Here is a 72,089-nt window from a genome sequence, read left to right on the forward strand (position 1 = left end):
GTCTTTGAATCTCCTTTCCTTGAAGATTTATTTCTAAAATAATTTCCCAATGATATTTTCCTTTCAAAATTCAGAAGATAACCAAACCCAACTGTGAACGTTGTCTTCAATGTTATATTCCTTGTCATTTCAATGACCTGCCTTAAGTGTGAATCAGGTAAGATGAATGCATTGCAGCCCAAGGTCAAGGAACACGTGTAGAATCAAAACCTGTGAGTGGTATAGACTGGCCATTTAGGGTTTTCCTTTGCTTAACCAAGCTCCGCCCCTATTAGAAATAACTCCTCTGCTAGAAGTCCCCTTGGGAAAGAATGGCTAAGGAGCTCATCAAAGTTGGAAGTTTGGACCTTTTTCACCAAGAGCATTACATGGAGACAACCCATCTTTTCAGCTCCTTCTACCTACACCAGGCGAAAGTGCTGAAGGAACAGCTCCCTGTACTTCGGGTCATATCAGTAAGGGGCCCCAGGAAGACAGCACCCACCCCGTCTGCTACAAACACCCATTCACAAAATCCAAGGAGAGAACTACAATCGTCCCGGATTCCTTGGAAATTTAGTTAGACTGATATTGAAACACACACTGTTCCCCTAAATGTGTAATTATTCGTGGGTAGAGAGCCACCAGAGAGGGTGACAGAAGAGGGCAGACGTAAAAAGCAGAAGAGGGTTTGGTCCTGACTTTTAAAAATCTTTCTGTTCATCTCTCCTCCCTCTCTCCCATTTTCCTAATCCAGAGAATGATGGAGTTCGCTGCGAAGGAATGATTCCGGAAATGGATATCGGACTCTCAAAACCTAGAAATGATCTAGGCTATTTATTTAGTTAAATAGTCCTCGTCCAAGGAACCTAGCACAGCTCGTGTCTTAAGAGCCCGTGTTTTCTCCATCGTAACACAAACAGACACACACTTGCCTCCAAAGGTTAAAAACCCGGCTGGGAGCGCGTTCCCGCTGTCCTCTAAACTACAGATTACGGCTGGGTGAAAAGCGCTCGCAACCTGTGCAAGTGGGAAAGACTCTCTAAACCTGGCAGCCGATCCCCTACTGGCCAGAACTCTTCCCCTGCCATTCCTCATCATTCGTGACTCTGCAAGACACGGGGACTCAGACATGTGTGTGCGCGCGCGAGTGCGTGTGAGGGAGCCGGGCGAGAGGGGAGCGCGCTCTCCACATGTGTAACCCTGCGTCTCCCCGTTCCATAGAACTGCGTTCATTCACATGCATGCAGTGGTGAAATATTTGATCACAGGCGGAACAGTCAGTTGCACGGATCCGTCTTATTTTTAATGGGCACATCTTAAAATAGCGTGCTCCTAAACTGAAAGTATGCAAAAATTCTGAGTGTGGGTCCTAGGTCTCTACCCTTTTCTACCCTTCCCTCCCCTGTGGGTACTCCCCTCAAAAAAGGGAGAGCTTGCAGCAGATTGTAGAAGGATTTGAGTCTGCAGCTAGAGAGCAGGGGATTAGGGCCAGAGCGGTGCAAGTTAAATTGTGCTGCATGTAAAAAATGGGCGGATTGGTCTCCAGATCCAGAGGCTGGTACCACCTTCCTTTCTAAAATAAAATCTCTCTGGCATGAAGTCACCGCCTATTTCACATCCGGTTTGCCCTGGGACGTATTACTACTGTCTTGGTAAAGAGAAATCTTTTGTTGTATAGCTGCAGATTGGATATTGGGAAGCCAATTTGGGTGTGAAAGCCTCGGCGAAGGAGCACGCAGAGTCCATGATGGCTCAGACCGAGTGAGTGAGAGGCAGGGCGAGGACGCCCCTGCGCCCGCTCAGCGCGCCGGACTCGCGGACTCGCGCCGGCTCCGGGCTCTCCACGATCGTCTCTCTCGCAGACTTTCCCGGGTCTGGAGCGATCCTGTGCCCAGAGGGGGCCCGAGGTAAGTGCGCCTTCGGACCGTAGCACACAGAGCTTGCAACGTGGCTTTTCCTAGCTGGAGAGACTGGAATGCTATAGAAACAGGGGAAAGAGGGAACAGGACAAGAGCCTGATCCCACAGCAGGTAGAAACAACGAATGTTTTTCTTTCAGGCTGAAAACCGCAGCGATATAGGAGCATTAGTATTATTATTATTTCTACTCTGTCGCTCTTCTTTTCCTTCCCCATTTCTTAAGCAGATTTGAATTTATTCCACGGGGTGGGTGGTGACCTGTTGTTTTGGTCGGTCCCCCCGCCCCCCCAAGAGGGAGCTGGGATGAGGTGGGGAGGGGCGTTGGTGGGCACAGTCTAAAGTTAAGAACGCTGGGACGGAAAGCCTGTCTGGATGCTCCTCTGAGGGAAGGCACTCTCTCCTTCTGGCTGCAGAAATGCCTCCTTTCTCCTTTCCAGTGGACGCTGCTGAAATGCCCTCTGGTGTAGGGGTCTCTCCTATTCTGAAAACCAAAAATTCAACTTATCATTTGATACGGGTGGCATGGGAGATGGGGTGTTTGGAGTGTGTGTGGTGGGGGAGACTGAAGGTGGAAAGGGGTGAGGAGGCAGCTCAGCGTTTCTTTTAAACTATTATGTTTGTATTTGCAAGAAACTTTCTCACTCAACAACTCAAGTGGCATGATGGGTTTGTTTTTCTCTCTCTTTTTTTTTTTTAAATGTCAGAGGAAGACAAAAAACTATGCTACCTTGCCTTGGGGTTTTGTTTCATTTACCCTTTCAGGAATCAGCTTTTAAAAATAAAAACCAACAAATAGTAACAGGGTAAGGGAAGTTGTTTTTCTCTTCACAGCAGATGTCAAAGATTAATAAAAGGGTGAATTAGAATTGTGCAATTTAGATATGATATTGTAACCTAATACTATTTACTGAACATTTCCTCTCCTATGCAACTCATCTGTGTCAGAACCAGACACTTAAATTAAGTAAAAACTATGAAGCTCACAGTTCTTATCTCTAGATCTAGACCATTTCACTTTAGACACATTATATTTCATTGCTTTCATGCCTGTTTGTAATGGTTTTTACTGATATAAATGATCCCAGAGAGTGTGGAAAGCATTTGTGTAGACATATCCAAAGGCATACTGCATTAAACTAGAGAGTATTAGTGAAAAATACGCTTTAAGAGACTTGCTGCCCATTAATCACCGAGCCTCCCGAGGAGTATAGATTTGGAGAAGCCCTAACAAATGCCTTGAACATTTCTCATGTTATGATTGGGATGGATTAAAGCACATTAAAATGTTATCATATCTGCTCTTTAGCCTGGTAGCGTCCTGGTTTTTAAAAATTGACTCCACAAACAGATGATCATTTTTAAATATTCTCTAAGCCTTCCAGGCTCCATCTCTCCAGCACCCACTACCAAATCTAAATCCAACAATCTGATGGTGATTGATTACACTTTTACCTAAGAGGGAGAAAAAAGACTCCCTTATTCATGCAAAGCCAAAGCACCCAGCTTCCATCTGTTTGAGATGAAACATTTTTTTAGCAGCAACCTGGCAGAATTCATGAGGGCTTGAGAGATATGTGTGGGCATGTTTGTGTGCATCGATGTGAACGTGGTATGTGTGTGCGAGAGAGATCAGCACATGGCTTGACTATAAAGTGTGTCCTTTAGCCTCACAGAAGCCTTAGTGAGCATATTTAACAAGGCAATCACAGGCAGAAAATATAAGCACGACTTTGACATTCAACAGTGTGTTTCCTATTTTTTTTTTAAAGATAAGTACAGTTGCTTCTGAAATCAAGGTACAGCCAGAATGCAAAGATGAATTCAGTCATCAAAGCATATTAACCTCCCCCATCCCAGCCCTCTAACAGGCTCCCTGTGCTAGACACCAGCTTTAAAATTTCAGTGCCCAGCTCAGTTGCGGGAACTCAAATCAGAAAGGGCAAATTTTTCCGATGATTAAAAACAATAAAACAAGAAGAAAAGAATGCAAACTATACTGGAAATATAAACTCTAGAGGGGGAAAAAAAAACACACCTCAGTTTTTATGTTGAGCACTATTGTCACTTGAAAGCATTTCAACCTGTATTCTTTCCCAGGAGGTATTAAGGTACTGATGCATTTCTGAATGGAGAAATGGAGGGATAAGTGGAGAATGGATGGTCCAGGTTTCCATTGCTTCCAGTGAGGTGTCATAACCCAGTGAGGTCATTTCCTGACTTCAAAGCATTTATCTGAACTGCCTCAGTCAGCCCTAGTGGTTATAACCTGATGTTTCTTCTAAGAGACATTGATCTCAACCTGTTCTCCTTTTCAGCTGCACGAGAGCCCAGCGATGAGGATGAAGAGCTTGGGTCTCCCTGACTCTCTTTGGGCCTGGACCCTCCTTCTAAGCACACTGACTGGCAGAAGGTGGGGATGCTTTCTTTTCAATCTGCATGAGAATTTCTATAACTTTTCATTGATTCTTTCAGGGGAGAAGTCAGTTGCCCTTGGATGAATTCATGACTAAGGGAATTAAAAAGAAAACACACACACAAAAAAAACTTAACTGCAATAAAATTCCCACTTGAAGGAAAAGCAGCATGAAAAAAACAATCATCTTATTTGTATTTAAATAGGGTCTACTTAACACATGTTTATTGAGGGATGGATTGATTCAACATTGAAGTCTTAAACTGAACTTTTTAAAAATTTGCTGTTCTGTTGTCACTGAGCAAAACTTGCGGTTTCCTAATTCATAGAAAAGTCACCTCAATTAATGTCCGCATATATTGTGAGCTGATTTTTCAACAAGGAAAAAATTTTAGCCGATTGTAAAATCATAGAGAAACTTGCGACTGTGTGGAAGTGGAAAGTTTAAAATAATATTTGTAATTTGAAAATCAGAACTTTCTATAAAAGCATGTGCCTATTATATTTTGAAAACACTATCTATATAACCAGTAGAGGTAAAATTATACCAGAAAAATATTTGAGAATATTAGATAAAATGGAACTTCTTAATTTAAACATAAATACTATGAAGACTGGTTATGAGAGAAATTTATTAACATGCTCAGTCATATTCAAAATATTTGCTAATGACCCAATTCAGCATATACAGCTGTTCGAGTTGCAATGATACAAATGATCAAATATTTCAGGTCCTTCTTTATCTGCTTTTATATTTCTTGTGTGGTCCACTCCTGTGGCCCCATAAGAAAGTCTTAGACATATAAAAAAATCTAAAATTCTTTAAAATGTAATGGAAAGTGAACCCTTATGAGCAAGGCAGGGTTTGGGAAGATATAAGTTTAGGAGAGTTTTTTAAAATTGAGAAGTTGTTTTTAGTTTTTGCTATTGTATGTGGCTAATAATGACTGCCAAATGACCAGGAAATGTTTTATTGCCAGATACTTTTAATCTGAGGAGTTAAGTGTTCTTCACAGCTTCTGAAAAATTATATGGTGTTACTATCGCAGTGACCTGTAGATGGAGTTAGAGCACAGCATTTTATTATAGAGTGGTTCATATGGAAGCAAAATCAGGTACTATAACTAACGTTTCTCTTCAAATTATGTATTTAGTTTAGGAAACATTACACTGGCATGAGTGTTTAATAGCAAATAAATCATCTTTATCCCAGAGCTAGTCTCTGACAATTACAATTGGGCATAGTAAATTAGAAGTGAAGACGAAAAATACCTGATTGTAAAATCACATTAAAAAAGAAAAAAGATTACCATCCCAACTGGGATAGCAGAATTGGCTTTCTTGGCATGGGGGGATATATATCTTTTGGCATTTGTATTCCAATGCAAAAAAAAAAAATGGTGAAAACAACATTGATAGGATGAAACCAGGGGGGAAAAGCATCTCCTGAATTTGACATAAGCTGTAAAAACAAAAGGAATGCAGGTAAAAGTAAAAGAAAACTATATATTCTAAGAATCATATTAATAGTCTGCTTGGGCCTGTCATGTCATCCACCTCATGTTTCCCCTTCTTATTTTATTGTTTTCCCCTTTAAATGACTGGATCAGGCCCTTGTCACAACTTAAGGGTGCTAACATTTCTTTCCATCTTTATCAAGATGACCTTCCTACATCCTTGAATGATGCATGCATAGCAGTTGGTTTTGTGACGGAATTTTTGTAAATAATTGCACTCAGAAACTATTTTGGCTTTACTGCTGTCATCTACTAATGAGGCATCCTGGAAGAAGACGCAGAGCTCATTGAAAATTTGATTTCAAAAATTAGTAAGATGTTTAATTTTGCCAAAGGAGAGTGAACCCTCAATCTGCCTGATATTGATGTTGAATTTAGGAGAACAAAAAATTGTTTAGTAGAGGTACATTTCATATACTTACTATGAATTACTTTTAATTGTAACTTTCAAATTCAAATTTATCAGGAAAAAAATGGCCATGATATTTTGCTGATTTGAAGTTAATTACTTAAATTACAGTGTTTGTTTTGAAATGATGTTTTGGTTATAGATCTGGCTTCTATAAAAAAAAAAGTGAATCCTGGTTTCATATATAACTATTTTCTCTGAGATTCATTAGTAATATAAACACACAAGAGTGGAGCCAAAGCATATTACACAGAAAGTCTGAAAGTAATATTCTGTGGCCGCTTCTTAGCTTACACTCTAATTCACATTTTTCACTCAAGGTCAGAGCTATCACTGAAATTTTTCAGTGAGTGTGATCCATCCTAAAAATGGAAGACTCTTATCTCACGGGAGTTTGGAGGTGTCATCCTAATCATTACAGAAAATATAATTTAAGGAGCACAGAAAATAACGTGACTGATGTAGAAAATACACAATATTTGACTTGCGGTTGCTATGTGGTTGACACTCGAAGACCAGTAATGGTTAAGAATAATAACCACACCTTCAACTACAAAGACTTAAGTAGAAACAATTACTCTCATAGAGAAGCATGGAAATAAAGTTTTAGACTAAAATTGGGAGAGAACTGTGTTCTAGCTCAAGCTCTGCTCATAAATAGTTGTATTTTCTTAAACAAAACAGTAATCTTGTACCATAAATTTAGTAAACCATAAATTAAGATTATTGGACCATATAATTTATAGATACTTTTTTACTTACAAGAAATCTAATTAATCAGAAATTTGAATAAACAAATCATAAAATTATGAAAATAGATTCAGAAACCCTAAGGTGAATGGAAACTGAACACTGATGTAAATAGATAATTGTACCAAGAAGCAAGTTTTATCTATTTTTCTCATTTTAGTATCTCGAAATAACATTTAAAAAGCAAAACACACATACATACATGTATGAAGTAGATAAAGAAAAGGATGTTAGGAGGTGAGCTCTTAAGCATATGTTACATGTCAAATAAAAAGAGAACTGTTCATAATTTTGGTTGCTCATAAATACATATTTTTCCATTTGGGTGGAAGCTTCCCAGTTTTTTTTTTTTTTTTCCAGCATGCATTAACATTCTTGCTTGACCAGAAAAAAAAAATGCATTAGAGCATTGTGTACCTGCTGAGAACTATGAATGTAAAGAGACAGATCTCATTTCCTGGTAATTTTCCTTCCATAGTTAGAAATATTAAAATAAAGTACTTACCACCCATGAGAACAGTATGAGAAAATGGTAGGAATTAAAATATGACATCTTTTATTTTATTTTATTTTTTTACTGTACCAGAAAGAATTTTCAAATTAAGTTTCAACAGAAGGAAGGTAGGAAAATCTAAGGAAGGCTTTGTTTAGGAAAATGTTTCCACAAAAATGTCTCATTTAGCTCTCACCTCCCTTTGTGCTTTTTTTCAGCTATGGACAACCCTCGTTACAAGATGAACTGAAAGACAATACCACTGTCTTCACCAGGATTTTGGACAGACTTCTAGATGGTTATGACAATCGCCTGAGACCGGGATTGGGAGGTGGGTCACATTTTGTTTATATGTTAGAGAACAATATTAAACCCTTGCAATTAAAGCCTGGCTTTCCCTCTAAATGATAAGGTAATAAAAATGGCAGCATGTAGTTTAATAACTAATCCTATTTTTATTAGATTGCTCAATATTAATTGAATTGACCACGGTAGTCCCCTGTACATACTCATATGTAGTAAGTGGCACATGTAGACTTTAAGGGCATGAAAGAGATGTTACTTTGAGTTGACAGGCTGAAGTGTGCATCTCCTTCATTCGGCATTACCATGCCTGCACCGAACTCTAGTAGAATATCTCTGAATCTATCACTCTAATGATTTGCTTTGTAATATCACTTATTGATTCATTATTTTGCACTAGATTACCACCACCTCTGAGATAAACAATGAAACATATAGATGGTAGTGCTTTTTTTGATAAACCATTCATTGAAACTTTAAACCCTTATTTTCTGAAGTAAAAAGGTATTTTTCTTTGTAGTGGTATTATTAATTAGTTACACAAATACATTTTAATTGATACCAATTATAATTAACTGCTTATATTAATAAATTTTGGCTTAGGAAGAAGATAGCACTTAATGCAATATTTATAACAATAAAAGTAAATAGTGGTAGACATTACACACTTACTTGAATAACCTTTGAATAAGATAATCGGCCTATCTTAGTTAAACAAAGACTAATGAAACCAAAACAAAATATTGATTTCAGAGTAAAACAAGTGAAGCAAGGAAATAAATTAACATTCAAAGTCACACGGGAAGCCAAGGTTAGAATCTAGGATTCCCAACTACAATTGACGCTGCACCTTCTCTGAAGAATTTGTAGAAACTATTTAAATAGCAACACTTATATTAAAATTAAATGGCAATATTAAGAAAGCCATCTCTCTTTCATTTAGCCAGCAGAGATATGCAAACAATGAAATGCTTAAACATTCAAAATTTAATTTTGAAACTGAATAGCAGCAGAGATTTATAGTTAACTTTTTAAACTTTTAGGTAGTCTGATCACCCAGATGTGGATCATGGGTCTATTCTAAGGCTGCCAAACACTGTTAGTGCCTTGGAGGTTGAAGGGAAACTGCCTTGTCAAAAGACACAGGTCAAATATCTATCGGAGATTTTACCAGGTGTTCTTTCTTCCCAATCTCAAACATTTATTCTAGCACAGGTTAACAAATTCCTTGGGGGTTGTATTCCACCTTCTACCTAATTTTTCTTTGCTATGCTCTTAGAAAAAAATTTTTAAGGAACTAAATGTATGGGTCACAAAATGAAGTGCATATTTGTATATGCGAGGTATTAATATAATGTCTGTGTGTATCTAAGCATCTGAATTGGTTTCAGGAAAACTGTTCCTTATTTGCAAAATTTAAAATAAATAAGAAAGACTGTAGGTAGGAGAGGAATGTACAGAAAGAAGAAGCAGTCAGGACAGTGGTTATCACTTTTAAAAAGCAAGGCTCTCTAACGTGCTATTGGCCACGTGTCTGATTTATTTACTAAATCTCCTTCGGGCTCTGTGCTATCACTTCTTACAAAATCAACAGAATTTTATAAAAATTCTAGAAAACCTTGTCTTTATTCTAGTTTAAGAAATCTCATGTAATATTGTTATATTTGAATATGAGTATTCTTTCTAAGCTGTGTAAAGTTTTGTTTGTTAAAGAATTTTACACGCACACACACACACACACACACACACATATGCCTCCTATTAGCAGAAACAACTATATCAATTCATTATGCAACATTACTTTTGGTAGAATTTACTTTGATTATCTATCTGATAGACCAAAATAACAACAATAGACATGTATTTAAAGAAGAGAAATAGGTAGATGACCAAATACAGTCAAGATATATTCTTTTTAACTGAAATGGATAGAATATGCTATAGTAGTAACGAATTCAAGGACTTGGAAAAATTGAAAAAAAAAGAATGTCCTTTAAATCTTTGCTAAAGGTGATTTTGGGGATACTTATGATTCCTGGAAACAGTGATTTTGAGGATATAATGCACATTGAAAAATTTAAATGTAGCTCAAATATTTTCCTCTATTTCTATTTTATGTATCATACTATAATGTATTTCAGTTCAATCTGATGGATATGAGATCTTGTAAAAAAAAAAACAACAACTTCAATACTGACTGACTTAATTTTTGTAATTTTTTGGAGTACATCTTTTAGCCTCAAGAGGTATAATGGTATATGTTTATTATATTTTTTTTCCAAAATCATTAAAATTTTAAAGTACATTTTGTGAATGTCCATCTTTTGAAAACTAACCTTTAAAATATTAAATAAGGTGGTAGATTTTTTAAAAACATAATCAGCTACAGAATCAGAGAAAAATGTTGACACCATTTTTTTTCCAGATTCTATAAATAGAAAAATGATCTAATGTGTGTGTGCGTGTGTGCGTATGTATGTGTATTTCTCTATGGAATATCATTTAATTTCATTTTTTAGCACAGATTTCTGGTAGGCTATGTATGACATGCCATCCAGTAAATCTCTATTGCAAAAATGGACCTTAAAAAATCATCCATTGTTTTCAGATTAAAAAGACTACATAGGGGAAATACATGAAAGACTGTCATTAGCTTATAAGGGGGTAAAAGTTTCTTCTTAAAAGGCTTATGATTCACTGCTGGGATAATCTACTCTTGCAAGAGACAGGGGCCCACTCTCTCCTTTATTATGGCAAAAGTCTGGTTTTATAAAAATAACATTGTGCAGAAGGCAGGGAGATTTTGTTCCGAATGCCCTCAGAAAATATAAAAATGTGATAAGCTGAGACTTGAGACTAATGTAAGAAACTCTTGTATGTGCAAATTCGTCATGACCTGTTTTTCAGAAACACACACTGCATCAGAAGGTTTAGCGTTCCTCTTTGAAGATATACACCCTGGGTCCAATAACTAAGAAACAAAATATATAACTTGGTGCATCTAGATGATAGAAATCAATTTTCAGATATTATAACACTATTTAAAAAGATTACCTTCTCAAGGACAAGAGCCATGCTAAAAAAAAATGAAAATAAAAGAATAACATATAAAACAGAGATATCCTGGAAGGGAGTTTTTGTTTGAGATAGAAGAAATAAAATGGATGAATGTGGGTACATCTAATGATTTAATATACTTTATTCAGGAATGCAAAGAAAAAAGTAAGTTGACCGTGTTCATATTTTAAGTGCAAAGTTGATGAAGAAACCTTTTAATGAACTTTAATTGAAATAATCAGTAGCCAGAAAACACAAATCAGAATGGTCAGGAATTGTGGTTTCGTGCCCATTTCGACTCTCTTGCTTTGAGGGCAGGTATGGAGGTCTGCTTTCTCCCCACCGGGGGCTGAAGAACATTGTTGAATGGCTCTTGCCTACAGCATGGTCAAGACAGGAGAGCACAGTGGCTGGGAAAGGGAGAAGATAAAAGCCAGAAGGACAGGCAAGCCAGGAAAGGAAAAGTTAGAGAAGAAAGAGGGTATGGGGTATGGGAATTAAGCAGGGAGAACAGAGGGTGGAGAAAGGGGCGGGGCAGGGGAAGGAGGGCGACATGAAGAAATGGGAAGGAGGAGGACCCGTGTTAGGACGTGTGCCTGGATGAGTCAGACTCTTCTTGTCATTTTAAATCAGGACCAAACCAGACAATTCTCTGGGATCCATTTCCCCTGGTTTCTCCTTATGGACTGTGATTAAGATAAACTAAAGAAACCTGAATTTTCTCCAACTTTCTAAAAAATGAGTTAATGCTCCCCTTGACTTGATCCCATCTGGCTGCATTTCAGCCCCCATTCTAGTGGCCGCCCTTGCACGCTGGGAGGGGGAGAGAAACAACCCGTAAACATAGACCCAAAATTCAATTCTGAAGACAGATTGTGGGTCTTTAAGGACAAGGAATACCCTTCCAGTGACATCTTTACCTTCTCCTTTGCCCCACCATGTATACTGGTGACACTTTATTGATGCGATGACTCAGAATCACCCAGTGAGCCATATTAATGACACGCAATTTACTGTCTGGGACATGCCACCTTCCTCCTGATCACTGGCTCATTCTCATGTATCTAGTTTACAAAAGACCTTTTTTAAAAAAAAAAATTCTTTTTTTTTTCCTATAAACAATTTTATTTCACTCCCTGAAAGAGATTAGGGCAAAAACCATTTTTTAAATGCAGCTCAATCTGGAGAGTGCCAAAGAAGTGAGATCTTCCTTGAGTCACGTTTTAAAGGAATTACAGAACTTTTCACCCTCTCCCTCCCTGCTAATTGTATTTTCTAAAAATATTATAATTTCTAAATTCTGCCCTAAGTTTAATCTCAATAAATAATGTGTGGAACGGTGGCTACCTCTCAAAGACTTTATCCTCAAAGAACATAGATAAAGAGGGCAAAGGAAAGAATGAACGTGGACCATCACGTAACCAACCCAGATGCATGAGAGAGGTAGATAGAAGTAAGGAGCAGTGCGTATAAATAGACAGGTAGGTAAGAATATAGGTGGAAGAATGTACTGTATCCCTACTTGAAAGATAGTTAACATTTTCTTCTTTTTTCCTATAAGTATTATATTATAGATTTGGGGTTTTGTTGTATTTGCTTTGTTTCAGATTTTACTCAACTAGAAGTATCAGTTAGATAAGTATTTGCAACGAGAGTATAACTGACATTTTTTCTCTCATGGTATTTTAGCACAAACATGTTATTTAACAAGCAATCTCTGCCTCAAAGCAGACTTCCTCATTATTTTTATGATTTGGGATTTTCTTTTATGCCCATATGAGATCTTTCAGACTTCCTTTAGCCCAACTATTGCAAGAGATCTCAACTTGAAGATTTAAGCATCTCCAACTAAGTAAGATGACCCGGTTGGATATGCATGCAGCTGGCCAGGTGGTGTTGACTCCTTGGGGAATTAGTTTAGGGTCTTTGCTTATGTGTCTTTCTGTCAAAATATGTGAAGGTGGGAAACTAACTGCTCTGGGAGAAACAGAATTAACTCTTGGGAAATTATGTGCAACTTTGTGACATTTAGGTTACTAAGGAATGGAGAAAGCAGTAGAGTTTAATACTTGTATAAATTCAGCCTTGTTCTATCTCAAGATTATAAAATATCTGATATTCATTTGATCTTTTCATTCTTTGTAACCTGTGTGATGTTGAGATTAGAGGCAAACATTTTATCCATGTTCAACTAAGTTAAAATACAAATTTTGTATTTACATTAAAAAGCTAGAATTTTAAAACTTTAGAGTTTTAGACAAGATATTTGTCACACTGCAATAGTGTTTGATAAAAGAACAAGATTCTAAAATACTGACAATATCAAACACAAATTTTAAAAAGTTAGATTTCTCCAATATTTGTTGTTATACTTACAGATAATGGCACTTAGTGTTATTTTTTGAGAGTCTGTCTACTCAGGAACCTTTTTTTTTTAACTTGCTGTAATTTCATCTGATGCTTTTAACGCAAGGTGTGTCACAGATGCTCAGACTTTGGCATAATGCAATCTATTTCCACAGAGATAGTATATCTGGACATTCCAAAACTCAGTTGCATTTTAGTGAAAAAGCAGGTACCAAAAACCCAAATGGAACTGTTAAAATGAACAGAGAACGCCCCTTAACCTCTACTGGATGACATTGCCAGTCAGCTCATGCAGCCAATTCGCCTAATGAATCCAACCAAACGCCCAAAGGAATGCGTGTTTAGAAACTTTCTAGTTTCATCTTTGCCTGGTGCATATAAGGCATCTTCCAGTCCACTGCCAAGAAGTTCCTAAGATAAAATGTAGCCGCTGAGACTCTGCTCTGTTATAAAGGCCAAATGATTAGTAAATGGCTGCTGTTGATTTTTTGTGTAGTTACTTTTGACCATTTATATAGTTTCCATTTCCCACCTTCTTTCTGGAAACAATGTTGAATATTTTTAAAAAGCTTTTCTATAGATTATCCCCTTTTTTCAGGTAAAATCTGAGGTCTTTATTTGAAAAGTAACACTGGAGTGTTTTTGAGATGAAATCTCATTATTAATAGTCCCAGATGCTGCCATTCTGGAAAACTTGGGAGACGACAAAGTCCTAAGTGGATGCCACCTCCCTCCAACATTGTTATGTTATTATTCTCATATAACTAAAGTGGGAACAAGATGTATCTTACCTCAAAGCGACTCAGACTATACAGTATTGATCAAGACTTTTTACATAGACTGAAAGAAACCCATTTCTCCAACACAGCAGACATACTCTTGTCCAAAGATTAGCCCTCTCTCCAGAGAAATTGCCAGTAATATCAGGAGAGAAGAAGGAAATTTCTCAGTAGAATTGAGATAAATGTCTACCACAATAAAATTTACTTTTTTTTTTTTTTACCCCTGAGAATTGCTTGTATCATCTGAGTTCTTGAAATGCAAAGGAACAAAAGATCAGAAGCTATTTAGACACCTTGAAATGTGAGTCTCTATCATCTATGCATCTTTAGTAGCTAAACACATACAAAATTAAGTAGCACTATATATCAACTAGGGAAAATTGCCAACTACTCTAAGAATTAAGGGATGGAAGCAAAGGATGGAGCAAAAATGTTGTTCCAGAAAGACTGGCAGAGAGCTGAAATGTCCAATCCAGGAGTATACATTGATATTTATGTAGGGAGCCCAGAACATTTTCAGTGTCCAAACAGTAACATTTCAGTGTGAAATTTAAAGAATATTTTATTATGATTACTAATGTTAGACCATTTAGTCTCTGTGTAGTGACTACCTCTGTGAATTAATAGACCACTAAGTAGTTTAAAGGAGTCAGTAAGCCTCCTTCATAAGTTACAAGTCCACAGACTAGGCACAGTGAATATTACTGAGTTCAGCAGTAGACCGTATTTCCAATGAAAATATAACCAATGTCATATTAAATAAGTTATTATAATAGGTATTTCTAATAAAACAACACCTATAATTCTTCACTGTTGGTTTGACACCTGCCCCCTTTAACACTCTTACAATCCCAGATTCACACAGTATTAGCAATCTTCTTCAACTGCAAGTGACATAACTTCATGTCATTACCCAAAGGCTTCTTTTTGCATTAGAATAAAGGTCAGCTGCTTAGTGAGAGGCACACAGCTCTTTCCGTGTGGCCCTCCTTGCCCCTGGGGCATCATCTTGTACCATGATCATCAGATCATCAGCAACACCAGGCTCCAGACATAGTAAACTTTTTGTTTCTTAAACATAACACACCTACCTTGGGTGTCTTGCTCTTTCCTCTCCTTGAAACATCTGTCCCTGGATCTGCCCATCCCTGAAGTTTTCTCATCTTTCAGGTCTTAATTCAAAGTCATTTCTCCTAAAGGCATTCTTTCCAAGAATTCCCAATAATCTGAAATTGATTAGTATAATTTGTATGTGTTTGTACATAACAGCGTATCTAATATCTACCTATCTCTGTTTATTTGATCTATGTTTTGAATCTCTTTAAAACATTTTTTTCCCCAAAGACTATGAGATATGCTGCAGAAGAACAAGACCTGTGGTACTTTTGTTCCCTAATATATCCCCGTTACCTTGAACAATGCCTGCCAGCCACCTAGACAATGCTACACAAACATTAGTTGACTAATTGATTGTGCCCACCAAATACATGCAAAATGTTTTGGGCATCACAATCTTATTTGACCCTCATTCTAATGCCATGTAGTGAACTGTGCAGGTATCATTTGTTCATGGAAAAAGTAAGAAAACAGAGAAATTATAGAGGATGGTACCTAAAATCATACAACTTGTTCTCCAGGAAAATCTCAGTTAAAACCTGAGTGTTTTGACTCCTAAACCAATGTGTTTACTGCTTACTATACTCCACTGCTCTTCCCATTTCTGCCTGAAGCACTAATCATCTTTTTGAATTATCACTGCCAAACATCTGTTATTTCAATACTGATCAGCAGGTTACCAACATTGTAAGTAATCCCCCAGTAAGAACAGCTCTACTGCTGTCTTGCTGTTATAGAGTATATATGAATATAATATAGTGTGTTTGTGTGTATATCTATGTGAGTATGTGTGTGTCTATATATGTTATATATAAAACATATCTTAGAAGGGTATGCTTGTTCAAGGACTGATTTTAATTGATTTAGCATCAAAACTTCGTTTATATTGATGAACTATTTGAAGATCTTCCCCAACCACTGTAAGAACAATTATCATCATCATCCATTTTACATGAACTCCATCCTATATTTCTCCCTTGAAAACTTGAACATGTGTAAACATTTAAAGAATCTGTTAGTTTTTTTTTTTTACATTGGACATGGAAGGATTATTGTGAAGGAAATGTTTGATTGAAAAAAGTTTGCTGATTAATCTGTTCTTTCAACATGTCTTCCAACCAAGTTATTTTAAATGTTTTTCCTTTTCAGACCACTTCCTAGTTATGTAAGGGGTTCATTCATGTTTAACTTTGGCTAGGTGTAAAATCATTCTAGCTGAATGTTATTAGAAGTTCCTGACTCATGTTGTAAGCTCTTAAATAGAGTATTTTGAAGCATAAAAATATCTTGTCGTTTCCTCATGTGCTCCATAAAAGGCTTCGAGTACTTTCTAGGTATTTTAACACTTTAGAGTCTGGTGTTAAGTCAATAAAGTCTGGCATTAGAGCAGATGACTTAGAGTCTAATGGTACTCTGGTGTTCCTTAAATAATAAATAATTTACATAAATACATTCTCTCCTCCCACACCATGGGGATTTCGATCTGAAGGGGAGAGGGAGAGATAACTAAAATTTTCCCCGAATTAGAGAAAAGATGGCTTTTCAACCATTCCCCTAGATTTCAGTGAGAGAACACACTTATGAGCACGTACTCCATCTCAGCCTGATCTTGGACCTGATGAGGCCTTGATTTCAGACCACCGTTTCTTTGCCAAAAAGCAAGTTAACCACAAATGACAATTAGGCTGAAGGTCATTCACAACAATCCCCTGGCTGTCTTAAAACTTTGCACTCCACATTTTAAACCTTCTAACTTAAAAAAGAATAACCACTCGCCACTCAGGGAACTCCTGGTGAGCTATAGTGAGAGACATACTTTTGGTCAAAGGTATCTATTCCTTGTCACTGACACTAGACTCAACTGAGTGAGAATGTGGTTTGAGGCTAATCATTAAGTATATATTCGAATAGAAAAAAAAATAAGGGAATGCATCGATAGTAACAGTGGATTTATGTGGATGGTGGTATTATTCCATGGAATGTTTATATTTTTTTCATATTTTTCTCAAATTTCCACTATGAAGATATATTTTTATTTTATAATGAACAACATAATATATTATATTGGCCTCATGCTTACCTTAAAGCTTCTGTAATTTTTTAGAGTAGCATTACCAAATCTGGGGACACTTGGATAAAGTTGACCACATTTCTTTAGAATATGACTTATTAGAGACATCTGCAGGTTAGCTTGCATGACGAATCTTCCAGCCAGAGGCTCACATCTAATAAGCAGAGTTTTCCAGCAGTGGAAACCGTTGGTTCCACTGGGCACTCTCTGACAGCTGACGACAAGTCAAAGGATCCTGAGTATGTAGCAAGGGAAGCATACTGGAAGGGAAAGTGCAGAAAGTGGTGGCTGTCCTCTTCGAATAGCCCTACCCCTCGTTCTTGGTGGCTTCCCAGATTTTCACTGAACTGCGTGGGCTCCTTCTTCATCTGATGCCATCAATCACCTCTGCTCCTCCGTGTGGTAGTTGAGTAATCACTACCATCCTCGCAGGCAATGCTATCGTAAGCTTAGGTTTTGTGACTATGTTTGGAGGAGAAGGAGGATAAAACAGCAAAACTCAGAACCTCTATAAGGCTATTGGTATGATTACAGTGCAGAGTGAGAATGTCATTTGAGAGGCTTATGTAGTGAGGGCTCTTGGTCAGGTACATGCCCTAGAATATCGTGAGTTTTGGGAAATCTCAGAGGGAGACGGTTAGTAGAAAATAAGATGAAGTAGTGGAAGATGATGAACTGTTATGGTAAATACACTTAGGGATAATGATGAATAAAAGAATAAAGAAATAGATGTTTAAAAATGTGGTTATAGCCATTGATGTAACCAGCTTTCTATTCATGCGTAATCTCTACATGGTACAGTAACAATTATGTCTGGCAATAAATGTATGTAAATTTAACCATGTTTTATGTTCTATTAGAATGGCACAGTAATCTTTACAAACTGGTATTTTGGCCTTTATAATATGTTGTTTATATGGCTTAGGAATCTACTAGAAATCTAAAAAACAGTAGAGGGAAATAGCACATATATTTGGCAAGTGATAATCTCACTTCTTCAGAACACACTGTCGTGTTAGGTAAAACAGATTGGTCTCTCCTAAAACATCTGGTAAGCCAGTGTTTGCATAGCTAGCTACCTTGGGGAAATACCTTAAAGTTCAAAAATTTTACAGTCTCTGTACTCAAGAAATATCTAATAGCGACCAAGGAGTCCAGGAGAGCTGTCCCACACTACCAAGCACATCCAAGCACAGACAGGGGCTCATACATTTCTCAAATAAGCATGTATTTAATAATAGATCCCTGCTACAGATATAAAAATAAAAGAGTGGATGTCATTTTAAGTCCATTGATATCATTCAAAATTTTAAGATGTGCACCATAAATCTTATTGTTTATTATCTGGAAAGAATGGAAAATCAACCTTGAAAACAAAGAACTGCTGGAAGGGGTGAGCATGGGAACCCCTCTACAGGGCAAGTGGTTAATACAGTCCTGACTGACTTATTGCTGCTGATAGCCGTTTGTTCCTCTAAAGCTACACATTTGCTGCAGAATGTTGAAACTAAGGTTGAAAATGAGTTCTAGAAATACAACTCTACTTTCTGTCTCAAACTCTATCCTCCATTTTGAAAATCTGAAACCCCAGATAATTCTTATGTCCAGGGGCTCTTTAAGCATTTTGGAGTCAATAAAATTGTTTACAAAAACAAACCAAAAAATTCTGCATTAATTATTGAAGGGACAATCTCCATTTCCAAATTCCTTTATATTTTGAGGTACACATTATTTGTATTTTATAACATGACCTCCTTGAGAGAAATTTATTCCGATAATATTAGATGTTTACAAGTGAATTGTTAAGGGATCAAACTGATATTCAAAATAATTTATTATGGCACATATTGGATCACCACTTTAATGTCTCATGCCAGAGAGACAATGTCTCAATAAATAAAATGAATTGCTTAATATACTGGGATGTTATGTCTCAGAGCTAAACTTAAAAATTATAAAGCCATTTTTTTTTCATTCTTACCTCTGAACAGATTGTTTCCTTTTATGAAAGAAATATTTCTTTATATATTTTTGGGAATGAATGTATTTCCTTGAAAATATCTGTGTTGAGTTGTCAGCAAACTACAATAAATGTGTTTTATTGGTTAATAGATATGCCTCAGAGACCAATAAAATAAAATCATATTGAACTTGAAATGGCATCTATTAAATGAACTTTTCTGTGCCACAGTACCTTCTGTGTATCCTCAAAATTGAAGGTACTTCTATAGGTTGTCAGATTATTCCAGGGAGTAACTTAGGTGATATAGTTATGATTTAGTGACAGAAAGCAATCATTTATAATACATGCCTTGGGCCCATAAAGAGTTAATAAAGCTCACTATCATATACTATGTACTTCCCAAGAGTAGCCTAAATACCTAAATATTCTGGCAAGCTGTGTAAGAATTCTGAAGCAAAAACCATATCCATATGTTAACATATCGTAATACAATGTGAAATGGCCTTGGTATCATTTAGAAAAGTATGTCCATTCTTGAAGAATTCATTAAGCAGGAGCTGACTTTTTTATCAAGTTTCTGCCTCCCAAAGTAGCATATTTAAGTCCCTATTCTCCACTGAAAAATATTAACTGAAATTTCACGTGTAAGCAGTAAATCATCAGGACTACACAGTGGACCAATTTTAGAAATAGCTAATCAAAGCCAATAAATTTCCCATTTGGGTGTACGTATGTGGTGGTGAGATCTAATAAGGGCTGTTGATAGATATTCACTGTCCCAATTTCCTGCTTCATCAGAGCGTGTAACTGAAGTGAAGACTGACATCTTCGTCACCAGTTTCGGACCCGTTTCAGACCATGATATGGTGAGTGACACTGCATTTTTGGTTTTCTCGGGATATTTTCTAAATTTACTTTTGAGAGAAAAATTTAAACTCTTTAGAGAACAACTTGAAATAGCTTGGGTATAGCTTTGTGTCTCTCTGTGTGCGTCTTCACGTAATATTTATATAATAGGAACTACCCAGTTACTCCCCAGGCCAAGACTATTTATGGTAATCAATCACTGCAGTGTTCTTTCTTCCCATCCCTGAAATGATTGCTTTGCCTTGGTGTATGTGCAGTAAGCCGAATAGCATGAGTTAGCTTCCATTTTAGTTAGGAGGATACGTTGAGCCCAGAATGCGAGGTTTCTGGATAGCCAACACTGTTATAGAATAAATATCGTGATTTCTGAATTGTTTTTGTCTAAAAAGGGGAAATGAGTATAAAATCAGAATGAAATACTTGACCAGAATTAGACAGAGAAAGAGTTAAAGTCTACTAGTGGGAAACATTCAGCTTCATTGCAAAAGGCATTCATTAGATTATTACCGAGAGTGTGAATAAAATGAATACATACCTGTTCTTTTTCTTTGCTCAACCCAAATAATTAACATGAATTTCTCTTCTATCTGATGAGAGCTGGTGCATCAGTAGGGCTCTGCAGTTATTATATAATATTTCCAAAGTCTAACAGCCAAGCTTCTATATAAGCAAAAAACACACAGAGAAGCCATGAAGACACATTATATTTCAAAGATACATTAATTGAATATTATTTTTGAAATACCATCTTGTTGACATCATCTTAATGTAGAAGCCCTCTGATTTCACAGTAGCTCAGATGATTTAGAATAAAAGTTATAGAAAATACCACTTTAGACCAGCATTTCTCAAAGTGTGAAATTTACAGCTCACACACTCTGAGAGGGGGAAAGCTCTTGACAAGTCCCTAGGGAAGGAAACCTGTTTAACTTCATTCAAGCTAGTGTTTTCCAACTGTGTAGGTCCACCATCTTTTTTCTTCATGCAGTATCTGTTGACATTCTGCAGAACTAGTGCTTTGTGAGTCAAACATTGGAAAAATGACTGGCTCAGGATAATGAGATACTTCAGATTTTAAAACAGGTCATGAAATGTACCAACTATGCCAATTAGGGTCAGAGGAGCTGTTGAGAGAACGCAGAGTGCTTGGTCATGATACAGATTTCTGAACCAGAATGTGTGGGTTTACGATCCCAGCTCCTCCATTTACAAGGATGTTTCCTTGGGGAAGACATTTAATACCCCTCAACCTTAGTTTCTTCATGTGTCAGATGGAAGTAATCATAATACCTCATGGGGTTCTCACAAGCATTAAGTGAATTCTTTAAGCCCCCCCCCCCAAATATCAAAAGTTAACCACAATTGTGGATTTATTCCTTCGGCAATACATTTTGTCACTGTGCCCAGTCTGTAGACCACTTTCATTCAATTACTGTGGGGATACGATATTGGTTGTTATACTGATTGCCCTCTGAGGACGTGCTGTGTTTCTCCCAGGTGGGAACTCCATCTTCCCACAACACTATTCTCTCCTGCTCCTTCTCTAATTAAGAGTATTTCATACATCCCAGTCAGGTCGAAGGTCAAATTTCAACTCTTCTGCCTGCGTCCCGCACAATCCATAAGTGATTTTGCCATTTGTCCTCACTTGTTTCCAATATTGGCTATTTACTTTAAGCATTGGAGTGAAACAGATGCCACTTGGGGGTTAGCAGGACCCACTCCAGGATTCAGGATGGCTGAATGCGTATTTCCCCACTGTCAGCAGCATGGCCTCAGGCAAATCACTTAGGCTTGTAATGCATATATTATGATAATTACTTATCCTTGTAAGGAATTTTAAATGAGATATGTCACTGAAGTGTCTATGGATAGTGTTCAATAATAATAGCTGTTATTTTTGCCTCTGAAGGTCTTATGTTCCCTTCATGGAAATTCCCTCTATTCTCCCCCCATCTAGAGTCTATTCTTTCCACAAAGGCCCAAATCAAAACCCAAATACTTGATGAAAACATTTTTTTAAAATTAATCCAATATCATATTAATTTTCCCTTTCAGCGTTTTAATCATATTTATTGATTGTAAAATACAATTGAACTCTTGGCCTCACATATGTCACTGCTTTGTCAAGTTATTTTTCTTTTTCTTTTTTTTTTTTTTTTCATTTTTCCGAAGCTGGAAACAGGGAGGCATTCAGACAGACTCACACATGCACCCGACCGGGATCCACCCGGCACACCCACTAGGGGGCGATGCTGTGCCCATCTGGGGCGTCGCTCTGTCGCGACCAGAGCCACTCTAGCGCCTGGGGCAGAGGCCAAGGAGCCATCCCCAGCGCCCGGGTCATCTTTTGCTCCAATGGAGCCTCAGCTGCGGGAGGGGAAGAGAGAGACAGAGAGGAAGGAGAGGGGAAGGGGTGGAGAAGCAGATGGGCGCTTCTCCTGTGTGCCCTGGCCGGGAATCAAACCCAGGACTTCTGCATGCCAGGCCGATGCTCTACCACTGAGCCAACCGGCCAGGGCAAGTTATTTTTCTTATATAAATGCCTTATTTTCTTAAAGGGACACCAAAAAGTATTAAAGACACACTTGTTTCACATCCCTTACAGTTAGCAGTGTGTTTCTGGTTTACAGGAAGTGTTGTATTACTACTTAACTGGTGATTGGCATAAGGGTTTATATTATCTTTAAAAATTAAGGTCTTATGATAACATTATACTGAGTGAAATAAGTAAATCAGAAAAAAAATTAAGAACTATATGATTCCATACATAGATGGGACCTAAAAATGAGACTCAGAGACATGGACAAGAGTGTGATGGTTATGGGAGGGGGGGGAGTAGGGGGAGGGGGTAGGGAGAGGGGAGGGGCACAAAGAAAACCAGATAGAAGGTGACAGAAGACAATTTGACTTTGGGTGAGGGGTATGCAACATAATCAAATGTCAAAATAATCTGGAGATGTTTTCTCTGAACATATGTACCCTGATTTATCAATGTCACCCCATAAAATTAATAAAAAAAAATTAAGGTCTTAAGGGACTCAATAAATAATGCCCTTTTTCCAACCTGAGTTCTGAACCTTTTGAGAAAAAAGATAATAATGGAAGGGGTATGGAAAATGACAATATCACCTATATTTTGAATAATGATGATATTGTAGAGGGTGGCTTATATCTGCAGACAGGTGGGTTTTCAGAGAGTAAACATCAGGATCAGCCAGATGAACCCACCCAGTCAACAGGCAGTGTTGTCCTCTCTCTGCTAGGATATCGACTGTCCATGTAAAACTTCTGCGTGGAGGAACACAGAAAAGTCTGTGAGTCTTATGAACAGCCAGCATCCAAAATGGAAAAGATAACAGGAAAAGGCTGAGATAGGCAAGATTGATATCCCTTTCCAAATTCACCCATCAAATTCAATTACTCCCCTTCCTCACCTGCCCAAACAGAAGAGTTTAAAAGGATGGGGAACATTCAGACGATTTACACTGAGGAAGCTCTCTCCCAATCAATGGGAACATCAAGAGAGGAAATAAAGCATTGCAGACATCCCACATTGACAATAATAATAATAATTATAAATGGCTCCTCTGTTTCTGGCCCCTAGCATGATACCTCACAAAGAATAGATGCCCAGTAGAAGTTGTAAAGAGACAGTGCCCAAATAAAGCCCTATGCAATCAAAAAGTTTTCTCTTGAAACATATTTGTCATACCTTTGAGTTATTGCTTCAGATAAGCTGTGATTTAAGGAACCAATAATATCTTTTTGTTTGTGTCAGACTAGAGGTACTCACTAGGATTTTTGATATAACATTACCCTGTGATTGTCATGAATTACTTTTCATGCATGGCCTTTGGTCAAACATCAGATGAGAAGAAGGGGCAGGCTGTCTAAGGTACTAATACTTCCTATTGCCTAAAACTCCTGAACCAGGCAGTATTTAATTGTTCTGTAATCAAACTAGCCACGGGCCTGCGACCGATTTGCTGAATGGTTAGGGAAAATTGTACCTGACCACTTTGAAAAAATCAATCATGTAAACCACGCTGTAGTAGAATTATGCATAAGATAGAGTAGTATGGTTTAGAACAGGGGTCCCCAAACTACGGCCCGCGGGCCACAGGCGGCCCCCTGAGGCCATTTATCTGGCCCCGCCACACTTCCAGAAGGGGCACCTCTTTCATTGGTGGTCAGCAATAGGAGTATGGTTCCCATTGAAATACTGGTCAGTTGGTTGATTTAAATTTACTCGTTCTTTATTTTAAATATTGTATTTGTTCCCGTTTTGTTTTTTTACTTTAAAATAAGATATGTGCAGTATGCATAGGGATTTATTCATAGTTTTTTTTTTTATAGTCGGGCCCTCCAACAGTCTGAGAAACAGTGAACTGGCCCCCTGTGTAAAAAGTTTGGGGACCCCTGGTTTAGAAGCTATCAAAATTAGAAGGGAGAATAACAAAGCTACTTTTAAGACAGGAAAAGCTTTGTAGTTTTTAAACTGGGACCTATTAAAGTACCTGAATAATAATAACCATTGCAACATTCACTGTTATTGAATGCTCACAATTTTGTAGGCAGCATGCTCAGGGTTTTGTAGAACACCTTTGATCTAATCCTCATGTCAAGTATTTTAGCTGCATCTTCTTATTATCCACATTTTCTAGAGAAGGGAAGTGACCCAGCTAGATAGCAACTTGAACTCAGGCTCTCTGTCCCTAGAGACTCCCCTGCTCCCTAAGCATCTGACTTCAACTGGAATAGAAAACAAAATTAGGACAACTCCTTCACTTTGTTTTAAAAGTCATTAATTAGCAATCAAACAGCACATTCCCAGGGCACTAGGCTCTGACAGAAATATCCAGGCAGCACAATCATAGAGCTCCGTTTTCCATAGTGCTTAAAATGTAGTAAGCCAGAGCACACACAGATGGTAATGCATGGTGTAAGCAGGAACACTTCAGTACAATATTGACTTAGGAACATAACACATGTTGTGTCCCAGTCTTTTAAGATAAGCCTCACATTCTCGGAGGACTGACTCTATTGAACAGGCTGACCTGGAGAGACTTGTCACTTGAGCGGTGAGGGGTTGGGACTCTGCACCTTGAACAAATTCTTCACCGCAGCTTCCTATCTGTCTGGCAAATTTTCAGACAGCACTTTTTCATTCCCAGCTCCACAGAAAGCCCATTACAAATGTGTGTTCATAGAAGAAATAGGAGACATATACGTAAGATCTTCTCACATTGACTGAGAGCTTCCTATGGTCCAGACATCCTGGCAAGCTGTTTACTTTTATTTACTTCTCAAAATAGGCCAGTGAGATAACTACTTCCATCATCCCTACTTTATCGATTGGGAGACTGAAGTTGAGGTAAGGTAAGAAAAGGACCTAGGGCTGTTCAGATGGCAGACAATTCTACTTGAGATAGCAGGATTAACATTTATACCCATAATCATTATGCTATGGCTCTGCCCTCTCCTTCCTCTTGCTCCAATTTCCTTAAGAAGAGGCTCCGGCCCATCTTGGTCAAATGAACTGTTACCATGGGTCAAGGTCATGCTGTATAAGTAGCTGCTGGGAGCCACCTGCTGTTACCATGGCAATATGACAGGGGCAGTTCTCAGAACATGGGAGACCAAATATAGTATTTATCCTCTTGAGTAGGCAGGAGCTGATCATTATCAACTCCTTTTATTTCAGTTTTCATTTCACTTCTAAAAGAGTAAAAAATGGAAATGAAAACTTTTTTGTTTTTAAGTGAGAGGCAAGGAGGCTGAGACAGACTCCCACATGCACCCCGACTGGGATCCACCCAGCAAGTTCCCAACAGGCAATGAATGTTCCGCCCATCTGGGGCCACTGCTCTGTTGCTCGGCAACCAAGCTATTTTAGTGTCTGAGGTGAGGCGACAGAGCCATCCTCAATGCTCAGGGCCAACTTGCTCAAACTGTTTGAGCCATGGTTGCAGGAGGGGAAGAGAGAGAGAGAGGAGAGAGAGAGAGGAGAAAGAGAAGGAAAGAGAGAAAAAGGAGGGGTGGAGAAGCAGACGGTCACTTCTCCTGTGTGCCCTGCCCTGGAATTGAACCTGGGACTTCCAAATGCTGGGCCAGCACTCTACTGCTGAGCCAACTGACCAGGGTCGGAAATGAAAAACTTTCCCAGTTAGTTTTGCTCTCTGTGGGTGTGCACATATGTGCATATTTGTGCGACCAATACAATATTTGAAAAGGGAGTATCTTAAATGAACTTGGGAATTTCACTGTCTGCTATCGGCACAGGTAAGTAAAGCTGGCAGTAAACGTTATTCGTGTAAATGTCAGAGTCTTTTTCAAGTATTTACATATTTTTGAATCAGTGACTTTGTTACATAGCTTGTCAAAGATTTGTCTGATAATATATATATATTTTAAGTTTATTCTACATTAACATTTATTTTCAAAAATATGCTTGGATATTTTTGTACACACTCTTAGATTTATGGAAACTTGTTCAGTGTGGACATCCTTGGGACTTAGATTTATAAGTGTCTGTTTTCTCTACTGTTGACCAGGCTCACATAGTTCAGTTGGACAGGGGACAGAGCTCAGGTGGCTAATTCCTGAGTAATGCAGATATCGTCGTTATTACATTCCTGTCTCACACCCTTGCCCTGCTGCCCAGGGAAGAGAATATGCCCAGCTAAGGGTGAATCCATCCACTCTTCCTCCCTGCACTCTGCATCACTTCCTGATGGAACCCACAGGCTCCCTCCCCGTTTCTCTCCTCATGGAAAATATCACTCCATGCCCAACCTACTCTGCCATGAGTTGTTCTCGCTGCATCCAAATTAAACAGCTCTCCCTCTGCTGAAATTTAACAGATGCTTAAACAAATGTTTCTTGGTGAGTAAATTCCTATCTCACGTACCCCAGTGCCTTTCATCTGACACTTCCAGACGGAGAAAAACCTCACCAACAAACAAGGTAACTTCTCTTACCAACAAAGTTAGACTGACATCATGTTACCCCTTTTATTTATTTATTTTTAATTTAGTGAGAGGAGGGGAGGCAGAGACAGACTCCTACATATGCCTCAACTGGGATCCACCTGGCAAGCCCACTAGGGGGCGATGTTTTGCCTATCTGAGATCCTTGTCCCATTGCAACAGGAGCCATTTTCTTAGCTCCTGAGGTGGAGACCTTGGAGTCATCCTCAGCGCCTGGGGCCAACTCACATCAATTGAACCATGGCTGCAGGAGGGGAGGAGAAGAGAGAGAAAGAGAGAGAAAGAGAGAGAGAGAGAGAGAGAGAGAATGAAGTGACAGGCAAGGGGCAGAAGCAGATGGGTGCTTTTTCTGTGTGCCCTGACCAGAAATCGAACCCGGGACATCCACACATTAGGCCAATGCTCTACCACTGAGCCAACTGGCTAGGCCACACCTTTTACTTTCAATCCGAATTTCACACCAAGTATGGTGCATTATAAACCATTCACTAACAATTGCTAGTTACTAGGTCAGGAAAGGTTCTGCAATACCAAACGTGTGCCAGGAGGGTGAACCTTCATTCAGTCTCTACCCAATCTTGCTTACAGTCCAAGAAAGAGATAGATAGTTAAGTTCATGCACAAAATGCCTAGACACATTTTTTTGCAAGGAAAAAAGCAGTCATATGTAAGATTAAGAATACAAGAAGAGCTTTCTGATGCATCAGGGTTTAGGGCAGTGGTAGTCAACCTGATCCTTACCGCCCACTAGTTGGCGTTCCAGCTTTCATGGTGGGTGGTAGCGGAGCAACCAAAGTGTAAATAAAAAGATAGATTTAACTATAGTAAGTTGTTTTATAAAGATTTATTCTGCCAAACTTAGCGAAAATCAGACATAAAGCACTTGGTAAGTAATTATTAGTATATGCTTTAACTTGCTGTAACTCTGCTTTATAAATTTTATAAAGTAAAGCTACTTCTCTACTTTATAAATCACCATTACTGTGGAACCGGTGGGTGGTTAGAAAATTTTACTACTAACAGAGATACAAAAGTGGGCAGTAGGTATGAAATGGTTGACTACTCCTGGTTTAGGGGATTAGGAAAATGTAGCATGATGTTTTCAAGTTAGTCTTCCTTCTAGTTTGGAGCATGCTAAGATTAATGGAGAATTCAGTAATCTTTATTTGGAACCAGTGAGGTTCAAATTTAGTGTCAGTGTAGCAAATCCTGCAAGGAAGATGGATATTATCCCTTTCAGATTGAGGAGCTGGTAAGTCACATTGCTCGTTTTCAGATTTGCAGATGGTTGTCTCTGGGTATTGCCATAAGGAGTGCTGTCTTTATACAAATAAACAGAGTCCCTGGCTGTGACTGATGATGAACTTCACACAATTGCCCTGTGGCCTGGACACACATACACTCAGACACGCTCACACGCACCCGCATACTCTACATTCTTTGTTTTTGGAAAAGACACAAATTACCAGTGAAACAGATTTCTTATTGTCAGATTCATCTTCATTGTGTAGAGTTGAAAGTCTACATACATGATCTATGATTAAACAAATGTTTAATTTAGATTAAAAAAAAAAAAAAGATGTGATTGCCACACCCACATTGGAACCATGGATGATTTGGGATTGGATGTGAGTTCCCGGAAACCATGAAAGGTTCCCTTATACACTATTCTTTATCTTCATAATTGGAATTGCCTCATTAAAAAGTGGTGTTCTTACATGTGATAACCTCTAACAGGGTTTTGTTTTTATTTGTGAGCTATTCTTTCTCTTCAAGTGCTGATATAGTGGAGGGAGGGAGGGAGGAGTGGGAGATGATTTTCCTTTCAATTATCTGATCACCCGCAGAAGTTTTCAGACCAAGAAATATTTCAGGAATTTACGACAGTTTTTAAAAAATCATTATGCCAACCAATGGTTCACCTGACCTCAACAGGCCACCACAAGTTTACTTCTAGAAACATCACCTAGCTCATATTTTGCTACTAAAGTTGCGAAAATTATGTATTGTCTGTTTCAGTTATTTGCAGTACAGTAAACTCTTTGCCATTTCCCACAATTACCTAGGAATATACTATAGATGTATTTTTCCGTCAAAGCTGGAAGGACGAAAGGTTAAAATTTAAAGGACCCATGACTGTTCTTCGGTTAAATAACCTAATGGCAAGTAAGATCTGGACTCCAGACACCTTTTTTCACAATGGAAAGAAGTCAGTAGCACACAATATGACCATGCCCAACAAACTCCTGAGGATCACGGAGGATGGTACCTTGCTCTACACCATGAGGTAAGGAGGACTGCTTCTGTTTTGACTCTTTCTGCCTCTATTTCTTTGCCATCGGTAGGTGCTCATCAAACTGATGGGCCATGGTAGGGCATCTGGTATCCTATCCCTATTTAATTGCTCTACTATGGAAAATAAGCTAGCTAAAATATTACACAATTATTAAGTGTTGAATATATAAAATGATTACATAAAATGAAAAAAATTTGCAATGTATAATAAATAATTCAATAGATTTCTTCTACACGCTCTAATGCAATAGGAGAAACTTCCTTTCCCTGCAACTAATAACCTCTTAGATTCCTGCATCCCAGTAAGGTCTAGATTAAATTTCTAAAGATGTATATCTAGAAATGTTTATAATTCAAAAGAAGGGGAAAAAGCACAAAGGAAAGTTCAAAAATCTTAAAAAAAAAGAGATAGATTCATGGGGAAGTGTACATTTTGAAGAGGTATGTGAATTCACAATGATATCGTTAGTGAGCTTGAGAACAGAGATATTTTAAATTTTGTTTAAAATGAAGACTCTATTCATGCTTCATAAACATATTCTGCAATTTGAGGTTACAGGGAAGCCTAGCACCTAGATACTAATCATTTCTTTATGGCTGAATGAAGGAAACATGATTCATAAAATTTTGAATATATTTAAAGAAAATAGATATTTAAAAATATTTGTAATTTATGAGAAATTCAGAATCATTCAGGACTCATTCTTTTTTTTTTTTTTTTTTTTGTATTTTTCTGAAGTTGGAAATGGAGAGGCAGTCAGACAGACTCCTGCATGCACCCAACCGAGATCCACCCGGCACGCCCACCAGGGGGCAATGCTCTGCCCCTCCTGGGCGTCGCTCTGTTGCAACCAGAGCCATTCTAGTGCCTGAGGCAGATGCCACAGAACCATCCTCAGCGCCCGGGCCAAGTTTGCTCCAACGGAGCCTCGGCTGCGGGAGGGGAAGAGAGAGACAGAGAGGAAGGAGAGGGGGAGGGGTGGAGAAGCAGATGGGTGCTTCTCCTGTGTGCCCTGGCTGGGAATCGAACCCGGGACTCCTGAACGCCAGGCCGATGCTCTACCACTGAGCCAACCAGCCAGGGCCTGGACTCATTCTTAAGGGAAGCAGTTACTTCATACCCAGTTGATTTGTTAAAATGTTGTTTTTGTAGCTCTGGTCAGCACTTAGTAATTCAGACCGTCTAATTATTCCTTTGGTATGAAAATGTAATAAGGCAATATTCTACACTTGGTAGATTCTGCTTGGAATGGGAATAGAGTAATATTCTGTCTTTGGAGAAAGCTGCCAGAATTTCTACCATTGTACACATAAGTATTCAAATGAAAAATACAGTAAATGCTTCAAGAACTATGTAAGATGATTCAAACTAGAAAAATTGTAATAGGAGTTAAATTAAAAAGACAAATTCAGAAAGGAGAGAAAATAGAGGACCAGCAGACAGGTGTGTTGACACCATTCCAGATTATCCATGTTGGATCTATTGGTATGAGAAATTTGAAATATTCTACCTTGTAAAATACCCTACACATGTTTTTGACCCTAAATCTGGTCTTTATCCCTCCCAACTGCCAATTTTCTGGGTAGGGGTTTGGATATACTGAAAAATTTACCAAGTAATGGTTTCTAATGTATGTAATATTTTCCATCAAAAACTAGCCTGTATCTACCATCTCCTAAATTTCTCACCACTTTGGCTAATGCACTAACACATTCCTTAACAGTTTGACTTATGAACACAAGTTAAATAATTCATTTACACATTTCATATTGCTTTTATCAGTATTGTAATCATTTAATGATTTCACTGGCTATAAAGCCATCCTACCATATTTCCTGAGTTAGTTTATAATATAAGTAAATAGATGATCTAAAGAAAGATAATTACTTATGAAAGATCATGTGAGTAATTAGAGCATATACCTTTTATAATTCCACCAACAGAGATGAAATATATTTCAGTGAATTCCTCTCTTAAATACTCTGTTTAAAATGTAGATAGGCCCTGGCCGTTTGGCTCAGTGGTAGAGTGTCGGCCTATTATGCAGGAGTCACGGTTTTGATTCCCGGCCAGGGCACACAGGAGAAGCACCCTTCTGCTTCTCCACCCTTCCTCCTCTCCTTCTCTTTCCCCTTCCGCAACCAAGGCTCCATGGGAGCAAAGTTGGCCTGGGTGCTGAGGATGGCTCCCTGTCCTCCGCCTCAGGTGCTAGAATGGCTCCAGTTGCAGCTGAGCAACGCCTCAGAGGGGCCAAGCATCGTGCCCTGATGGGCATGCTGGGTGGATCCTGGTCAGGCACATGCGGAGTCTGTCTTGTACCACGCCCCCTTCTCACTTTGGAAAAATGCAAACAAACAAAACAAAAAAAAACCAAAATGTAGATAGAATTCACATTCTAGAAGATAAGGACTAGAGGGAAGCACAGCAGAACCCTGGCTTCAATTAGACAGTGGATTTGTAAATAAAATTGAATAGTTGGGACATAGTGAGATAGATCATCTAGACACCCTCAAGAATACTTGCATTCATTTCAGTTACACAAGGGCTGTGGACACAGTTCCTGCTTCACCTATTCTTTGTTTTATGCATTTGGTGCTATTTTATGGAAGGAAGCAGGGAGATCTGAACTTAGGAAAGGAGAATTTTCTTGCTATCCATATCTTCTACTCAACCAAGGATGAATTAATATTTTTGCAAGTGTTTGTTTGCTTACATCCCCTTCCCTCCTCACAGGATTTGCTGTAGCTGGGTGGATTAGTTGATGACCCTTGATTTTGAAAATAAGAACAATGCTTGCCCATCATACAGAATCAGGTGTCACCTACCTTCTCAGAACAAACTAACAAAAAATGGATAGAATTCAGTCCTTGTTGTGAATAATAATTTTTTGATCATTTGATTACTAACAGCTTGATATAGTGCTATATAGTTAGTGCCTGTTTTGTTAATATATTTTCTATAATTAATAATATCCCAATCATGTGTATTAAGAAGTATCTCTTCTTTGTGTCTTGTATTTCTCTTACATGGTAAGGCTGACAGTGAGAGCTGAGTGTCCAATGCATTTGGAGGACTTCCCTATGGATGCCCATGCCTGCCCACTAAAATTTGGAAGCTGTGAGTACATTTATTTTAACTTGCAAAAATTTTTTTATCGGAAGTCTAAATCTTTAAGCAAGAGATCTCCAATTGATTATGTCTTTTAGACAGATAAACAGCATCAAGAAAGTTTGTTTACATTGTGATTTCTGCAAGTGCTTTCTATTCGTAATAATCTTTGACTTCACGTTTTAAGTTATTTGAGGAAGGGGTTCTTTCCTCTCTCCTGGACTAGAAAGACTGGATTTAACTATTTAGATAAAACACTCTATTTTAGTTGAAGTTGTATTCATAGAAAAATATAGAGGATGGATGCTTACACCTCAGAGATCACAGTATCTCTCCAATGAATTGAAATGATTATGTTTATTTTCTATCGTTATTAACATTTGTTTGACCTTAAGAATAATTCAACTTGTTTATTGGTTGGAAATATTGGCAGTTGACAAAATTCAATAATTAGCTGTTTCTTAATAATGAAGCTTACACCTAAAAGATGTATCCAGGAAAGAATTTACCCTTATCAAAGCCTTAGTAACATTATAGATCCACTTCCATATTGTATAGAATTCATATAGATATTAATGGTTTTGATGGCATCTTAGATAAATCACTTTCACAATAACTGTCTGGATTTCTGCTACTAAATATGCAGGCACACATCAGAGGAGCTAAGAGAACAGTGGCCAGCAGAATCAGGTTCTTTGCTCTTCCTCCCCATCTTTGCTTTCAACTAATGTGTGTGATCAAGTGCATGGACATAAGGTATTCCTTGTGTCCTGCAGGGGAGTTATGTTCAAGGACTGAGTCAACTCCTGGACTGCCTAGCCAGCTTTCTGTTCTCTCCAAACAGGCAGTCTAGGCAACTATTTCAGTGAAGGTACATGACTCATAGAGAAAACAGTGGGAGTGTAGGGAGACGGCAAGCACAGAAAAGGGCAGAGGGTCTTCGGGCTCCCAGCAGCACTAGTCACAGAGAGACACATTGCTTTATTTATAAATCTCGTTCTAGACTGAAACCCAACTCTATACTACATCAAAAGCTGTCAGCTAAATAGATCTTTGGTGATAAATCTCTTCTCCCCATTCTTTCCCCATTTTAATGAATGTTCTATATCATGAACCATTATGTTTTCTCTTGATTACCAGTTTCATTTTTAATGACGATATTATGTATTATGTGTTAGGTGTATGCCAGGTGGTATAGTAAGTGTTTGCAAATGTATCAGCTTACCTGATCCACAAATTAGCCCAATAGGTAGGAAGATAATACATTATAGTTTGTCTGGGACAGCACTGACTTATGCCTAATTCCCTGGTATAACAATTGCTAGCACCCCCTTTTTATTCAAAAATGTATGGTTCTGGATTATGAATTAACTGATTAGGATATTATTCAAGAATGCTTTCAAGCAGTGGGTAGAGCTGACAAAAATTAGGTTTATATTTTTATATAAGATACATGAAGGAAAGCAATTGTTGGTTGATTGCTGATTAGTTTTGCATTTAACAAGGATAATGTCTTAAGATGTCCTTGGATAGTCTTTCTGATCACAGAATGACTGCTACAATTCCAGCCATTGCATCTGCTTTCACGATAACAAGGAACAGTGAGCATAGAAGAAAGTAGCAGTGCCTGCATCAAGAAGATAAAATCCTTCCCTAAAACCCTAACAGACATCTCACATCTCATTATCAGAGCTGTGTCACATGTCCAGTGCTAACTGCAAAGGAGGCTGGAAAGAAATATTTTTAACTAGGCACACTGTCATCCTAGAGAAACCTAAATGTACTTGAGGGAGGAAGAAATGGATAGCGAATAGAAAAAAAATAGTCTCTCGTGTAAGAAAACTGAAGTTAAAGAAAAATAAGGAAGCTGTTTCTCACCTCAGGGCCTTTGCAGGCGCTCTTTTCTCTGAGCCTGGGTCGCTCTCCCCATGGGTCTTAGCATGGCTGCCCATTTTTGTTTTTTTTCTATCTCTCCACATCTCAGCATAAATATCACCTCCCAGAGCCCTCCCTGATGACTGTATCAAATTTTGCATCAGTCTTCTTGACCACAATACAAACTTATTTTATGCGACAGATCACTGAAATAATCATTAGTTTTAGTCAACATCTTTCTGTCAACTCCACAGAAGTAGGATTCTATTTGGTTCAGCATTTCCTAGCTCAGAGCCTAATACAGTGTCGGCACTCAGTAATTGTTTGCTGAGTGGATCAAGATTCTAATAATCAAGTTTTAAACTCCCCTTCAGTGTTTAAGTGTCAAAAAACAGGGCTTCAAAAGAGAGGGTTTCAGACCTGTGAGGAATGAAACAGATGAGACTTGACATTGACAAGCAGGTTCAGACTGCGCATGCGCGGTGGGCCAGATCACCAGGACTAGCGAGCATTGCTTGGCCTGGGCATGAGCAGCAGCAGCGGTGGAGCAGGTACTGCAGTTATTTACCTGATCTGGTCTCAGCAGCGCCTTCTGGAGATGCAGAAACAGGCTCAAAGTGCTCTGACCTGATTTGGGAAACAAATACCTTGCCAACATATCAGAGAAGAGAATAAGTAGGATTTGGCAATAATGAAGGAGAGCCCTGAGTAATCAGTGTTTATGAAGCACCTGAAGAAGTTCCACCCACGTGTTGAGAAGAACCACACTTGGAAAGGCAGTTGTTTCCGTCATCACTCTCCATTCAAGTCTGGTTGCCATGCTAAATTACACTTCCTATCTGCTAGGGGCAAAGCCCTCTTCACAAGGCCAGACAACCAAAGTCCGTGCGCATGAGGCAGCTGAACTCTTCTCACTGCTCTTTGAGAAAGATGAAAAATAAGGCTTTGATACTAAAAGAACAGGTTCAGATTCCATCCTGACAATGAGATCTAGACAAGTGCTAGGTCCACTAAGGATGTGAGAAATAATTGTATCCTGACTGACTGTCAAGCGCAGTGCCTTGCAAACAAGGAAAAAGGAATAGTAGAGATTTAAATGAATTCTGATCAAACAACTTCAGAGATTATTTAGTGCACCTGTCTCATACAAATTAATTAATTAATATGTTAAAGGTTAGTGCAGTAAAAAAAAGTCAAGAAAGACAACCACAATTAAAAAAGAAAAGGCAATGGAAATATATAAATTCCAAAATTATCCACTGTCCCTCTTCCATGTTTCACAAAAGAAGCAGTAACTACTGAATTAATTCCAAATATAGCCTCTCAAACTTCTGGGGGGGAAAAAATGTTTAAAAATACAGGTGATTGTAAGTTGGCCCAGGAATAAAGCTGGAGTAGGCAGGATACCCACAGGAAATCATGGGAATACTGATCATATTTTTCTGCATCACACACTCTAGACACAAGGGGTCGCTTTAAGGAGCTTAGGTTCATAGAATGAGGGGCAGGTGACTCACGGCTTTTCTAGGCAGCTTCAAGTCTGTGTCCAAATGCCACCGTTATTTGACATCTCATCATATTTCACTTTGGACAAATACAAATTTGGACAAAATACCCAAGCCTGGTTGCCTTAGAATAGGGGTCGGGTTAAGCAGAGATGCCTTATGGCTTCTATGGGCCTTAGGCACATTGGCCTTTGTGGACCATTCCTGCATATAAATAAATGAATAAGTAAGTAAGTAAGTAAATAAATAAATATTACAATTTTATTTTAAATTTTATTTATATTTATAGTCAATTTTTATTCTGATTTTAAAAGAATATAAAGCATTTTGTAGCCACCTAAAATTACAGTGGGCCTGGGCACTGTGCTATGGTGCCTAATGCAGAGGTTGGCTAAGGGACAACTTCCACTAAAGACCTACTTTTGCTATCATATCCTCCTCTTACAATCCCTTGAAATGCTTTGCTTTCCCCAAATGTGATCATCTTTCCATTTTAATATCACTCTGCATCTAAACAGAGTAGAACATGTGCCCTCATTCCAACCCACAGGAAGTGGGTGTTCTGTGACGAGAAATCAGCAAGACTATGTATGGACTGCCTTCTCTTTCCCTCTCACTTGATACACTCCTCCCCCCAACCCTCCTGGATTAGCAGTCGGCATTATGCCCTAACTTCTTCTGTAGGAGGATGACTAGGTTAACAAGTGGCATACATGAAAACGACTGAGAAGTATGAAGAACTATATGGTATATAACTCATTATCATTGTCATGATAGTAAGTATCTAAAAGAAGGGTTATTCATTTAAAAGAAAGTAAAATCAGACTTTCTGTAAGAAGAGATGCCCATTAACATTTCCAGAGTGACTTTCCACATTTACCATGGCCTTCACCTAGTTTGACCTAGTCTGGACCCAGGCTGCTTCCTCTAACCTCATTTAATCTCTCATGCAATCACTCAAGCCACATTGACTCCTGTCCATCTCAAACGTGGCAAGCTTTCACCTGCCCTGGAGGAGGAAACTTGTCAGTTCGCCTATCCAGAGAACTCCTCCCCAAGATTTAGTTGGCTCATTCTCTCATGCATTTATATCAATCACTTCTTTAGTGACCCTTTTCTCAGTCCCTTGCATAAAACAGGCCCCACCCCCTTCATTTCCTACCCTCACCTGTTGTGTATGGCTCTATTGAATTTAACACTATTTGAAATTATATATTGATTAGCCTCTCTGATGTTGTCCCCACCACTGCAATGCACATTCCCTAAAATCAGGGAAGCTAGTTGATGTTCACTACTATTTCCTCGCAGAGGTACTTTGTCTTTTGCAGATGCTTAATAATCATTTGTTATCAGAGTGAACAGATAACTGAATGGATGAGGAAAATGTATGCTAGTGTTCCTAAACTAAGGGGACATGGGCTCTCTTTCCCAGCCTGTCCCTGGAACCAGGAGCTAGTAACTATGAAATAGCTTACAAAACACATCAACTAATGAGGAGAAGCAAAGTAGCAGGACACATGGGCCATTTTCCATTCTTTCCTTTTAGATGCTTATACGAGAGCTGAAGTAGTTTATGAGTGGACCAGGGAGCCCGCACGCTCAGTGGTGGTCGCAGAAGATGGGTCACGCCTCAACCAGTATGATCTCCTTGGACAGACAGTAGATTCTGGAATTGTCCAGTCTAGCACAGGTAAGTGCCATTTGGAAACTCCAAATATGGAGGAGGGAGTACAAAGAATTTTTGTGAGAATGTGATAATTCAGTCAGTCCTTCAAAAGCACAAGAAGAGAGAGAAAGAGAGAAACTTGCACTAAACTGGGGAACAATTGAACCAAAAACTAGTGTAATCTCTATAGACCCTTGACCTTGGACTTGCAATGTAATCCTGCATTTCTTTGTCTGCCAAATAAATAACCAGTTCTATGTGGTCAGCATAGCACAGTATTTAGGTATGTGAACTCTTGAGGAAGAATGTCTAAGTTAAATCCTTACTCCTTGACCTTGTCAGTTGTTTGTGGTCATTTCACAATGTTGTTGAGAGGAAAAAATTATATTCATGAAAAATACTTATCAAAGTTCCTGGCTTATAAAAAGCTCTTAATAAATGCTAGCTATCAATATCACCTAGGCTACATTTATTGCCATGATTCTTGGTGAATTTGTGGCAATGATCATTATACACAGGATACCATAAAGCCAATTCCTTCCACTAATCCATTTGTATCTCTAGCCAAGGATCTTCTTGGGCTAACTCCTAAAGAAACATAATCCCATTACTGATTACTCCATTTGGGAATTAAAAGTAGGTGCTATGCTATCCTTCTTAGAGTTATAACAATTTTACCAATGAAATACTCAAAGCTAGATCAAATTATATTAAGCAGCTGAATCCAAAATTTTAAACTGTTGATGTCATTTCAAGAAATGAGAGTTTAATTATGCAAGTATCCATTTTGTGACTAAGTCAATATGTGATCATAAGGCCCGATAATTATAAATAATATTTTGGGTTTGAACAATTAGGAAAACTTACCCCCTCTCCAATCCCAACATTTTAAAACTATGTTCAATTTCTAAGAACTTAGCAAGACTCAAAAATTACTTTTATGCTGTTTTTAAATTTTTAAATTAGTTTATTCACATTGATTTGTAATTTCCAAGGGATGACAATTTAGTAATAAATAAGGGCAGGAGAGGTTTTTTTTTTTTTCCTCACTCAGAAATCTATCTTTCTAAGATTTCAGACTTTATATTGGGACCCTGATCATTCTAACTTGTTTAAGTAATAGGGCAATATCTCTTACTGTGCTTATTGGATAATCCCTGCTTAATAGGATCTGTCTTCTGCTTAAAGTATCCATGGCTATCCTTGGAGCTGATGTATTTGTTTCTTGTTTTGAAAAATGAAGAAGATTGTTTCTTAGCTCTGCAAACATTGGTAATATACATAGAAGTAACTAAAAAAAAATTTAAGTGTTAATAAAATTTTTTAAAAATGCATTTAGCAGAGTGAAAAGGTCTTAGGCTTTGCAATGAATAAGATGTGAACTCAATTCTTGGTCCTGTCCCTTAGAAGAAGCCTCGTGACTTTGTGAAAGCCACTTAACCGATTAGAAGCTCTGATCTCTTATAAGAATGAGGATTCTGGATCTTTGCATTAAGGGTGAGATAATATAAACCACTGATCACAGTGTTAGATAATTAATGCTCAACGTAGTATGTAGTACTCACTGCCATAGTCCTGAAAATATCACAGAATATGGAAAAACACTGAAAACCTTTCTCCTCACGAGTTATGTTGGGAAAAGATGTTAAAATAAGCAGTGTTGACTTTTTACAAATAAAATGCCATCCTAAGCTGGAAACTGTGGCAGGCACTAGGGAGCCAGGGATAAACAAGGCATCGGTCTTGCTCTCATGAAATCTACGGGAAGACAAACACATAAACTATGATTCTCAAAATGGGTGGTAAGTGCTGAGCTTAACATCTGTGAGAGCAGGGTACCCATCTGGTGTTCGTATCCCTATCATTTACTCCGGTTGCTGAAACAGAGGAAGCATTAAATAAAAATAAATAAATAAATGAACCTAGCCTAGGATAATCAAAGAAAGATTGCTACTGTGAATCTGTATTTGTTGGAAGCCGTGTAATCACTGTTCTATCACAGGGCATTCAGAATAATAGACATAGAACTTTTCCTCAAGAAGTTCCCACCTATTATCATTAGAATGGATGTTGGAAGATATCAGGGAAACCAATTCAAGTGCAGTTGAATGCATGCAATGGGAGTATATACAAGCCACAATATCTGAGGCTCAATCCAATACTTGGATTTTTTTAAATTCAACAAAAATACATTAGTGCCATAATCCCTTCCTTGGAGTCTGCCTTCAAATTTTGGGTAGAAAAATGAGTTGGAGACTTAACTTGAAATGTGCTTATTCACCCGCGGAGCAAAACCTTTAGAGGCACAGAATGCACTTTCCTGTTCACTATAATATTCTGTCGTTTCTTCATTTATTGACTTATTTCTTCACTTATTTGCTTATTTACTGTGCTTGGGCCCTGGAAAGGGACACATAACTCCTTTTAAGAAGCTCATGGTTGAGTGATGTAGGCATTATTGTCATCCCCATTTTACAGATGGGACACAATTTAAGGCCCAGAGAGGCTGAATAATTTTTCCAAGGTCACACAGCAAGTGGCAGAAGATTTGGATCTGGGTAGTTCAGCCACAGATATGTGCTCTCACCACATGACACACTGGCAACAGGCCAGACAGACGTGTGTGGAAATGCAACAGTGTGATGGGGCCCAGAGTCTAGGAGTGTGGACTCCCAAGTTATACTGCAAGGGTTTAAATGTGGTTTTTACCCCTTATTAACTGTGTGGCCTTTGGCAAGACATTCCTCTGTTTCTCTTTTCTCCTGTACTATTTGGAGATAAAAGAGAATGTGCTTCATGGGCTACTGTGAAATTGTAATGAAAAATATGCATGCAAACTGGTGAGCAGAGTGTCCAACCTGAAAAAATTATACAGTCAATATTAGATATTACGAGTCGTGATGGAGTTAGTACAAGAGAGCTACATGATATCATGAAGTACAGGTCATTTCTGCTTGGTGTATCAGGAAGGCAGTTTGGAATAGATGCCAGGCATTGCCACATTGTGCTTCCTAAGTCCTTGTTTAAGGAGAGTCCATGTGAAAATTATAAAAGAGATTACGGAACCTGAAAACATGATTTATACAGAGAAAGAAAATAATTAAATTGCCAATTGGCATAAGAATGAAATTACAGCCAAAAAAGGATAGTTTTCTGAATAGAAATATCTTTTCTTTGTCATTGATTATTATTTATCCCCCGCTTTTTGTTGTTGTTGTTGTATTTTTCCAAAATTAGAAGCAGGAAGGCAGTCAAAAAGACTTCTGCATGCGCCCAACCAGGATCCACCCGGCATGTCCACCAGGGGGGGATGCTCTGCCCATCTGTGGCACCACTCTGCTGTGGCCAGGTCCATTCTAGTGCCTGAAGTGGAGGCCATGGAGCCATCCTTAGCGCCCAGGCCAACTTTGATCCAATGGAGCCTTGGCTGCAGGAGGGGAAGAGAAAGATAGAGAGGAAGGAGAGAGGGAAGGGTGGAGAAGCAAACAGGTGCTTCTCCTGTGTGCCCTGGCTGGGAATCGAACCCAAGACCTCCACACACCAGGCTGATGCTCTACTACTGAGCCAACCAGCCAGGGAGGTGTTTATCCTTAGAACAGATGCCCAAGAGAAATTGTGAGGTTCTCTTTCCTAGAGACAGCTTCCTCTGGATGAGTTGATTTAAGGATGACCTTACACAGTCCAAATCAATGAGGAAATGAACTGTCTTCACTGACCAGGAAACAACAGGGGTCATGAGCATTCATCATGGCATCCTCAGGGCTCCCACTCAGCCAGTCTAGTACATAATATCTAGAGCACGGGTAGTCAACCTTTTTATACCTATCGCCCACTTTTGTATCTCTGTTAGTAGTAAAATTTTCTAACCGCCCACCAGTTCCACAGTAATGGTGATTTAAAAAGTGGGGAAGTAACTTTACTTTATAAAATTTATAAAGCAGAGTTACAGAAAGTTAAAGCATATAATAATAATTACTTATCAAGTACTTTACATTGGATTTTCACTAAGTTTAGCAGAATAAATCTTTATAAAACAACTTACTATAGTTAAATCTATCTTTTTATTTATACTTTGGTTGCTCCGCTACCGCCCACCATGAAAGCTGGAATGCCCACTAGTGGGTGGTAGGGACCAGGTTGACTACCACTGATCTAGAGAAATAACTATATACATAAAATGTGAAAACTAGGGGCTGGGGAGAGGAGACTTCCACAGTTATCTCGTCAACCTATTCATATTTCAGATGAGGAGACAGGTCCAGAAAAATGCTAAGTAGTCTAAAACTGTACCCACTGTTTCCTAATTTTAATTTCAGTACTCTTTGGTACAGATATTAAGATACCAACCCTTCTGTCAATGATAATTTTTGATACATCATTTCTCTTAAAAAAATGTTTTTATTTGCACAAAACACTAACTTTAGAATACTTGGAAGAAAAGGAATAGCTGTATGTGGAATCCATACTCCTGATAACAGGTGAATGGTTGAGCTCTTGAGCTGGAAAGAATACATTTCTAATCTTCCTATCTTTACACTAAATATGTGTTTAAAAAGTAATTTTACTTATTTTAATTTATTCACACAGCATCTCAGAAATAATAGAGTAAAACACTATCATTTGAACTGAACAAATGAGAAAAATCAAGTCAAAAGAGGTTAAGCAAGATATTTGCTCTTCAAATAACTGACATCAGAGAAAGCAAAAATGGAAGCCAGGCTCAAATACCTGATTCTGCTGCACAAAATGAAATACCTGCTTCTTTTCTTCTACTCCCCTTGACTTTGTATTGTAATGTAACCGAAATATTGTCACATCTAACTTACAAGCTTCCCTGAGGGTTACAAGATGTGTAAGGATATTTGAATTACAATTCTTCTAGACTGTTGAATTAGAGGAAAAGAATTTGACATGCTTAGTGCATAAGCACTTGATGTCTAGACATTCTTTTAATCCGTTTTAGGAGACCAATTTTTTTATTATGTTTTTCTTTCATTTTTAAATTATTAGAACATGATTTTGATGTTGCTGTCTTTCTCTTTTCCTATTCCAATCTGTGCAGCCAAAACACAGAGTATGTTTAATTTAGGAAGGTGATTGTAAAAGATTGGAAATCCTCCTATTGCTTCTCTATTTTTTTTTTAGTGAGGATGAGGTTTATATAACAAATATAATGTCAAATAATTGCTCTTTAAATGACCAAAATCATATTCATTGAAGAATCTTCCCAAAATGTCATGCTGTGAACACCAACAAATGATAATGGAATATATGTAGACATCCATCTTTCTGACATTATATGAAAAATGGGATTTTTATTTTCTTTGAGTTAATGACATTTTGCCGGAATGAAAATTTAGGAATAACATACACTCCTAGGAGGGTGAAATGTAACATGACTATGTCTACACAAGGCTACATTTTAGCAGTCCTGGGAAAATTAATTTTTTGCATTTTTTCTCAAATTTCACTCATTTCTTTGAGATGATCTTGTAGATATCACCCAAAGTATCTACAGAAAATGAAGAGAAATCACAGTTAACCTTTGAACAACCCAAGTGTTAGGGGCATCGATCCTGTGCTCAGTTAAAAACCTTCATGTATCTTTTGACTGCTCAAAAACATAACTACTAATAGCATACTGTAGACTAGAAGCTTTACTGGTAACATAAACAGTCAATGAACACATATTTTGTATGTTATATTATATATATATAATATATATAATATATATAATATATATATAATGAACACATATTTTGTATATTATATAATACACACACACACACACACACACACACATATATATATATATATTGTATACTATATTCCTACAATCAAGTAAGCTGGAGAAAAGAAAATGTCATAAAGGGAATCTTATGGAAGAGAAAATACATTTACAGTATTTATTGAAAAATATCCACGTATAAGTGGACCTGCTCAGTTCAGACCTGTTTTATTCAAGGGCCGACTATAGTTAACATTTGCTTTACCTTCTAAAGAGAGATGCTACGGATGTCAACTTGAGCGAATGCCCTAAAACTTCAGTGCATGCCTCTGCCCCACAGGCAGGCAGGAAACACAGAATCTATGTGAGGCCATGCTATATCCCAAGACCTGCCCATATTCTCCATTAGTTTGCAGATTGGTGAGAATATAAGCATATAAACAGATAAAGTTAAAAGTGTGAGATGTTATTCTAAATAATTATTATAAATATAAAAAGGAGCTATAAATAAATGTTCACGTCCTTAGTTTTGATCAGCAAAGGGTAGATGTCATCCTTAATAACAATAACAAAAGCTTGCATGAATGTACGGATGATTTCTTCCTGTGGAGAGTGAGTGTATTTCTTCTCTCAATACTTCTACCAGTTCCAACTGGAGAGAAGAGAGAAAAAAATGGACAAAGAAACCAAATTTTATTTTGAAACTTTTTCTTTTTTTCTTTCTATTTCTTGTGTAAAATTCTTTTTATAGGATGATCTTAAGACTAGCCCTATTTCTTTATTCTCCCCACAATATCCTTCTCACTGTTTTATAGACAAGGGAACTGAGGCTTAGAGAGTTCAAGTGAGATGCCTAAGGCTACACAGTAAGAACAGTTTTTGGAACCAAAGCTACAGTACATTTCCTCTTATTCCATTATGGACTGAGACCCCATAGATGAATGAAACGGTCACCAATAGAGGAGGCCAAGTAGATGGCTTGGGGACGTGGGAATGTGGGGCAGGCCTGAGACATGACACTGAAATGCAGAGAGTTAGAATGTGGGGAGTCCTGAATACGGGCTAGGGACTTTGCTTGTTAGTATCTCCCACTGGAGATACTGTTGGCTGTCAAATTATGGAGCATGTTTGCTGATGGACACTACCCGGGTATGTGGCTAAAATCCTACTATATATAGAACAACCCTCATAAAAAAATAACTGTCAGGTGTGCAATGTCAACAGTGCTGAGTTTGGGAATCCTGATGCAGATAATGGGGATCCATTAAGATGTTTTAAGGCACTTACGTATGCTTTGAAAAGATCACTATGACATCAAAAAAATGGACGTGGGATGGGCCTGGCGACAAACGTGACAGTTAATAGATTGTTAGGAGAGTCTACAAAGGAGATGAGCGCAGTGACCACAAGACGAAAGACAGACTGCGAGAGGTTGCCCCAGGGCAGTGAAAGCTGTGTGACTGCCTGCTTCTTTGCTCTCTCTCTGCAACATCCAACTTCCCGTTCAAGGATTCGTTCCAGGTCTCTAGCCTGAAGTGAATAGACACATGACAGTGTCATGAATTAAGAGAAGGGCACAAAGTGGAGAAGCAGCGCCCCTGTATAGACTGGTCATTACTTTTTATTAGGAAGGTTAGCGAAAGTCAGTTAACATATAGTATTTAGTGGGTGGTGTTAGTGAAAAATCGGTATCTATGAGATGCATTGTAAATATTTGGAAATACAGGTCATGATTTTGAGAGCAATGTCATTTAGAAATGTAGACTTGGCATCCAGCTGTATAAAAATAACACTAAGAGAAGAGGTCAGAAGGATTTTTTTTTTATTTTTAGTGAGAGAAGGAAAGGCAGAGAGACAGACTCCCACATGTGCCCTAACCAGACCCACTGTAAGCCAACTAGGGGATGATGCTCTGCCCATCTGGGGCTGTTGCTCAGCAACCCAGCCATTTTTTTAGCATCTGTGACAGAGGCCACAGAGCCATCCTCAGTGCCCAAAGGCCAACTCACTAGAACCAATCGAGCCATGGCTGCAGAAGGGGAAGAGAGAGAGAGAGAGAGAGAGAGAGAGAGAGAGAGAGAGAAAGGGAGGGAGAGGGGTGGAGAAGCAGATAGTCACTTCTTTTGTGTGTCCTGACTGGGAATCAAACCTGGGATAGCCACACGCCAGGCCAAAGCTCTACCATTGTGCTAACCAGCCAGGGCCTGAAAATTCTTTATTAGTGCCAAAAAATGGGAAAGAAAGCTGAAGCTAGAATTACATCAGGAACCTCCAGATTTACTTTGCAGAAGGGTGAAGATCACTGCTTGACACACACACAAAAAAACAACAAACCCTCAATCAACACTCTCAGATTATAATAATCAATGAGTCATCAAAATAAACTCAAAAGAAAGCAAGAGAATAACAATCAAAAGTGTGCTCTGGAGACGAGAGGCAGCCAGCACTGCTTAACTTTTAACACTGAAGAGAAGGTGAGCCGCTGGCTTGCGGACTGAGATCCTCGTTGAGACCCATGTCTCCCCTTATGGATGCTAAGAGGTCATGTGCAGTTTTAGTCACATTACAGGACCTAACGGTGGATGGCACGGACAGAGACTAAATCCCAGGTTGAGTAGGAAAAAGCCCGGGGGTGAAGGGAAGAAGGAAGGTAAAGAAATGTGAATACCAAAGAGAGGATGTTTTCTTAGCAAGAAATATCCCTATTTTATTCTTACCCACTTACAAATAGCTAAGCATATAATTAGAGTGAATAAAACTAAAAGCTTCTAAGAGTTATAATTGAAATATATATATTTATATATTATATATATGTATGTATATAATTCCAACTTCTAAAAATCCCTCCTGCGATCTGGGTTGTGGGTCTACTGCTTTAGACCTCTCCATGATCTCAGACTTGGGAGTACAGCAGGACCACGGACAGCCTCGCTAGTCCACCGCTCCGAAGAACAGGCTAAGAGTTGGGACAAGTTCAGAAGCTGGCCCCAGCTCAAAGAACAGTTGGTGTATCTAGGTGGGATCTGAAGAACTCTATGTCTCAACATCTGCCCAAGGGACTTCAAAACTGTACTGTGAGAAACTCTGGACTCTATCGACTCTATCCTACTCTTTTCATTTCGGAGCTTGGGCGAAGCTCAATGAGTCACCCACAGTCAGAGAGCTCCGGAAAGGAAGTGTCACCGCTCAAATGCAGCTCTCCCACCGAGGCGGCTTCCAGTGCTCCTTCCCTAGACAGCCTGGCCTCCCCTGCAGGGCCCAGCCCGGTGTCAGGTCCGTGCTAATCCGCCGATGTGTCATCAGGGTCGAGCCTGGCCTCCCCTGCAGGGCCCAGCCCGGTGTCAGGTCCGTGCTAATGCGCCGATGTGTCATCAGGATCGAGCACAGTGCCTTCGTGGCCACTAAAGACAATGTGTAAATATATGCTCAGCTACGTCTTAAAGGGGTGATGCCCCAGACATAGGATGTATGACCATCTGTGGCACCTTGATCGCATCCTCAGAGCCATTTTGGTGTGTTTTTAAAGCATCTTTTTTTTTTCTTTCCTGGATAAAAGTTTTTTTCTTCAGGAACCAGATACTACATGGAGAAGGGATGTGTATAACCCAGCACATTTCAACTGGTGTGCCGCAAGAATTTTTAGAACGTGTAATACCTGACTATTTAGTCTGAAGCACTGACCTCTTTTCCCTTAGATTGTCAAAAAAAAAAAAAAAAAATGGCAACAGCCAATACAACAATAACCGTCCAGTGGGAATGAATCAAAATTATACCTATTTTTTTTTTGTCGGACTGGCAAAAAATGATGTAATTTTTGGTGTGCCGCAGAATTTTGGTAATTAGTTTATGTGTGCCCTGAGATGAAAAAGGCCAATGATTGCTGGTCTAACCTCCAGGTCTTTGTTGCCGATAGAAAACCTCAGAGATTAACTTTCTTTTCAAGGTTAAATTGCTCAAACTCACTGTCTGTTTCACCCTCTAGGAGAATATGTTGTTATGACCACTCACTTCCACCTGAAAAGAAAGATTGGCTACTTCGTCATTCAAACATACCTGCCATGTATCATGACGGTGATTCTGTCCCAAGTCTCCTTCTGGCTCAATAGAGAATCTGTCCCAGCCAGGACTGTCTTTGGTAAGTGCCAATCAAGACGTGCATACGGGGGTCCGGAAGGCAAGTCATTCGGGTGATACTGCAAATAGAATGAAAAAATCATTCTACATTAAAATGTGAAGTTAGTGTAATAGAAAGATTCAAGGAATTATCATTCTCACCATGGTGTGATGTCTAAAACTTATTTCCCTAAATAGCTACCTGCTTCAGTGCATGCAAATCGATGGGATTAATGAACATTTGATTTGTTATTTTGGGAGAGAAATGGAAGGAGGCAGGCATAAAATGCATATGCTAGATTAAAGCATATACACACAGAGAAACGTTAATATGTATATCATACTTTCAGAATACAGTTATTCATCTGTGCAGTTTTTGAGAATCTAAGAAAACATTAGCAGAATTGCTTTCTTACATATACGAAAGCAGGCTTTCCTTACATAGGAAGAGATCATCAATGACTATATCATATGATGGTACAGGAATACTTCACTTACCTAATATGTACTCTTCTAAAGAGGTACAAATATACAGTTTTTTTTCTATTAAATGATTTAAATACTTCAAGTTAAGGCAATCTGGTGAAAAATCGCTTAAAGGGCAATAACCTTTACTAAAAGGAAAACTCATCCCTAATTTATTATTATAGAAATTTGTATTCCATATAAAGAAGTATTTCCTGCCTGTATCTCAGTATACTGTCCCGATTGTACTTTGCTGACTGATGCACACAAAAGATTGGATTGCCATGAACTTAAGGATTCAGTCCTTCAGTCAGTGAATTTTATCAGAAGCCTTCTATGAGTTGGGCACAGAATGCTGCCGTGACCATAACATAAACCACTCTCCTCACGAAGGTTATAATCTGGAGCTTCAAATAAGAATTAAAATAAAATCATGCATTACTGAGTGCTCTTCTAGCATGCTCTGTTCTATGCAATAAACCTACGCTATCTTATCTAACACTAAAAAAAGAAAAAGGCTTCTGTACTATTATTATCCTTTTGTTATAGACAAGAAGGCGGAGGGATAAGGATGAAATCAAGGTCAAAAAGCTACTAGGTGATGGAGTGTAGAGTAAGACCCAAAGCCTTAGATACAGGGTCTGTGCCCTTAATAACACGCTGTACCACCAATGTGCTCTTGCACTGCGAGGACAAGACATTGGAATGGGGTTGTCGTGGACAACATCATCCATTTGTAAATAACAACTTTACAGTCACTGCTGAAAGGCACAAAGTTCATGTCAAAAGTATCAACTAGGCACAGTGCTACATTTAAGACCCATCACTATGAAGTAAAGGCCTTAGAAGCTTAAAATCAAAATTGAGGATTATTCATGTGCAAAGATCACTATGCTGTCATTCTTCAATAATAGGCAAGGTATAAAAAATGAGCTATCTCAGAAGAAAAGCAAGATTCTCTTCTCCAAGTGCCCAGAAAAGATTATTTCCTTCTGAATGGAGCAAGGTGCTTCCAAATTGGAAACCACCAAATTTTTGCTCTGACAATAACCTCAGAGCACAGCTTATCCAAGATCTAGAATGAAAACGAGCAGGTCGCTTCAAGCTTGTTTTTTCCTTATCACCATTTGTCGGTATTAACAAGGGTTGACACCACCTTTTAGAACTGAAGACTGAGCCCTTGTCAAGATGCTCACGTCTGTGGGTAGATGTAGTTCGAGCCCCCTTTTTTTTTCACTAGAAATTTCAAAAATAGACCCCAGAAGATATTTACTTCATGTTTTATGTAGAATGAACCCAGCACTAAAAGTGAAAAAGATATATTTTTAATGCTCACGTTAGCCACTTTCACCCTAACGTATCTGATCCATCCATTTTGGCAACTTCCTGAAGTATTTTGGATTGTTTGATAAAAAGAAACAACTTGCTTTTCACATTTTTGACAATCTGGCAACTCATGTCCCTTTGGTGAACATAACTGCCCACCTGTAAACTCAGCTGTGGCAAGTTTCTTCTGTCTATCAAATTATATATTTCTAATGTTTTAAGTTTATAAAATCACAGATACAATTTTCTAAGACCCTTGGCCTTTCAACAGTTATTTAGTACACATTTCTCTTCTTTTTTGCCTAAACTCAGCACATTCTTCTGAGCTGTGTAAGATGCTGAGCACAGTCAAGGGTATTTAAGGATATACAAAAATAATCATCATAAAAAGTTGTACTTTATAACAGTTTGCTAAAAAAACATCCAGACAACAAACAGCCAAAGCCTGTTTAATATTTTAAAATATCATATTCTTGTCCCTCTCTGCTCATATGTGAGGGCAGTGTGGTCCTGAAATTCGGCTGCCAGACAGATCCAAATTTTAGGTTAAACCTTTATTTTTCTAAGCTTTAGTTGCCTATGAAATATAACTACAATTAAAATAAAAGTGTGTCATTTAAAAGATTAAGTGATAAAAATAAGAATGTAAGTTGTCAGGCTCAGTACTTGGAACTTAATAGATGTTCAACACACTTGTGTCCCTAGAGTAGAAATTGTCAGGCCACAACACACACAAGTGCACATGCGCACATGTGCGCACATACACACACACACACACACACACCCCTCTGCATGCTATTCTTAACTGCTTTTAATTTATGCATGCATTTTATCTAAAAACACCTAGTCCCAAATTAGTTTTGAGAGCTGGTTACATATACCAAAATTTGAAGAAAACATGGAATTCACCATAGTAGGGATTTATCTAAAAGGACTGAATTTGTCAATAACAATAGTCATTAATTTTGCCCTTAATAAATACCAGGCTAAGTGCTAAACACTTTACTACTGTATTGTATTTGATACTCACAACACCGCTCTGAGTTTGACTTATTGAAATGAACTTATAAGAAAATAATTTTTTTTTTTAAAAAAAAAAAGCAGCTTAGAACTGTGAGGCAATTTTTTCCAAGGTCACTCAGCAATCATAGAACTGTGATTTGCTCTGGGTTACTCTGTTTCCCAAACACTGACAGTTGATTACCTTGCTTTTTGGTCAAGTTAATATTGATAAGTATATTTACGTGCTGTTGTCCAGCCAATTCTTTTTAAACCATTTGTTGGTTAGGTAATATAGATAATTCCCAGAATTTATGCAATACCTTTAGAGTTCAAAGTAAATTTGTTCTCTACATATTTTTACCATGTATCAACACTAAGATTTAATAAAAGTCTCACTGTTCCTTCTTAATCTTATCACTTTCTAATATAGTTACAAAGACCATCTACTTAGAAATTCATGGGAAATTAGGGAATATTAGATGGGCTAAAACAGTCTTATTGATCAGTGTCACCCTGTTAAATTTAACTTTCTAAATAAAATTAAAAGAAAATTAGCCACCTTCCAACTGTGTAATCTTACTAATTTTCTAAAAATAAATTAAAAGGTGGAATCATAGATTTTTTTGTTGATTGATTTTAGAGAGACAGAGAGAAGAAGGGAGGGAGGGAGAGGGGGAGATGAAGAAAGGGAGAGAGACAGGGAGAGAGAAGCATTCATTTGTTATTCCATTAGTTGTGCATTCATTGGTTCCGTCCCATATGTGCCCTAACCAGGGATCAAACCAACTACCTTGATGTTTCAGGATGATACTCTAATCTAACTGGTTGAACTAATTACAGATATTAATTTTAGACCCAGTGGATGGATGCCATTATCTTTTATGGCAATAATTTATTTACATCTTTAAAATGCTTTTACATATTATTACACTTTATCCTCAAATAATTTTGTGAATCATTGTGCAAATATTTTCCTCTTAGAACTTCAACAATGATGTAGACAGTCAAGAGAATCAAGTCTAAATTACGCTTTTACAGATATGAAGACTGGGGATCCTAGAAGTTAAGTCACTTACTCAGGTCATAGAGCTGATCAGTGGGATAGAGCAGTCCCCGGAAGAGAGCGGCACTTCTTCCACACCATGCAGTCTGAGCCATCCTCACTGGATTACTGTAATATTTCCATGCATTTTCAAATGATTTAAAGGGAACTTTACAATAGTCTAACCACACAGCGCATTAATTTAGTAGGCTGCTAATATTAATTTGTTAAATGAACCTTAATAGATATCATCATTTCCATACCAACTCATATAATTATATAAATACACTAAAAACAACTGACTTAGATATTGCTTTTGGTATAGGTCATTTTAATCCCTAGGGATGGACTCTCAGAATGGGAGGATGAGGCAGCATTACCAGAAAAGGAAAGACTGGGGACATTTAAATCACAAACTTGTGTTCAGATTTTGGTTTTGTCACTTCTGAGCTTTAAAACCTCAAGCAAGTCCCATGCCACTTATTTCATCAATTTCTTCAAGAGGGGCTACTTCAAAACCAGTGAAAAATAGTAGAAAAGCAGAAGAGGTAATAATGTAACAAAGTATTATTCTAAGATAATTCAATTATGTACCGATTATCTCCCGTGATGAAACTATCGATTTGATGGTTTACACATTTGGGTACCCAGGCAGAACACCAGGCAGAGCTGAGGGTCCCAAGATTTCTTATGGATCAGAGACATTGAAGATCTAGGCTTTCTACCCAAATACCTGGGGACAAGTGAGAGACTACCGTTTCCTTTTCTAACCAGGCACCATGTTCAAGATGCTCATTTAGAGACATTCATTATTTTATTAACAGCTCCTCAACTGCAAAGTGGTTTATCTCTATAGGAGATCCCCTTCAGGACTGCCATCCCATCCGCTGCAACCTACACTGGGATTAGATCAAAACTCACTTATTCCAGACAAAACGGGGTGGAGAAGAAAATGTATACCCTGTCTATGGCCCTGTTGGCTTCCCTCTGGGCCAGCGGCCTGACCTCCAGCAATGAAATATTGTAGGAGGAACCTACACATTCCCTTAATTCCTTCCTTTACAGGGGTCACAACTGTGCTCACCATGACGACTCTGAGTATCAGCGCCAGAAATTCCCTCCCCAAGGTGGCGTACGCCACCGCGATGGATTGGTTCATTGCCGTGTGCTATGCCTTTGTGTTCTCGGCTCTCATTGAGTTTGCCACCGTCAACTATTTCACCAAGAGAGGCTATGCCTGGGATGGCAAAAGTGTCGTTCCAGAAAAGGTAAATGCTTTACTCTCCCCTGTGCTATAACGCTAATATGTCTTTTTTTTTTTTTCTGAAGTTGGAAACAGGGAGAGACAGACAGACTCCCGCATGCGCCCGGCCGGGATCCACCCGGCACACCCACCATGGGGCGATGCTCTGCCCACCAGGGGGCGATGTTCTGCCCATCCTGGGCGTCGCCATGTTGCGACCAGAGCCACTCTAGCGCCTGGGGCAGAGGCCGAGGAGCCATCCCCAGCGCCCGGGCCATCTTTGCTCCAATGGAGCCTTGGCTGCGGGAGGGGAAGAGAAAGACAGAGAGGAAAGCGTGGCGGAGGGGTGGAGAAGCAAATGGGCGCTTCTCCTGTGTGCCCTGGCCGGGAATCGAACCCGGGTCCTCTGCACGCTAGGCCGACGCTCTACCGCTGAGCCAACCGGCCAGGGCCTAATATGTCTTTTTAAACACCTCAGACGGGATGTCTGGACTCGAGGAAATGGATGAAGAAGGCAGAGCGAGGGTAGTAAGGATTCTTCTGTCTTATGTCATAAATGATTAAGTGCTATGGTAATCGCGCTGTTATTGTTAAGGGGAGGCTGTTTGAGTGGATCCATGTGCTGAGTGGACGAAGGAGACAAAGGAGAGACACAAAAGTTCATGTCTCTACTCAACTCTGCTTTCCTATCATCTCTATTGATCCGAGGAGAGGTTTCCACAAGCCTGACATTAGGAGCAAATAAGCTCACACACACCTCTATAATTTTTTATAACCTGAAAATCATAGGCTTTGGGGGATATTTTTTAAGCCTAATAATCTCTTTGGTCACAAACATCATTACTATAAAGCCTCCATAGAACTGAGTTTGCAAAGCTTTTTAATATATCCTTTAATAGTAACACACGCACTCTCTCTCTTTTTTCTTAATGACATGAACTCAATATAAGGTCAGTTTGGCTGTTGAACTGTGTTGAAATAAATCATATCTATTTTTGACCTGTAATCATTTGGACTACAACAAGAAATAATCGCTTTCACTTAATTATAGAAATTTCTGTCACTCCTCATAAAGCTTAGCTGACTCAGCCTTCACTGTGAAATGAGTGCACTCTTGGTCTGATTTTAATGAAGTAATACTAGAAAAAAGATGAATATGGTTGTTGTTGTTTTTTAAGTCCCAGACTATGTTTAAGGATTTGGAGATGAGAAAAAGTAGCAGACAGGGTCCAGAGTAGGAAAAATTAATAAATTAACCTGTTAAAATTCCTGACTATTGCGCCTTGCGAAAAGTGTCAGGTGTTCTGGAAGTAATAATTCATTCTGGTGCAACAATTTATAAAATAAATTATTCAAAGAGTGTTGCATCGGGTGATTCAAGTTTAGCTGTTCACCAAGGTATCGGGGTAAGGATTTTGAAATTGTCAATAACCAGGTTCAAATCCCGAGGAATCCTAATAAAAAAATATGAGAGTGTATCCAAGACATTTTCACTTAAATTGTTTTTAATTGATAAATTACTGTACAAAAAAGAATGAAACTTTCTCTTCTAGACTATCACTGTGCATCATAAGAATAGGTGAACTGTCAATATCAGTCAGATATGGAATGTGAAATTTTCTAGGAGCTTCATTTTTAGAGGAATAACCAGTGAAATTCATTTTAACAATATACTTTAGCCAATATATCAAAATATATATCTTTACAACATGCAAACCATGCAAAACATTATTGAGATATACCACATTGTTTTATTTGTTTTCATATGAAGTCTTTAAAATCCTCTGTGTATTTTATACTTACTGCATGTATCTAATCAGACTAGCTATATTGTACTGTTCAGTAGCCACAAGTGGCTATTGGCAATTGTATTGGGTCACACAGCTACCAACAAATGTTCTCCTCAATTTTTTGGAAACGTCTATATGATAGAAACCCTAAGAAATGCTGCCGCTGTTCATTATTGCACAGATAACATCGATGAGCAGCTAACATTGAACAAGAATTGCATTCGGGGTGCTCTGAATCATTGTGCCTTATCATTTGCCCACCTGAAACACGGGGAGAAGGAGCAAATAACTATAATTGGCTCAGCAATTGATTGCTGCAAAACAAACCACTCCAAAAACCTAGTGACCTAAAACAACCATCACGCACTTGAGGCTGGAAATAGCCCGGTGGTACTTCCGTTAGTCTAGCCTGGGCTCCCAACATTGTTGCGGCTTACTGCAGGCTCCACTGGGACAAGCGGACCCACCATGGCCTTTCTCGTATGTCTGGGGCTTGATGCCAATAGGTGCTGCCATGGGGTATCTGCACCCAGGAGTCTAGGCCAGGCCTCCTCACATGGCAGTGGCCTGTTTCCAGAGGGTAAAGGCTGAGGTTACAGCACCCCTTGAGGCAGGCCTCCTATATTGGAACAGCATCACACTGTCCAATGTCACAAGTCTATCCTAGATTCAACCGGGAGTCTCTAACTCTTGATAGGAAAGCTGGGGAAAACATTTTTTCCAGCTTTATCAAGATATAATTGACAGATATCACTTGGTAAGATTAAGGTGTATAATGTGGTTGATTTGATACATTTATGTACTGTGTACAATTGTACACCTGTGTGTATTTGATACATTTATACACTGTGTATAATTGATCACCACCGTAACATTAGCTACCATCTCCCTCCTGTAGCACAGTCACCATTTCTTTTAAAAACATTGAACATCATTGTCTTAGCAACATTCAGGTATACGATACAGTATTATTAGCTATAATCACCAAGGTACAATTAGATCTCCCAAGTTTTTCATCTTATAACTGGATATTGGTGTTTGTATTTTTAATTTATCCCAATAAAACAGTCATGAATTACATTACTTAGATTTTAAATAAAAGCACATATTTAGATTCTAAAATAAAGGTCACTTTACTCATCAATTTATAAGCTTGCTTCTCTCGCTGTTTACTAAATCCAATGCCTTTATACTCTTTCTTTCTACAGCCAAAGAAAGTGAAGGATCCTCTTATTAAGAAAAACAACACTTACGCTCCAACAGCAACCAGCTACACCCCTAATCTGGCCAGGGGTGACCCTGGCTTAGCCACCATTGCGAAAAGCGCAACTATAGAACCAAAAGAAGTCAAGCCAGAAACCAAACCACCAGAACCCAAGAAAACCTTTAATAGTGTCAGCAAAATTGACCGGCTGTCGAGAATAGCCTTCCCCTTGCTCTTCGGAATCTTTAACTTGGTCTACTGGGCTACGTATTTAAACAGAGAGCCTCAGCTAAAAGCACCCACTCCCCATCAATAGGTCCTTTGCTCTCCATTCTGTTGTTCAGTCCTCTGCACTGGAAATTGCTTTCTGTTCTCAATGCAGTAATTCCCATCTGCTTTATTGCCTCTGTCTTAAAAGAATTTAAAGGTTTCCTTATTTCCATAATTCAGACAAGAACAACAGACCCCTCTCCGGCAGTCCACAGCAGAGCAGAGCCTATGAGAGACAGGATTCAGAGAGAGAAAGAGAGAGAGAGAGAGAGAGAGCAAAAATCACAACAGAGGGAGATTGAACTAAAGAGAGAGGAAAGAAGGGGCCATAGTTCCAAAGATAAGAAACGTAGAAGAAAAATAATACTTAATTATAACTCTAGATCATTTGTAGATATATATTTCCAAATATTCTAAAAAAAAAGAAGATACTGTATATGTCAAAAATATTTTTATGTGAAGGGGTTTAAAAGAATAAATTATAAATGTTTAATGAAGAAAATTTTCAAAGAATCTATGTCTTTATTGCACAAACTATGACGTGCTTGCATTCTTGTTTTTTCAACTCATGTATTACTTTAACATTTTGTTTCCAAAGCTAAAGACCCCCCACCTCCATTTTTTTTCTCCTGTTACAAATGCCTAATGTGTTATTTTCTTGCTAAACGCTATTTTAAAATTCATGGCGATTGCATCGGCAAAGAAGCAGTTCCTCCCTGTAGAGCACATTTAATCCAATGGAGAGAAATGCTCTAAACAACCTATTTCACAATCATCTGAGCTTTTATCACTAGACTTGATGAGGAGTCATTTTAACAAAGATATACACTCAACAAAAACCAAAAATAAATAAAAATTAAATAAAAGAATTTTAATAGATTCCATTTCTCATCATGTCTATTTCCAGATAGCACATGGGTCCAATAATCACTTCATTACCATTATAAAGATGTTTTTAGAGGGGCAAAAATATTTTGCAAGATCTAGAATTGTTGAATGTATTATTTTATATAACATCAAAAGCTTTAGATTGAAATTTATGACTAGTGAACAAAAATAGAATATATAAATTATATATGTAAATATACAGCATGAGATTGTACATTTTTTACTTTTTTTAAAGTTGTGTTCTTAAACTATTGTGTAAGACTCACCGCTCTTAGCTGTTAGAATGTGGTTAAGTGCTATAGAAATACCTTTAAGCCTGAATTTAAGATCAGAACAGCATACAGGAATCAGTTGGAACTTCAAATACACAGGTGTCAAGTTCACTTATGGAGAGAAAGCTTATAATTTCAAATTGTTGTCCGTGTACAGTAATAAATCAGTTGCTATCTGCTCCAGTCCTGCCACATTCCCCCAAATTAGGCTCTTGTAATATAGAAAGAAAACGGAAAAGCATTAGTGAGAGCTAGAAAATCAACTGTATATTACTGCTATCTTTGCTGATATCAACTATTCCAATAAGTGTTGTACCATATGTAGCACCAAATATAAAAACACATGAAAGAATGTACAGGAAATAGCTTTTCTTGTGTAATATCATTCCATTTCATTTCTACTGTAGCAATATACTTGTAGGTATACTATGTAAGGGCTTTAACGACGAGAGGTCCATTAAGACTCCCTATGAAAATTCTAGTCTGTTTCCTTCCTTCTCAGATGTTTTAGAGATAAATATTTATGCAGAAGGTATTTTTGCAGTCTCCTTTTGTCTGATAGAGTTTCAGAGATATTTCAAATTAGCATCCAGAATCCACGGGTCATGGTCTAAGAAACCACATTTAAAATACTAAAACACACCTGTGAGCATCATTGCCAAATAAGACGGTTGGGATCGGCACCCAAGTTTGGAGCAATGTTTTTCTCCAAAAGCTGCTATCCAATGATGTAGAAAAATACGTTATGTTTTCCTCAACAAATCTGGTTTTCTTTCTCAATGTGCTTTATTGTTTGATTTGGTCCTGCCTAAATTCCATGAGCTAGGCCATTAAAGGCTGCACCAAGGATGTTTTCTGCTCTGGTATTTGGTGTAGATACCATGTATAGAAAATAAACTAAAACATGGCTCTAACTTCTGTGTTGCTGTTTATCTTGTTATTTTTCGGCGTTAATCTAATATGTTATAAAGAGCATTTTATCTCCCAGACTCGTCATTGCTAACATTTGGTCTGTATTTGGCTCATTAGATGTGAATATTTCTTATTAGTCTGCTTTCTGCTATGCAATGACCGCATTTCTACCATTTCCTAGTTTGTTCGAACATGTGGATAGAATTCTATTGTATTAACTGATTGCATACTTTATCAAAGACCAATTATTCTATGTAGCTTTTCTACAGTGCTTTGCTAAACCATGTAATCCTAGTTAAGTCTTCCTTGAAAATAAAGTTACACTCTTATAGAGGACCGTTCCTGTTTACTCCCAGGAATCTTTTTTAAAAGATGACACTGAATGTTTATTGCACATTAGTGCAGCGAAGTGGCAATAAAACCTAACGTGAGTCGAGGTTGTTTATGGCAGATGCATGCATCGCTTTACAGAGTTTAGCAAAAGCTCCTACTTTTATGTCATACTGTATTCTATTATAATAATAAAGCTCACATTATTCAATAACAAGATGGAATGCTTGACTCTCTTTTCATACTATCAATAGGACCTGCCACCCCCCACCCCCCCACCCCCGTTTTAAAACATTTTCTGGTCGGAGCACCTGAAAGTGTCAAGACCTGGCAAGAATGTAGGCTGCACAGAAGATTTCTGGACATGTATCAGTAGGACGATCCTAAACTATCGTTTCCAATGAACCACTTTAAAAAAGAACTATTAAACATGTAATACCTGGTGTTCCCAGTTGCACTTCAACTCAAAATTTATAAAATGTGAACAGAACAATCAGAATGGTTTACAGAAGATGAGGGGTTTGTTCAGACCCATTGTTAATGCTAACAAATCTGTTTTCTGGACTCTGAAGTATCTGTGTTGGGGTTGTTTTGGAGCAATCCAAGCTCTGTAGTTTTATTTAGCGGCTCACCCAGTGTCAGATTTAAAGTACAGAATACTTATAATTACTTGAAGACAATGGAGAAATCATTTATGTGCTATGTATAAAACCATACCTGGTTTCTACAGGCAAGATCAGATGAGGCAAAAATCTTCCTGTGTCAGCCATGGACAAAGCGAAATCAAAGGAAATTGTACTTCTACAGATAGAGCACACCTCTTCCTAAATAAATTATTCAGGAGTTAGCAAAATTAAATCATTTTAAAATCCTCCAACTCACTTGACTGATTCAACCCAAATAAAACTGCCCATTGTAAACTAGCTAAACCATTACATTCATTGATTTCTTGGCTCTCCTAAAAATGAATGTAGTGAATGATGATTCTTTTGGCTATCAAACTATATCTATGTCAAGGCTCACCATGATAATTTTCTAAGGAATCGGAATCAGAATGGACTTGGCAGTACTGCTGACCATCTGTTTGAATTTCATTATACCTGTTTGTTAAGACCTTCTGTTGGAGTTTTCTGAAACCAGCTCTTAAGAACAACAAGAACGATTATCTGTCTTGATTATGTTATGACCACAATTCAGTCAAATAAATCAACTCCAAATGTTAATTTGGTTTAATTAAACTACATTCTACAAGCATTGCTGAATCTCTGCCCGGTGTGAAGTACTGTGCTAGATGACAGAAGTGTAGAGATAAACATTTCATGGCCTTTTTCATTAAGGAAATCACAGTTCTGATGGGAAAGACAGACAGAGAATCAGGCACAGGTACTATAAATATTGTGAGAAAAGCAGAGAATAAGAGATACTTAACAGAGTTCCCTTACCACTCTTCATAAGGTTACATAATTGAATCTGCAGGAACACAGAATGTCAAAGATGAAACAAAATAGAAGAGGTGAAGTGGGCCAGGACCACAAGTCAGTGGTCTTAGGATATAACCAGCCCTTTGAGTCTTCAGTCATGTAATCACTGACTAACACTTGAGACTCATTGATCCTTTAGGTAATGGGGTAGGTGCTGGATTACAGAGATAAAGATGACAGAAGGTTCTTGGAAAATCCACAATTTCATAGAGAATCCAACTGGAGTAAAAGTTACTATACTTTACCCAAGAGGCACAACCACCAGTCAGTATGGAGTTGTTCTCGCCAAGGGAAGTCTTCAAATGACAGTTGTTAGTTGAGCTATATTTTCACAGATGATTCAACATTTATGAGACACTTTAATGTTGGGGAAGGCAGCTGGTGAGAAAAGACAGGTCTTTCATTCAAAGATAATAATACATTAAAACTTAACTAAGGAAGTCACAAAGTCTAATGTCAGGAAACTAACATGGGAGTAGGAACTAGACCCAACAAGGTGCTAAAGGGAGCCCTGGGAACCAGAACCTGTCCAGTTTCCTTAGCCTCAGCTCCATCTGCTCGGTGCTGGTGCCATGTGTAAGAAGCTGTGTAGTGATAGAGTCTAAGATTACAGAGAAGCACTTGATGGTGAAAGTCTATTTACCTCTGATTTGTAACCTACTCCATTTGTTAAGCATAACATATGAACCAGATGAATTTTGCTAACTCAACTAATTAGTGATCTCTCTTTTCACAATGCCTATACAGATTCATATATTCATTTGATAATCATTAATTAAGCAGCTATTTACATTTGGTGTTAGGATCATTTCACAGAGCAAGGGAAGATAGTCCTCATTGTTAGTTAGCAAACTTCAAACTGTATTTAAAACAATGCAACACACCTACATTTTCAAGTCACATTATTTGTCAATAAAATGATTATGGTCTAAAGAGAGGTCGGATTTTCCATAGGGTTGTAAAATATTAAGGTTCTTTTTGTTTTGGGTTGGTAATTGACCTTTCTCTAACTATATCATTAGCTCATGTTACTACAGGAAGGATGATTTCCTCATTGATAGTCCATCAAACTATAATTATGTATGTTACATGCATTGATTCTTGCCATAGGCAATGGAGTTATAAAAGAAGAAATTCCTATAGGTCTGATGATTTGCCTAAACCACTGAAAATAAGAGATGTTGCCAGATTTTAAAAAATAGATTTCATTTTAAAGCTGATATTTTCAAAACTCATCTCTTAAAGAAATATATACTGCATCTCCTTGACTAATGATGGCCTATGTTTTATTTGAAAAATTAATAACGTTATAAAATATTACATATGATATGAAATGAATAGACATTTCATGTCAAAAAGTAAAGTCCCTCTATAAGGAAAAGTCATCCTGTATAAGCCAGAGATGATGAGGGTGGTCCATCATGGGCACTTGGGTATTCTTTGATAGTCTTTGGTATATTCCATATTCTGCCATTGCAGCAAAAAGAGCATGGCCACCAGAATCAGAGATCTCACCTCATATATTGAATATATTGACTTGGCCCATTAAGCAGTTCCTTCTGAACCTTGTTTTTGCAGGAAAGAGGAGTAATAACCATGTGGACTTTCTAGAATGACAGAGTAAGGACCTGAGTATATCTACTTCCTCAAAGCAATGATAAAACTTGATGGGTTTCCTATAGTGGTGATTTCAGAATCACAGAAATCCACCAAACCCCACTCCTGAAACTTTTATAAGAATGTTTATATGTAATGTTTTAACCTGGAATTGTACTTGTGACCTCTTTTGTTTTTTTGTTGTTTGTTGGGGTTTTTTGTTGGGGTTTTTTTTTTTTTTTTTTTTTTGCGATAATGCTACCAGCGAAGGAAAAGCTGCATGAGCAAAACCTTCACCACCAAGGGCTTTCTGACTTCATTTGGGGCAGAGTGTGCAAAAGTTGCACACCCATGGAAACTGATGGGAACTGTAGCAACCTTGTAGCAAATGGATAGAAACGCCAGTGCTGACGGTAACCAGAAGTGACAATCCTGACGACAGTAAGCAAAAGACTGGCAGGAGAGCTAGAAAAGGAAATTCAGTAAGAACGTGAGGAAAACAACACATTTATAGTAGGCTAAATTCAAAAAAGGCCATTAGACTCCTCTATCTACAGTTTGACTTTCCATGGTTTCAGTTATCCACCCTCAACTGCCGTCTGAAAATACTGACGAAAAATTCCAGAAGTAAACAATTCATATGTTTCAGATTGTGCACCGTTCTGAGTGGCAGGATGAAATCTCATCTTGTTTGGCTCCGCCCTGCCTGGAGTGTCAGTCATCCCTTCATCGAGAATATCTCCACTATCTACTCCCCACCCACCACCCTTCAGTCCCTTAGCAGCCATCTCAGATATCAGATTGGTGGCCAAGGTTATGTGTTCACATAACCCTTGTTTTATTTTTGGTTGTTCTCTTTTTATTTTTACTGATTTTGTTTTATTTTTTTAATTACAGATAACATATAATATTATATCCATTTCAGGTGTACACCTGAGTGATTAGACATTATATAACTTGCTAAGTGATCATCCCAGGAAATCTTGTCCCCTTCTGACAGCATACGTAATTATTAGGGTTTTATTGACTCTATTCCCTAGGCTGTACTTTATATCCCTGTTGTTATTCTGTAACAACTGATTTGTACTTCTTAATCCCTTCATGTTCTTCACCTATCCCATCAACCCTCCTCCCTTATTTTACTTCATAATGGCGCATATATATATATATATATATATATGGCCCATAATGGCATATATATATATATATATATATATGCTGAGGTTTCTTGACTTAATAGGAAATATATATATGATATATGCTGAGATTGCTAAGATCAATGGTAAGAAATAAACCTTTTATCCACAAAATTGTGAAGAAAAAGAAATCTTAGCTAGTTTGAGAGAGGCCACATTCACATAACTTTTATTATAGTAAGAAAATATTGCTTGACATACCGCTTTATTTATTTATTTATTATTAATTTTAATGGGGTGACATTAATCAATCAGGGTACATAGGTTCAGAGAACACATCTCCAGGTTATTTTGACATTTAATTATGTTGTATACCCATCACCCAAAGTCAAATTGTCTTCCATCACCTTCTATCTGGTTTTCTTTGTGCTGTTCCCCTCCCCCTCCCCCCTCCCTTCCCCTCCCCACCCCTGGTAACCACCACGCTCTTGTCCATGTCCCTGAGTCTCATTTTTATGTCCCACCTATGTATGGAATCATAGTTCTTAGTTTTTTCTGATTTACTTATTTCACTCAAAAACACTGGTACGTAAAGACACATGTACCCCCATGTTCACTGAAGCATTGTTCACATTGGCCAATACATGGAAACAACCAAAAAGGCTTTTAATAGATGATTGGCTAAAGAAGATGTGGTACATATATACTATGGAATACTACTCAGCCATAAGAAATGATGACATTGGATCATTTACAACAACATAGATGGACCTTGATAACATTATACTGCATTATTTTAAGCCAACAGAATAACTTTCAAATATCCATGATTGGTAAATGTAATTTGGGCCACTATTTGCATGGGAGGTATAATTGTATGAAATTTGTTAACACAATAAAAAGATCTTCTCTAACTTTTTCTCCCTAATCCAATGTCTACAATACAATGCAGTTGTTTTAGAAACATGGATATTGATGTGTTGTTTAGATAGAAGTGTGGATAAGGCATCTTGGAAATCACATGGGCTGGGAGGTTAAGATCACATCTCAGATACCACCTCTGCCATAACCTGTGCAAATTGGTAATTTGCGACTCTGTGCTTTACTGACTTCATTTATGAAATGAGGGTGTTGCCCAGCATGTAACTTAGATATGTAAAGGAAGGCTGACAACAGTATAATGGGTGATAGAAGAGGCTGAGATGGGAATGGGAGAATAAGACATCCACAAATTATTTTTATTATTATTATTATCATTATTATTTGAGAGGGGGGGGAAGACAGACAGGAAAGGAGAAATGTGAGAAGCATCAGCTGGTAGTTGCAGCACCTTAGTTGTTCATTGATTGCTTCTCATACATGCCTTGACCAGGGGGTTCCAGCCGAGCCAGTGACTACTTACTCAAGCCAGTGACCTTGGGCTTCAATGTCATGTCTATGACCCCATGCTTAAGCTGGTGAGTCTACACTAAAGCCAGAAACCTTGGGGTTTCAAACTTGGGTCCTCAGAGTCCCAAGCTGACATTCTATCCACTGTGCCACCACTTAGTCAGGCTTCACAAATTATTTTAAATTTTAAATTTATATATATTTACATATTCCCCCCAGTTTTATTAAGGGGCAATGAGAAACTTGCACCCTGCAAGGCAATGTGAGCTGAAGGTAAATGGCTGGTGCCCCTTCCAGATTGGCCGTGAATCTCTTAGTTCCTCATAATCTCACCGCCTTCCACTGTGCTGTCCCATCATCCAAACACAGGCCTGACTTCAATAACTGATATGACTTTTCTCAACTTTGTGGGCATTTGGACGTCCCCAATCGAAAGTACTGTGTGCATCTCAGTGGAAACTGTGCTATTAGACTTTTGGTGCAGTGCCTTGTTCATGTAACTCTTTCTCTTTCTTTCTTATATTTGGGGAAATAACTGGTGTGTGTGTGTGTGTGTGTGTGTGTGTGTGTGTGTGTGTGTGTGTGTATGTGTGTGTGATGTAGTCCCTTTCTTTTGATATATGAATGGAGTAACACATACACAAACACACACACACACATAGATATTGCCCCCCAAATAGTTTCTCCTACTTTCAGAATGTGGTAATGACAGGGTAAAAAGCATAACACCTTTTTAATTTTTGTTCTAAAATTATAACATTCCCGAAGGTGATCTGAATTCTAAATGAATGTTCTTAAGACCTAGTGACTTCTGGTGGTGACAATGACACCTGCATTTTTTTAAAACAAAGAAAGGGCAAATTCTATAATGGCATCCATTTCTTTCGGGTACCTGTTTGCTTTTGTTGTTGCCAAAGGTTATTGGGACGAAGCAGAAATGACAGATTGTCTAGAGACCAGCACACAGCTAGCAGCCCACGGCAGTCCAGGCAGCGCCAGGGAGCCACCTTGCACTGCCTGCCAGGGCCTGTGCTCTTTAATCAGGACTGCTAAATGATGCAGGTGGCATGGAGAGCAGGGCATCCTCGTGTAACACAGGAGAAATAAGTGAATGTTCCCTTCCCACCTGTGCCAGTTGGCACTTCTTCATTCAGTACAAATGTCTTCAAGAGGAAAGGGGACCTGCTTTGGAGAGGTCTAATGTCCTCTTTTTATCCATAAGAATAGAAAATAAATACACACCTAAAAATACCCCAACATAAAGAAAAATAACAAAAAAGCCCATTTGTCAGAAGCAGAATGGGTAGAGAGAGCTACAAGGCCAAAGATTCCTATAGATCTCATAGAGAGACTGTGTGGTTCTCATCGTTTCCGACCCTGGAGAGGACTGTCTCCTGCATAGTCTTGGTCAAGTCCCTGGACCCAAACTTAATTTCCCTATCAATACATGTCTTACCAGATACACCTCAACCTCCCCAAAATCTTCTCCAACCTCTATGGCAGAATTTCTGTTTTGGATCAATTTCTCCCAAATAAGGTTTGTCTTCCTTATTCTCTTCACCAGCAATCTAGCCTTCATTTGCCTGGCCCAGCACCGAGAGCCTCAGGTCCTAATCTGCCCACTATCACACCTGTCCGTGGACGCTGAGATTCTTACTGGCCAAGCATCTCACCATGGAGGGAGGCACCCACCCTGGAAAATCAATTTGAACCTCAAGGTAAAGCAAATACCCTATTGAGTCACCTACACAAGCAGCTCCGATTGGCTCTAGACAATGTGCTCTTAATCTCAGCAGAATTCTACTGAAAACACTAGAAAAAGAGTGAACAGAAGGGACAGAATACAGTGTGAGTTCAGAGGGGGTGTGAGTTTGAGCTCAGGAAATGGGGCAGAAAGCTACTTCAGCACTCCCCAGCAGACAGGTAAGGTTTAAAGAAGCAGGCAGGTCCCTGAGTCTCATTTTTATGTCCCACCTATGTATGGAATCATATAGTTCTTAGTTTTTTTTCTGATTTACTTATTTCACTCAGTATAATGTTATCAAGGTCCATCCATGTTGTTGTAAATGATCCGATGTCATCATTTCTTATGGCTGAGTAGTATTCCGTAGTATATATGTACCACATCTTCTTTATCCAGTCATCTATTGAAGGGCTTTTTGATTGTTTCCATGTTGGGGGGGAGGGAGTTGGGGGAGGAGAGGGGCACAAAGAAAACCAGGTAGAAGGTGATGGAAGATGATTTGACTTTGGGTGATGGGTATAAAACATAATCAAATGTCAAAATAACCTGGTGATGTTTCCTCTGAATCTATGTACCCTAATTAATCAATGACACCCCATTAAAATTAATAACAAAGGAAAAAAAATAAAGAAGCAGGCAGGAAGAAATGGCCTCGGGGAGGGAGAACATAAGGATGAAAGAGTCAGTTTAGAAACAAGGAGGGCACAGGGTGAGAATGAGGAGAAAATGGACTATTTAAGCCATTTTTTTTTAAATTGGAGAACCAGAGTGGAAGTTCACATTGTAAGATCATGGTTCTAAACCATGTGTTTTGAAATTTGAATCATTTCCATGATGAAGGAACCTTATAAAGTGCAGTGATTATCAGTATGGATTCTACTTTAGCAAGACCGAAATTCAAATTTCTTCTGGCACTGTTTCCATAAACAAGGGTAAATCCTGTATGCTCTCTAGGTCTTATTTTCCTGATTTAGAGTGGAAATAATATTATTTAGCTTCCAATTCATTGGGAAAACCAAATGAGGGAACACATGGATAAACTAAATACAATGCCTAGCACATAGAACTATTCAGTAATTGGAGGATTATTATTATTAATTATTATTATTCATTCTTTAATCATGCAATATGTTTTGGAGTATTCATTAGGCTGTATTTGATGTGCTGGACATTAGGGGTAGAAGTAGAATAAAAGTGAGCTCCTATTTTCATTTTATTATCTATTGAAGAAAATGAAAAGTTAACCAACAGTTTCAAAACTATGTCATACCTAGTGTGGTTAAGTTAGTACTAACACCCCCGGGTCTGCCACAGTGGAATGAGCAATCCTCAGGGGCTAAAAGGTGGAGGGGCTGACTTGATTCAGGTGATGTTTCTAAGATATAGAAATAATGAGCTGACAAGGTTCAGGAAGGATCTTCCGAGCAGAAGGAACAGCAGGTGCAGAGACGTCACAAATAGTTCAGAGCAGCCCAGCCAAACAGAGCAACTGGAGCACAGTCCTGCCCAGCCAGGACAGGAGATGGGGCTGGAGGGCTTCCCAAGGTTCTGGCTTTTGTTCAGCACTGATTTCAGTAAGGACAGGGGTGGGATGGGGTGGGGCGAGTGTTAACCTGTGTGTGAAAATCACAAGGGGAGTGGGGGGGAGGGGAAGTCCTTTTAACAGTCTGTTGTAAAGGCTCAAGGCATGGACTTTGTTGACATGGAAGTTTTGTGCTTTTTTTTTTAATATTAATATTTTTTATTAAATTTAATGCAGTGACATTGATAAATCAGGGTACATATGTTGAGAGAAAATATCTCTAGATTATTTTGACATTTGATTGTGCTGTATACCCCTCCCGCAAAGTTAAATTGTCTTCTGTCACCTTCTATCTGGTTTTCTTTGTGCCCCTCCCCTCCCCTAACCCCTCTCTCCTTCTTCACCCCCTCCCCCCTCCCTCAACCCCCCCCCCGCTCCTGTTGCCATCACATTCTTGTTCATGTCTCTGAGTCTCATTTTTATGTCCCTTCTATGTATGGATTCATCTGTTTTTTTTCTGATTTACTTATTTCACTCCGTATAATGTTATCAAACTAAAAAGCTTTTGCACAGCTAAAGACAACAAGAACAGAATAAAAAGACAAACTACACAATGGGAGAACATATTTGACAATACGTCTGATAAGGGGTTAATAACCAAAATTTATAAAGAACTTGTAAAACTCAACACCAGGAAGACAAACAACCCAATCCAAAAATGGGCAAAAGAGATGAATAGACACTTCTCCAAAGAGGACATACAGATGGCCAATAGGCATATGAAAAAATGCTCAACATCACTAATCATTAGAGAAATGCAAATTAAAACCACAATGAGATATCACCTTACACCAGTCAGAATGGCGCTTATCAACAAAACAACACAGAATAAGTGCTGGTGAGGATGTGGAGAAAAGGGGACCCTCCTGCACTGCTGGTGGGAATGCAGACTGGTGCAGCCACTGTGGAAAACAGTATGGAGAGTCCTCAAAAAACTGAAAATCGAACCGCCTTTTGACCCAGCTATCCCACTTTTAGGAATATACCCCAAGGACACCATAGAACGTCTCGAAAAGGAGAAATGCACCCGCATGTTTGTGGCAGCATTGTTCACAATAGCGAAGATCTGGAAACAGCCCAAGTGTCCGTCAGAGGACGAGTGGATTAAAAAACTTTGGTACATATATACTATGGAATACTACTCAGCCATAAGAAATGATGACATCGGATCATTTACAATAACATGGAAGTTTTGTGCTTTTATACTTCATTGTTACCTGTGTGACTCTGGACAAGTTAACTGCTGCACACCTCATTTTCCTTTCCATGAAGTGGAAATGATTTTTCTTTTCGAGTGACTATGGTGATTCAATAACGCGAGTAAGCAATATGCTTAGTGCCTGGCCCCACATGGACTCTGCATTTGCTAGCTCTGCTTATCACTCATTACTTTACTAATGATAATAACTCTGACTTTACAGTATTGGGCAGAGCACCAAAGCCATACCTGTTGCTGTCACTACCTATGTTGGGTACATAAAATGTAATAATCCATAAAATTCATACTAAGAAAAGGAAAACGGAACCTTGAAAATGGAACACAATTACAAAAGATATGGTATTGGAGAAACCCTTGTTTAAGATATCACACAGGATAATTGATTTGTCTCTCTTCTGTGTTTCCTCCTTCTTCAGCCTTCCTTCTGTCCCCAGGTTTCCTTCTCAGCTTTCTTCCATGAGCCAAATCCTACCCACAACTTTCTAGACTGTCTTCATCCCTCACTGTCTGATGTAGAGGAAAAGGTTTTACAAATGGTGAAGTAACCCTTTATAACATATGGCCCTATTCCCTTACACACAACTGATTGTAGCAAGGCTTGAAAACTGAAACAAAGTTCTTCAAAAACCTTGAAAGCTCAGTCACTTAAGTGTTACAGTTAAACTAAAATGTCACAATGGAAATAAAAGCGACAACTGATTAATTTATTACTATGTGGCACCTATTGGCTAATAGCTATATGAGAGTATTGTATAATCTAATTATTTTTACTTATTTGAACATGAAAGGGCCATCACAACTAACATGTGACTTTTATTAATTCAGAATCTTTGATTTAAAGATAAAACTTAAATTTGATTATAAAACCTAAAAATTTCAGACCAGGAAATAGAAAAAAATAATACTCTTGCTAATCGACTTTGGGCATTCTTGGGTAAGCTCTCTTCTCCTCTCTACTCCTTGACTTACAAATCTGTAAATTGATATGTCTGAGACATCTTAACAATTTTAGGTTCCTAGAATTGTATGTAACCCCTCAATAGATTTCCCAGTCCAACAGGCATTTTCTACACCTCCCTGGGAAATTCCTGGGATATTTTAATTCAAAAAGGCAACTAGAGGGTTATGGATTATGTGAGTCTATGAATGAAAAATGCCTATCACTCCTCATTCCTCTTTCAAGGCACACATTGCTAATTAATTACTGTGCTTATTTATGTCAAGACTGGATGAGGTTCATTATTCCAGCAATATTCAGAACTGACATGTGAGATAAAACTTACTTATCAACACATCTACCCAGTGATACAATGCTACCCTAGAGAAAAGTTGTAGGATTCACAAGCCCCATTTGAAATACAGCGTTTTCTAAATTCCGGCTTTATGTTTTGTAATAATCCATAAAATTTATACTAAGAAAAGGCTGTTATGGCAGATGCATGCATCACTTTACAGAGTTTAGCAAAAGCTAAATCAAGCCCCAAGTTTTTCCTGCCTTCTTTTCTACCCGATTCTTTTCTATTCTTCTTAAGTAGCCAGGAGATTCACTGCAAGGACTCTGGTTTTATATTCAACTTGGAACATGATTATACAATGTCTCTTAGAATTGAATGGGTTTCTTTTCTTTGTAGGTGTTGGTGAAAATGTAAGAAGGTAGAAAAACCTTAGAAAGTGGACATGTGAGAGCAATTGTGATTAATGATCTAAAAATTTAGTGTTGTTGATGATGGAGACGTTTGCAAAGCTCAGACTTCAGCTGCTCTGTCTTTCACAGCTATAACAAACATAGCAACGTTGTTTACCAATTTCTGAAAGATTAAAAATAAAATTTTTCTTCTGGAATTTGGCAGCAATTCATTAGAAGATATAGATGGTAATGCTTTTCTATAATCTAGTTTAAATTAATTAAATACTTTTACTTCTGAAGTTAGTATGATGGCAGTCCAAATTTCAGATAATTTCTTGAACAGAGAGAGATAAGCAAGGGACAAAGAAAATGACCGAATTTCTAAAGCAAAACAAAAAGAAAATATTCTGGAGAGAAGGTTGCTGTGCATACCGATTCAAGCAGGGATTTGGGAGTTACTGATGAAAATCTATAGTCATCACCCTATGCACCAATGTCACCAAAAGGGAAAATGAGAAAGCAGAGTCAGGGCTCCAGAGACTTCGGATTGAAATATAAATTAAATGTAATCACGCCATGTGTTACCACCTCTGCTCCCGCACAGCTCAAAACCCATTTCAGTATAAACACAGTGCCGTGCTGTTCCATCTGTAACGCATTGACCTCAGAGGGAGGAAAAAAAAAGAACTGTTTTCATGACTGATGCTTACTCTTGCTTAAGGAAATATGATTGGGAGATCAGTTTTTGAACAGTGTTGAAATTAAAATAAGCTCTTCAAATCTGAAAGAATATAATCAATCAATCTAGCACAATACCTGTCTTTTGCTTCCTCTCTTTGTCTCCTCTCCTTTCTTGCTCTATCTTTTTTTTTATTCTTAAGATATAATTGCCAAAATATTGCATAAGTTTAAGATATGCAGTGGTTGGCTTGAAACATTTATATACAGTGTGTCTGTAAAGTCATGGTGCACTTTTGACTGGTCACAGGAAAGCAACAAAAGACGGTAGAAATGTGAAATCTGCACCAAATAAAAGGAAAACCCTCCCAGTTTCTGGAGGATGATGTGGTAGCATGTGCGCATGCGCAGATGATGACGTAACACCGTGTATACAGTGGAGCAGCCCACGGCCATGCCAGTCGAGATGTGGACGGTACAGAGGAAAGTTCAGTGTGTTCTGTGGCTCGCTAAATTCGAATTCGTGACCAAAGTGCAACGGAATATCGGCGCGCTCATAATGAAGCGCCATGACATTAATCACTTAAAACAGAGAATCACAGACGTTATTCACTCTGTTACACCAGACGTCCTTACCCGTGTGTAGCAAGAACTTCACTATGGTTTGGATAGGTGTAGGGCAACAAATGGAGCCCACATCGAACTGCCTGAATAGGTATAAAACTGGGAGAGTTTTCCTTTTATTTGGTGCAGATTTCACATTTCTATCGTCTTTTGTTGCTTTCCTGTGACTGGTCAAAAGTGCATCATGACTTTACGGACACACTGTATTGTAAAATGATGGCCACCATAGTTAGTACCCTTATAATGCCACATAATTATCTTTCCTATTTTAAGATGAGACATTTAAGATCTAGTCTGTTAGCACCTTTGAGGACTAAAACTCGGTGTTGTTAACTATAATCACTATGCTGCTCACTACCTCTCTAGAACCTGTCTTCTTGTTGCAAGTTTTTACCCTTCAGCTCCTAGTAACCACCATTTTACACCCTGCTCTCAGTCAATCTACCAAATGTTGAGGTTAACAAAATTATCTTAAAACCTAAGAAAAGGATAAGACTGATAAGAAGAGATTAGCAGAAATAAATACAAAGGGACATGAAACTATTATCTTCAAAATAATGATAGGATCAATACCACAGGAAAAGATGTTGGTTGATATCACTCACCATCAGGGAAATGCAAATCAAAACCACAATGAGATATCACATCACACCTGTCAGGATGACTGTTGTCAAAAAGACAAAACATAGCAAGTGTTGGCAAGGGTGGGGAGAAATGGGAGCCCTGTACCTTTGTAGTGGGATTGTAAAATGGTGCATCTATTACAGAAAAGAGTATGCAGATTTCTTCAAAACAGTAAAAGGAGAAATAATACACAATGTACAAATTCCACTTCTGGGTATGTTTTAGGTAGGATTTAGGAAAATGCAATCATAAACTATAATCAGATTTTCAATAATTAAAATGTCTGAGGATACCAACTGTGGACAAGGATGTGGAGAATCATGAACTCTCATACTCGACTTGTGAGCTGTTAA

General features: G+C 38.3%; 1 protein-coding gene across 2 annotated transcripts; it reads left to right on the forward strand.

Annotated features, from left to right (window-relative positions):
* The first annotated feature begins 439 nt into the window (after window positions 1-439).
* Window positions 440-56,590, forward strand: GABRA1 (gamma-aminobutyric acid type A receptor subunit alpha1). 2 transcript variants are annotated; one of them, XM_066273201.1, is made up of 11 exons: window positions 440-455; window positions 1,661-1,889; window positions 4,217-4,311; window positions 7,702-7,814; window positions 19,941-20,008; window positions 29,068-29,288; window positions 32,332-32,414; window positions 37,332-37,475; window positions 47,162-47,314; window positions 52,193-52,395; window positions 55,369-56,590. In XM_066273201.1, the coding sequence occupies exons 3-11, from the start codon at window positions 4,235-4,237 to the stop codon at window positions 55,678-55,680; spliced, it is 1,374 nt and encodes a 457-aa protein (XP_066129298.1). In that variant the 5' UTR covers window positions 440-455; window positions 1,661-1,889; window positions 4,217-4,234; the 3' UTR covers window positions 55,681-56,590. The 2 variants fall into 2 exon arrangements, with proteins under 2 accessions (XP_066129298.1, XP_066129297.1); XM_066273200.1 differs by lacking the exon at window positions 440-455 and adding an exon at window positions 1,280-1,325.
* The last annotated feature ends 15,499 nt before the right edge of the window (window positions 56,591-72,089 follow it).

Source organism: Saccopteryx bilineata, chromosome 4 (genome assembly GCF_036850765.1).
Source record: "Saccopteryx bilineata isolate mSacBil1 chromosome 4, mSacBil1_pri_phased_curated, whole genome shotgun sequence".
Classification (NCBI taxonomy): Eukaryota; Metazoa; Chordata; class Mammalia; order Chiroptera; family Emballonuridae; genus Saccopteryx; species Saccopteryx bilineata.

Coding starts and splice junctions, on each gene's coding strand:
- GABRA1 (XM_066273201.1), top strand. CDS start 4,235: ATGAGGATGAAGAGCTTGGGTCTCCCTGACTCTCTTTGGGCCTGGACC. Junction 20,009..29,067: donor CCGTTTCAGACCATGATATG/GTGAGTGACACT, acceptor ACAATTACCTAG/GAATATACTATAGATGTATT. Junction 32,415..37,331: donor CCCACTAAAATTTGGAAGCT/GTGAGTACATTT, acceptor CTTTCCTTTTAG/ATGCTTATACGAGAGCTGAA.